The following is a 71,521-nucleotide window of genomic DNA, read 5'->3' on the forward strand; positions in this document are numbered from 1 at the left end:
AAATTGCCCAATATAGGACTAAAGCCCCTGGTATTGACTATACCTTTCATTATTTTTCTCTCCCAGGAAAAAAGATTAAAATACGAAATGAGTTAAGAACTCCTATATTCAACAATAAAAAAAAAAAAGGCCCAATTTGAAAATGGGCAAAAGACTTGAACTAACATTTTTCCAAAGAAGATATACAAAATGTCGATAAGCATATGGAAAGATGCTCAACATCAATAATCAGAAGGGAAATGCAAATCAAAACCACAATGAGGGGAGCCTGGCTGGCTGAGTCAGCAGAACATGTGGCTCTTGGTCTCAGGGTAGTGAGTTCAAGCCCCATGTTGAATGTAGAGATTACTTAAAAATAAAAATCTTAAAAAAAAAAAAATGAAATATCACTTCACACCCATTAGAACACACACATACACAAACATATGTATATATGTATTTACCTACACATATATATATGTGTGTATATATATGTATATATATACATACACACACACATATATATGTATATATACTTTTTTAAGTAAGCTCCATACTCAGCATGGGGCTTGAACTCATGACCCTGAGATTAGGAGTCACATGCTCTACTAACTAAGCCAGCCAGGCACCCCTAGAATGACTATTATATTTAAATAAAACAAAACCAGAATAAACAAGTGTTTACAAGGACGTGGAGAAATTGAAATGCTTGTGCACTGTTGGTAGGAATGTTGAATGGTGCAGCCACTGTGGAAAATGGTACGGCAGTTCCTCAAAAAAATGAAACATTGACTATGATCCAGCAATTACACTTCTAGGTATATGACCCAAACAACTAAAAGGAGGAACTCAAACAGATATTTTTACACCAATGTTCATAGCATCATTATTCACAATAGCCAAAAGGTGGAAACAACTCAAATGCTCAGCTTTAAAAAAGGATGAAATTCTAATACGTGCTACAACATGGATGAATCTTGAAGACATTATGCTCAATGGAATAAGCCAGACACAAATGGCAAATACTGTACGATTCCACTTATATGAAGTACCTGGAATAGGGGGAAAACACACAGAGACGAGAGATAGAACAGTGGTGACCAGGAACTGGGGGGTTGGGAAATGGGGAGTTACTCTCCAGTGGCTTTCTATTTAGCATGATGAAAACATTCTGGAAATGGATGGTGGTGATGGTACCCCAAGTATGTGAATGTTCTTAATACCACTGAAGTGTATACTTAAAACTGGTCAAAATGGTAACTTTTATGTTATGCATATTTTACCACAACAGAAGCAGTTTTGAAAAGGGATGACTGTTAATTGCTGTTCATAAGTAAGATATATGTGCAACTTTTTCAAAAAATTAAATTTTGCATTGTTGCAAATATGTAAACCTTGCAAATTTCTTGAGGGGAATTATGCCAATTTACTTTTAATGTTGCATATGAAGCCACCTCAAATGAAATAATAAAATTATAGATAATTGTCATTATTACCAATTATATTTGCCCCAGGCAAGGTTATAAAAAGGGTCCAAAGAGTTCACCCCTTTGAAGCAGATTCTGAGTGAGGGAAAAATCTGTTAATAGATGCCCACTCTATGAAAACAAAAACGAATAGGGTGCATCCAGATCTCCCTGGACATTTGGGAAAAAATAGAAGAATAAGAAATGTCAACACACCGCAACAGAGGTTATGTGATATTATATTGGTTGTAGAATATAAGGAGAGCAAAATGACCCTTTGAATGAGCCCTCAATAAGATGATAGATACATACAGACGTACAAGCATACATACATACTTATGTACATACTTATGTACATACGTACATACATAGATATTTTAAAAAACATGAGATTTACTGTCTTAACATATCTTTAAGAGTGCAGTTAGTATTGTTAGCTTGTACATACATTATATAGCAGATGTCTAGAACTTTTTCATCGTGCATGACTGCAACTCTACACCTGTTGAATAGCAACTCATTTCCCCCGCTCCTCCAGCCACTGGCAACCACTGTTCTACCTTCTGTCTCCATGAGTGTGTCTACTTTAGATACCTCGTGTAAGTGGAATCATGCAGTATTTGTCCTTCTGTGACTGGCTGATAAGCTGCACATTGCTTAGTGACAACCAGCATTCATATCCGATAAGGATCAAGTATCCAAAATATTTAAATAACTCTTAACAACTCAACAGCAGAAAGCCCCAAATAACCCAGTTTAGAAATGGGCAGAGCAGGGCACCTGGGTGGCTCAATCAGTTAAAGGTCTGATTCTTGATTTCTGCTCAAGTCATAATCTCAGGGCTTGTAGGACTGAGCCCCATGTCCAGCTCTGGGCTGTCAGCGCAGAGCCTGCTTGGGATTCTCTCTCCCTCTCCCTCTCTGCACCTGCCTGACTGTCTCTCTCTCTCTCTCAAAATAAATAAATAAACATTAAAAAAAAAATTTTAATAAAAATGGGCAAAGCATCGAAATAGACATTTATCCAAAAAAAAAAAAAAGAGAGAGATACAAATCCTAATAATTACATGAAAAAGTACTCAACATTATTAGTCATTTAGGGAAATGCAAATCAAAACCACAGTGAGACACTACTTCATATCCACTACAATGACTAGAATGAAAAAGACATCTATAACAAGTGTTTACGAGGATATGGAAAAATTGTGAGCAGGGATGTAAAATGGTACAGCTGATGTGGAAAAGAGTTTGGCAGTTCCTCAAAAAGCTAAACATAGTTACCATATGACCCAGAAATTCCACTCATATGTATATACATAAGACCATTAAAAACATATGTACACAGGGGCGCCTGGGTGGCTCAGTCGGTTGAGCGGCCAACTTCGTCTCAGGTCATGATCTCGCAGTCCGTGAGCTCGAGCCCCACATTGGGCTCTGTGCTGACAGCTCAGAGCCTGGAGCCTGTTTCAGATTCTGTGTCTCCCTCTCTCTGACCCTCCCCTGTTCATGCTCTGTCTCTCCCTGTCTCAAAAATAAATAAAATGTTAAGAAAATAAAAAATTAAAAAAAACATATGTACACAAAAATTTGAACACAAATGTTCATAATAGCATTATTCATGATAGCCAAAGAGTGAAGTATCTGGGTTTTTTGTGAAGTGTCTGTTCAACATTTTTGCACATTTTTATTGTTTTGGAAATAGGTGCCATTGACAAAGTTCACATAAAATATAACCACTAACCCTTTACTTCTTAGTGCTGAACCCCACCAAGTTTCTGCTATGTTAAAACGTGTAGAAAAGAATCTGTTGGAAGTGATTTGAATCTACAGTCTAATAGTTGGCATTTTAATCAGGGTTGTTACTAATGATTGCTATTTATTCTTTGATAGCAATTGAGCATTGCAATGTTCATAATCTAGTGGTCCCTATAGTGCTTATAGGAATACATTGGTCCAATCTGTTCTTTCACACCTACTGAACCTGATTCACCATCAATCTGTGCCTCATTGTTTGATCCTTTCGCCTTCACCCAGGCTCGGCAGGCTGGCTGCCAGAGCCTCTCAAGCGACCTGAGAGAGAGTTCATTGCCTGTAAGAGATCAGTCACGTGGGCAGAGTAGCATCCTTTGGGCAGAGATAAAATTTGGCTTTCTTAGTACTTTCTGGATTGAAATACCTACTAATGCTTGCCAGGACAAACTCCTCAAAACTCTCCACCTGGGCCTCCTTTTCCATGTTCTCATGAAATTGATGAATCAAGGGTTGATGAATTAACTGTGTGTCAGTGATGTCTCCCTATGGTTTGCTTTATAAAACTACATGGATAGAAAAAAAATCAAGATTGGATTGTGTCCTTCAGAGAAGTTTAACAATTGAGATGGATCACTAAACCTGAGTTACCCATTTAGAGCCACTGGCTGCCTGTTTGTCACGGCAGCTGCCAACAGATGAAGAAAGAGGCCAGCGTGGGTGAGTGGCTACATGTGCATCAGGGGGACAAGGCTGTGAGCCTACCTTACCTAAAATTGAAAGGTGAATTGAAGTTCTCATGGAACATCTCCCGGGCAATGCCATCTCAACAGACAACTAATGGTCCCTATAGCTCCTTGGTCCTCTTAGGAAGGCAAATTTTGCAGTTTTTTGTTAAATATTTTCTAATTAAGCTTTGCTAGTATTCTGAGCTTTTCAGTTATCATGGCTTATCCCATTGTTATTTATTTTATTTTATTTTATTTATTTATTTTTAATTTACATCTAAGTTAGCATGTAGTGCAATAATGATTTCAGGAATAGAATCCAGTGATTCATCCCCTACACATAACACCCAATGCTGATTCCAACAGGTGTCTTCCTTAACTCCCCTTGCCCATTTAGCCCATCCCGCACCCAACCCCCCTCCAGCAACCCTCAGGTCTCTGTATTTAATAGTCTTTTATGTTTTGTCCCCCCCATTTTTATATTTTTGTTTCCCTTCCCTTATGTTCATCTGTTCTGTATCTTAATTCCACATATAAATGAAGTCATATGATATTTGTCTTACTCTGACTGACTCATTTCACTTAGCATAATACCCTCTAGTTCCATCCACGTTTTTCCAAATGGCAAGACCTCATTCTTTTTGATTGCCAAGTAATACTCCATTGTATATGTATACCACATCTTCTTTATCCATTCATCTATCAATGGACATTTGGACTCTTTCCATACTTTGGCTTTTGTCAATAGTGCTGCTATAAACATTGGGGTGCATGTGCCCCTTCAAAACAGCACACTTGTAGCCCGTGGATAAATGCCTAGTGGTGCAATTGCTAGGTCATAGGGTAGTTCTATTTTTAGTTTTTTGAGGAACCTCCATACTGTTTCCCAGAGTGGCTGCACCAGTTTGCATCCTCACCGACAGTGCAAAACGGCTCCCCTTTCTCTGCATCCTCACCAACATCTGTTGTTGGCTGTGTTGTTAATTTTAGCCATTCTAACAGGCGTGAGGTGGTATCTCATTGTGGTTTTGTTTCGTATGTCCCTGATGATGAGTGATGCTGAGCATTTTTTTTTCATGTGTCTGTTAATGGCTTATCCCATTTTTAGAAATTTCTTAATCAACAGAATCTCATACAATGATATTTTTCAAAATTTGGATGAGGTCCCATGGGGGGATCTGTGAAGCCTCCTACCAAACTCTTTAGAATAAGTTGGCTGATAAAAGGTAGGATGCCAGAAGCCAGGGGGTTCAGCCCCATTGGGGGGCTGTTTCTATGGGTTACTTAGCTCTAGTACTTGGCCCCGAGAATCTAATTCACTTGTCCAGGGTACCACCTACAGGACAGCAGCTGCTGGCCCTTTCCTTGCATTTATAGAGGATAAACATAATTTATCAAAATACTATTCTGGTTGGGCCTATAAGTAGGACAGAATAAGACAGAAATCAGGGGTGGCCTGAAGGCCACTTTCTAGATCAAACAAAAGAAGAAAAATGTCATATCCAGTTCCGAAAGCAAGGTCAGAGCCATGAGATTAATAATGACAGAGATGAAAAAGCAGGTGCTATCGGTGATATGTCAAAGGGAATTTGGGAGGCAATAGGCGGGGTCTTGGGAGTGATAATCAGTAACTGAAGGAAAGGGAAACTAAAGTTGCCAAATGCTGAGGGAGCAGCTGAAGCAGGAGTCAGGAACTCAAAAATTAAGTCCTAACAAAGGAAATGAAGATTGGAAGAAGATACATTCTCTGCTCTCTGCTCTTGGATCCCGGAATCTCCTCTGTGCAGACAGATGGCTTCTGGATCTACATGTCTGGCTCAGACTTTTTTCCTTAGATTAAGTCCTTCAAATCACATTGTTCTTTATACTGTCCAATATAAATGAAGCATTTCTATAGGATGCAAATAGAAAGCGAAGGAAGTAGATGTCCTGGTTTTAACCAATCGGAGGAGCAGAAATTACCCCTGGCCATCAATAGAGAGAGAGATTTGGAGACCAAATTGCCCTTTAAAAAACTTTATTAACCAACTACTTTTTATCAACGTTTATTTATTTTTGGGACAGAGAGAGACAGAGCATGAACGGGGGAGGGGCAGAGAGAGAGGGAGACACAGAATCGGAAACAGGCTCCAGGCTCTGAGCCATCAGCCCAGAGCCTGACGCGGGGCTCGAACTCCCGGACCGCGAGATCGTGACCTGGCTGAAGTCGGACGCTTTAACCGACTGCGCCACCCAGGCGCCCCAACCAACTACTTTTTAAAATTGAGTAATCTATCGTAAGCATTTTCCTAATCATTAAAGGCATTCATGTAAAAAATTTATTCAAGTGTAATGTACATACATAAACTTGCACGTATCTTAAGTGTACAATTTGAAGGGTTTTCATAAACTGAACACATACATCCATGTAGCTAGCTCCTCAGACGTGCCTGTATACAAGCATTCATTTTTTTAATGGTTTTATTATTTTTTAAATTTATTTTTTGAGAGAGAGAGAGAGTGCAAGTGTGAGCGGGGGAGGGGCAGAGAGAGAGGAAGACAGAGGATCCAAAGCAGGCTCCCAGCTGACAGCAGAGAGCCCCACGTGGGGCTCAAACTCACAAACCTTGAGATAATGACCTGAGCCGAAGTCGGACGCTCAACCTACTGAGCCACCCAGGCGCCCTCAACCATTCATTTTTAATAGCTCTACCATAGCCCATCGTAATTGCTTAACCATTCTCCTAATGCTGACTTTTTTTTTTTTTAATGATAAATAATGCTGCAATGGTTATTTATCTTTCTTCCCAACCTATAACACCACCACTACCATCCCACTTGCCCGTCTGGGTCGGATTCTAGGGATGTCCTTCCAGCAACGTGCTTGTAATGGTCTTAGAGTACTTTAACATCCCCTTGGCAACCTACTGCTTCCCCTTGACTATCCCCAACCTTGGAAAATCCTGTTTGTCCACATTGTCTCCTCTGGGCTGTTGAGTGCAATGCCGGAGGGTTAAGGCCACTACAAATTCCTGCCATCTGTTCAGGGCCCTCACTGCTTGTTGTGCTATATTCTGTGTCTGAAGATCGGGCTGTTTGTTTGCTGTTAGTGAGTGATATTGACACAGCTTTTTTTTTTTTAAGTTTATTTATTTATATTGAGAGAGAGAGAGCTTGAGTGGGGTGGGAGCAGAGAGAGAGGGAGAGAGAATTTCAAGCAGGCTCCGTGCTGACACAGCACAGAGCCTGACGTGGGGCTTGAACTCACAAACTGTGAGATCATGACCTGAGCCGAAATCAAGAGTCAGATGCTTCACCAGCTGAGCCACCCAGGAGCCCCGACACAACTTTCTAAATGATCTATAACTTCTGACTGTCTTCGTCAGGTTTTAAAAATTAGAAGCTCACTTGCAAGTTTAAATTTTGTAAAGAATGAAAATGGTTGGTTTGGGAAGATTAGATGCTGTGCAGTGCTTCCCATGGTGCAATAAACGGAGTCAGCAGATGATTTTAAGTGGGACACAAACGATTTGTATGCATTCCTTTTAGTGAATATGAGAATAAAATATAATTAATGCACTAAACTCGATTTTCACCAATGCCATTGCTTAGAAAGAGGGTAAGTTTTTAAAGTAAGCTGAGCTAAAATTGATTTGAAGAGAAATTGTAATTCTGTAACATGCCAGGTGGCCCACAGATGTGAAAACGATCGTTATGTGACTGTGGCTTCACTACCACTGGAGGTCTTGACAGCTTTCTCTTGGGGTATTTTAAGTCCTAACAGAGGAAGAAACGGAGACAATTATTTAGGATGTCCCAAGAAAAGGGAACTGGACCCTCAACATTGTACTAAAATAGGATTTACTTCTTGTTCTTGGTCTCTTTGTGTGACATATTTCATGGGTCAGTTTTGTACTTAACAATTATGTAAGTGCTTATCAAGCCTCAGCCAGATTTTCAATTTATTAACATATTCTGAGATAATATCAGCCTTTCCATTCTGAGACCAAATTTTTCAAATTACTTACGGATCAGCATGAGTCTCTAGTTCATGTAACAAACCCACACAATTATATGATTTAGAGGGTTTTTGTTGTTGTTGTTTTTAAAGTAATCTCTACACCCAACACGGGACTAGAACTCATGACCTCGAGATCAAGAGTCACATGCTCTAGTGACTGAGCCAACCAGGCGCCCCTGACTTAGGTTTTTGTTTTTGTTGTTTTTGTCTTGCTGAACTCACGGTCCAGGATCAAGTGGACCAATTGGACACTCAATGTTTAGGTGTCCATGTATATACTGTTTGTCATTTGGTTCACAGTACCTAATGTTTTTATCTATCCCCTTACCTAAATGTTGTTTCCACACCTACACTGTAAGCCCCAAGGGAAGAAACCATGTCTTTGTCTCTTTTTTGGGAGGGGGGGGGGGGCGGGACTTTGGTACCAGTATAATAGCTTGTTAAAGTAGATGCCCAAATTTCTATGGCAAGACATGAGGTATACACATCCAATACTTGAAAAAAAAAAAAAAAAACCCTTCTAGTATGGAAAAGTTCAAGCATATGCATCATCAACACACCATCTGGCACTTTTTAAACTCTATTTCATGGATGTATAAGATGAAGGCTGGGGAAAGACATCAGGTCAATTTATGCTTTCTCTTCGCTAATAGAAAAAGCAAAACACAATACACCATGGGAAAGACACTGTTGTAAGAATTACACAACAGCCAGAGAGAGGAGAGGCTCCTGACCTCCACCGCCAGCATTATATAGGCAATGATGAGCTGGGTGTGGGCCCAGGTGACAGTTCTATAGAGCAGCTGCATCGTCCAGGATCTGATAGACAAGTTGGCAAAGGTGTGGATTAGGTAATCAGCTTCCACCATCAGAGCCCAACAGAGGAAACCAAACACCTGTCCTGGATGGAGCCCGTGCCACCAGGCAGAGAAGGCAAATGTCTGCAGCAACGGCCAGGCCCTGCCGTGCTGGAATATGAGGCGTCTGAGCCACCCAGCTGTGCTTTGGTTCCACTTTCTCGTGAACAGGGATATCCTGTGGGTTGTTTCCAGTGTCCAAATGTCCGCATCAGGGACATATCCCTCCCCAGCAGGGCTCTGACCAAATTCAGGTCCAAAGCCTGCTGCATGGAGGAGCGCATCATCCAGGATCCAGCAGGAATAGTAGGTGAGTTTGAAGAGCTCGGCTGTGGACCACATGACACGGATGCACTGGAGTTGCCGGCAGTCAGTCAGACCTGCTCCTGCACCCACCACCTTCCTCAGGACCACCTTTAGGCACTCGAGGCCCAGAATCTGCAGACCCATCCGGGTCAGAGCCCAGACAGAGCACCTGGGACCCAAACTGCTGGACCCTTGAACACGAGCCTGAAATCTCTGGAAGGAACACAGGGAGCCTCCTAGGAGAGCAGGGAAAAAGAGCAAGTAGCTGAAATAGGGCAATGTCTTCCACAGATGTTCAAGAACAGAGTTTCTGCCCCTGATGCCTCTTGCTTCTGCCTTCACTTTTCCCTCACAAAGGTCCAGAGAGAGGGATGTGACCCTCTGGGTCAAGAGCATGAGGGAGGAAAGAGTGATGCAGAACCTGAAAGAGATTTATTTAAATGTGAAAACGCTCCCCATATTTATTTCATCCCAGTCCAGTCCCTCACACATGACCCCACAGCAGATAATAGCTCTGAATGATCAAGACCGATGTCCTGGCCTACAGTGCCCCCACAAAGACTCTTAGATTAGTTCAGACCACAAGCTACTCTGGGCAGGATCAAGAGGTAAATGGGGAAATCGGGGCACCTGGGTGGCTCAATCGGTTAAGTGTCTGACTTCAGCTCTGGTCATGATCTCATTGTTCAGGAGTTCAAGCCCCGTGTTGGGCTCCATGCTAACAGCTCAGAGCCTGGAGCCTGCCTTGGATTCTGTGTCTCCCTCGCTCTCTGCCCCTCCCCCACTTGCACTCTCTCTCTCCCTCAAAAATAAACATTAAAAAAAATTTTTTTTTAAGGTAATGGGGAAATTAATCATGAATCTGAGAGGCAACTAAAAGACTGACAAGGAATATCGTGGGGAAATATTGATTATAATATTTCTAAGAATGGCCTATACAGATTAGGATCAGGGACCTGGAAGAAATTTGCCATGGAAGAAACAAAAATTTAGTACTGAAGAGACTATAGTAAAGCAGAGGTTTTGAATATGAACCGGTCCCTGATAGTAAGATTTTGCAGGCTGTGGTTTCTGTGCTGAGGAATGTGAGTCAAGCTAGGGGTTCAGGGTGTGCACTGAGTCATTAGCAATTTGAGGGGTGTTCTTAACCAATCACCTGAACTGCTCTGGCTTCAGTGTCACAAGGTAGAGAAGATACTACTGGCAAAGTTATTGTGGAGAAAATTAAGGAAAATTATATGGTGCACTCTACAATCAGGGTTGCTGTCCTGTGGAGAGAAAATGGCACTGTTTCCCAAATGCTGCTGTTTCATTCTGTGAGTCTGAGGATTTTTTTTTTAATTTTTTTTTTCAACGTTTTTTAATTTATTTTTGGGACAGAGAGAGACAGAGCATGAACGGGGGAGGGGCAGAGAGAGAGGGAGACACAGAATCGGAAACAAGCTCCAGGCTCTGAGCCATCAGCCCAGAGCCCGACGCGGGGCTCGAACTCACGGACCGCGAGATCGTGACCTGGCTGAAGTCGGACGCTTAACTGACTGCGCCACCCAGGCGCCCCAGAGTCTGAGGATTTAAGGACAACTGACCTCATCTGACTTATCCAAACAGTAAGTAAAATTGCTTCCAAATGCCACCAACCCCTGTTCACACTCCTTCTGTTGGGGTGGAATGTGTTCCCCGTAAATTCGTATTTTGAAGCCCTATCTCCCAGTCCCTCAGAATGTGACTGTATTTGGAGACGAGTTGATTAAGTTAAAATGAGGTCATCAGGGGCGCCTGGGTGGCTCAGTTGGTTAAGTGTCTGACTTTAGCTCAGGTCATGATCTTGTGGTTCATGGGTCCGAGCCCCGCATCACGCTCTGGGCTGACAGCTCAAAGCCTGGAGCCTGCTTCCGATTCTGTGTCTCCTTCTCTCTCTGCTCACACTCTGTCTCTCTCTCTCTCTCTCTCTCTCTCTCTCTCTCTCTCAAAAATAAATAAACATTAAAGAAAAAATTTTTTAATGAGGTCATTGGGGTAAACCCTAAACGAATATGACTGGTGTCCTTATGAGAAGAGGATATTAGGGCACAGACACACACAGAGGAAAGACCAGATGAGGACACAGGGGGAAAGAGCCATCTACAAGCCAAGGAGGGAGGCCTCAGAAGAAGCTGAACCTGCCAACACCTTGATCTTGAACTTCCAGCCTCCAGAGGAAGTAAGTTTCTGTTGTGTGAGCCACCCAGTCTTCATTACTTTGTTATGACAATCAGAGCAAATCAGCACATCTTCCCATTTCAGCTCTGGCTCAGCCTTCCTTCCGTCAACCAGATCCCGTTTAACTTGCTCCTCCAGCCCCTATCAGGTCCTGGCTTCCCACTGAAATGCTAATTAACCACACCCTAGTCAGTACTCCCCATTCCCTACCGGCTGCCATCTTGCCTCTTCTTCTGAGAAGCAAACCCTAAAGCCTTTGGTGAAGACAGTGAGGATAAAGAAAAGGATTCTGGGTGTGGCAGGGATGGCAAAATGAGTGAAGCAATGGCAAGCTAGAATCAGACCGGTGACCCACCTCAACAGGTCACAGCCCCTGTTCTGTGAGTGACCATGGACCCACGCCAATTGTGATAACAGAGGGAGCCAGGGACCACAGGCCTCAAGAATACAGACATACCTGTATTAGATACCTCTAATCTTGGTGATCTCAGGGACTCATGAAAACATTTCTTTAGACTGATTCTTTTTCCTACACTGGGTGACCACCCTTCTGGGACGATGGAATAGCTGAGTCTCAATGAAAGCAAAACTCTTGGGGCACCTGTGAGTCTCAGTCAGTTAAGCATCCAACTCCTTTTTTTTTGTTTTGTTTTTTTAATCACTATTTATTTTTGAGAGAGAGAGAGAGAGACAGAGTGCAAGCAGGGGAGGAAGAGAGAGAGAGGGAGACACAGAATCTGAAGCAGGCTCCAGGCTCCAAGCTGTCGGCACAGAGCCTGACACGAGGCTTGAACTCATGAACCGTGAGTTCATGACCTGAGCTGAAGTTGGACGCTTAACCAACTGAGCCACTCAGGCACCCCAGCATCTGACTCTTAATTTCAGCTCAGGTCATGATGTCACAGTTTGTGAGTTCGAGCCCTGCGTTGAGCTCTGCACTGACTGTGTGGGGCCTACTTGGGATTTTCTCTCTCCTTCTCTTTGCCCCTCCCTTGCTCCTGCTCGCTCGCTCTCTCTCTCTCTCAAAATAATTAAATAAACATTAAAAAAAAAAGAAGAAGCAGCAGCAAAACTCTTGCACAGCAGCTTCCATGGGAAGGTAGCAAAGGTTTACAGTGGATTGATACCTTCCTGGTCCTATTAAAGGGGAGGAGAGGCCGCTGGCCATGTGTCTAAACCACCAACTCTGAGTTCAGCAAATAGTGCTTAGTCACTTCAAGACAGGCCTCATCCAGGGGCCCTGGGACCCCTGGTTCAACGCCCTTTCAGGCACAATGTTAAGTACAGCTAAGTGCCAGATACTGTGCTACACAGGCAACACATGGTAGTTATTTATAGTCACATCATTACATTTATATACATTATCTCTAACATCAAAGATTTGCATTCAGAGACATAAACACACATATACACATACACACACACTTTTTTTTTTTTTAGGAAAAGAAATGGAGGCTGAGAGGTTAAATGACTTGCTTAAGGTCACACTGCTCAGATGTGCAAGAACTGAGATTCAAACTCCACACTCAGGGTCTCTCCATGTCCCCCAGGCACAAGCAAAGCCTTGGCTGGTTTAATACAGCCAAGGGAACAGGCCGCTTTACCTCATGGAAGGACGTTCTTGCAGGTAATATTCAGTATAGTGCAGACCCAGGTGACACAGCGTCTGCCAGCTCATCTGAAAGAAGAAAGCCCACCTGTGGACATCCCGGGGGCCGAGAGAGGAAATCAGAACCCCGGCGCACAGAGCAGGGATGAGGACAAGCACGGCGAAGGAACCCATAGCAGCCCAGGCCAGGGCCCCGCCTCCAGCCAGGAGAAAGAGGTACCTGGAAGAAAAAGGACAAGTGTGAGACTGACTTGGAACAGTGTGACAGATGAGTCACTTCAGATGTCATTCTGGAGAATCCCGTGTAACACCTAAGGGAGCCATACTGTTATCACTCCAAAGTCTTCTTTTTGTTTTTCTGAGGGAAAGAACCCTGGGAGAAAAGCCAGAGTCCATTTGAAAACACCTACCTCAGGAAACAAATTTTGATACCCACCATTCAACAACACCCTCCCCTGACAATCCTGTGGGTGACAGCTCTGGAAGTTTCCCTGGTGGGGACATCTTAAAAAAATCTAGTGGTTTGCTGGGGCACCTGGGTGGCTCGGTAGGATGAGCATCTAACTTTGGCTCAGGTCATGATCTTGCAGTCTGTGAGTTCAAGCCCTGCATCAGGCTCTGTACTGACAGCTCAGAGCACGGACCCTGCTTTGGATTCTGTGTCTCCCTCTCTCTCTCTCTCTGCCCTTCCCCACTTATACTCTGTCTCTGTCTCTCTGTTTCTAAAAAATAAACATTAAGAAAAAATTTTTTTTTAATCTAGTGGTTTGCTGCCTGACTGAAAAGTGATGGGAAGCTAGTGTCGAGGATCTAGGACAGCTCTCTGGACATCGTCTCATTGAGATGAGCCTCTTTCCTTTTCGCTGGGTTGCACTGCCCTGAACCATTCCAGAGAGAGTGGGAAAGGGGACTCCATGCCTCTCTCCACTGTTTGAAAACTCAATTAGAAAAAAACCAAAACAAACAAAAAAAAATCAATTAGAAAATCTTTATAGGTGCTCTTAATCTTCCCTATTGCACTTTAAAGATCTTAGGAGTTGATGGTTTTTCTTAATGTTGTTAAAGACCCACGTCAGTGAAGTGGTTTATGCAAACTGCCTCCCTCAGAAGCTGATAGATGCCCTGAGGATGTGCAGAGACCTGGGAAATTTCACATTATGAGGACTCAGTTCTTCTTTCCACAGTGTATAGAGGTTAGTTTGTTTACTTTTTAAAGTTTTTTTTTTTTTAAATTAATCTCTACACCCATTGTGGGGCTTGGACTCATGACCCCGAGGTCAAGAGTCACATGCTCTCCCAATTGAGCCAGCCAGGTGCCCCTGTTTGTTTGTTTTAATTGGTGCCAAATTAATAAATCTGAATGAAGAGGTGTGAAAATAGGTCCTGACTGGTCAGGGATAGGAAAATTGAGTCAAAGAGGCGTATGCTTTTGGGGCACCTGGGTGGCTCAGCCAGTTAAGCATCCAACTCTTGATTTCAGTTCAAGTCATGGTCTCATGGTTCGTGAGTTCGAGCCCCACATCTGGCTCGGCGCTGACAGCACAGACCCTGCTTGGGATTCTCTCTCCCTCCCTCTTTGCCCCTCCCTCCCTTCAACCTAAATAAACATTAAAACAAACAAACAAAAAGATTAAAAAGAGGCCTACATTTTCTTGACCACTGCAGGGTATGTATCATGGCTCAGCGACACACACACATTAGTAAGAATGTCTTTCTTGTGGGGGGACTGATAGGTGGTCCCCATGTAAGTTGCTCTATCACACAGGGCCTGGGCCATTCCCGTGCTTCCCTGCCGTGGAAAAATAAGGGGAACATGTATTCCTTACACAGCAGAAGTAGAAGACTGAAGTGGCAACTGCCCTCAGGCTTTGTAAACATTAAAATGTCTACACATGTTCACTGTAGGCTACATGATGTATTGAGTACTTATTTTATTATAGGCATTGTGCTAATAATCTCTTTGTAAGAAATAGCTTTACTTAATCCTTAAAATAACTCCATGAGATAGGCATTATTATTTCCATTTCACAGATCAACTTGAGAATTTATTCACATACACAGGACACTCAGGAAGGGAAAGACCCAGGATCCGCCAGGCTGACTCCAAAGCCAGCCATCTCTCTCTCTCTTTTTTAAGTTTATTTATTTTTGAGATATTCCCTCTCTCTGCAAGAGAGAGGCAGCGCACATGCACGCATATGTGCACACAAGCAGGGGAGGGGCAGAAAGAGAGAATCCCAAGCAAGCTCCATGCTGTCAGCACAGAGTCCAGAGCCCCACGTGGGCTCAAAGTCACAAACCAAACCATGAGATCATGCATGACCTGAGCTGAAATCAACAGTTGGACGCTTAACCTACTAAGCTACCCAGGCGCCCCCCAAAGCCGGCAATCTTAACCCTATGGGAATTAACCCTTGTTTTTGCACTTGCTTTGCTTTATTATTTGTGATTCTTTCTCAATAGGAAAATTTTTACAATTGCTCCCCTCCGAAGTGAGGGTAAGGGCCGTCAACCAGTTGTGAACATGTAATATACCACAGATTCGTCAAACTCAGTAGTTCTTTTCTTTTTTTTTTAATTTTTTTTTCAACGTTTATTTATTTTTGGGACAGAGAGAGACACAGCATGAACGGGGGAGGGGCAGAGAGAGAGAGGGAGACACAGAATCGGAAACAGGCTCCAGGCTCTGAGCCATCAGCCCAGAGCCTGACGCGGGGCTCGAACTCACGGACCACGAGATCGTGACCTGGCTGAAGTCGGACGCTTAACCGACTGCGCCACCCAGGCACCCCAAACTCAGTAGTTCTTTTTATTAGATACAACTAGATCTTACTTAAAAATCCCCAGTGTATAAAAATCTTAATTTCCAAAATAAGTGAATCATTAGGAGGTAGCCCTCGGGCAATGGATTTTCATGTGACACAAGGATATTCCACAAACTTCTTTAAAAACACGGGCTGCCTTTAATGTATATAATGTATTAACTATACAGGGGCGCCTGGGTGGCTCAGTTGGTTGAGAGTCTGACTCTTCGTTTTGGCTCAGGTCATGATCCCAGGGTTGTGGGATGGAGCCCCATATCAGCCTTTGCACTGAGCATGGATCCTGCTTGAGATTCTCTCTCTCTCTCCCCCCTCCCCTGCTTGTGCTCTCTCTCAAATAAAAAATAATAATAACTTACTAACTACACAAAAATCATTTCAATCAAGTTATCAAGTCTCTAATGATAATAATTTTTGGACCCCAGATTGAGATCCAGCCAATCTAACATAATTTATTTAGACTTATTCCATTTCTCTGAGAAATCATACAAAGGCATTTTAAAAATCAGTTATATATTTAATAAAATTTAATTTTATTGAAAATGATAAAATTCCATGAAATTAGGACTGGTCAAGAGTACAGGACATATGGTGGGGGTATAGACATATCTGTTTGGGGAACTCCTGTACTAACTCAACATCCATCTCTCCCCAGAGTTTATTTTCCCCGTTTTCCCCTTTAATGTAAACCTGTCAAACTTTGAGTCAATGCAGACATGATGTCAATTTCCACTACCATTTCACTCTAATAGAGATATCAATGATTGAGCAATCAATAATCAGTGGTAGTGATAATTACTTAAAAACAACTGTATAATTAATTATTCATTTTTTTAAAAATTTTTAACATTTATTCATTTTTTGAGAGACAGAGCATGAGCTGGGGAGGGGCAGAGAGAGAGGGAGACACAGAATCCATAACAGGCTCCAGGCTCTGAGCTGTCAGCACAGAGCCTGATGCGGGACTGGAACCCGTGAACTGTGAGATCATGACCCAAGCTGAAGTCAGTCACTTAACCGACTGAGCTACCCAGGCGCCCCCATATAATTAATTATTTAATCTTCATGTCTTCAGGCCAATCCGTGCTTTTTGACCTACTATGGTATTCATAGATGTAAGAGCAAAATTAGCCTTTAAACCTACCTGGCAGGGGTGGAAAATGAATCCATAGTGCAGAGATAATTAAACAGAAGTGCAAAAGGAAAAGCGGCCCCTTGATAAAGTGATACAGGATGGAGGAAGAACAGCTGAAGCCAATCCATTGTGAACTGGGACAAAGATGCTGTCCTTTCCAGAGTCCTTAACAGGTGCCTTCCTTCAGGAAGAGAAATCTCAACCAGGTTCTCTTTGATCTGCTTATATGGCTCAGGAAGGCGTGGGTGAGTAAAGAGCAAACAAAAGCACTGGCGAGAAGCGGCATAAAAGTTGGCTTTCTGATAAAGGGAACTGCACTATAGAAACCAAAATGCGTTTTGGTGTTATATTAAGAACGTACAAAAAACATTGCTTTCACAATTCTCGTTTAGTTTACATACTGTGTTATTTGCCTTTCCAGTCATCTGTCTGTCATATTTTCTTCACTAAGTTAAAGAAAAATGTCATTTTCCAGTTGTGGACAGACAACTGGCTGGCTGGGAAGGAGAAGCAAGGATGTGAGCGAGGAAAGGAGCCACCATAATCACGTGAGCCAATTCCTAAAATAAATGCATGTGCGTGTGTGTGTCTGTGTGTGTATAATCTCCCGTGGTTTTGTTTCTCTGGAGAACTGTGATTAATACATACACCATGGAAGTCTTTCAAATTAATTTAGACAGACATTGTTTGAAAACAGGTGCTTATATGCTTGGGGACAATAGAATGTTTTAAATTCATCCATATATTTATTCAATTTTCTTTTTTTAGTATCTATTATGTGTCAGGTACTGTGGTCAGTGCTGGGTAAATGGGGACAAATTCGTGTGGCTACTTTCAAGGAACTAAGTCTTTGGGGGAAATAATAAGATAAACAATTACAGCTGCCGATAGGTCCTTTTTTTGCGTTGTTTTTTTTTTAACTCTACCCCCAAGATGGGGTTCAAACTTACAACCCCAAGATCAAGAGTCCCATGTAGTACCAACTGAGCCAGCCAGGCACCTGGATGATGGGTCCTCTTCTTATTCCATGGAGAAAACCAGCAGTAGAACAAGAATGACCTATTTCTGATTGGGTGGCCAGAGAGGGTGTCTCTGAGTGTGATGGTTAGTGTTTTGTATCAGTTTAGCTAGACTAGGCTACAGTTCCCAGCTATTCAATCAAACACCAAGCTAGGTGATGTTGTGAAGGTGTTTTGTAGATGTGATTGAAGTCCATAACCAGTTGACTTTAAAGAAGGGAGAGTATCCCAGATTATCTGGGTGGAGCCAATCCAATCAGTTAAAAGGCTTTAAGAGCGGGCCTGGAGCTTCTCTGCAGATACTCCACCTACAGACAGCAGCTACACCACATGCCTGAGAGTTCCAGCCTGCCCCACAGACTTCTGACTTGCCTAGCCAGCCCCCACAATTGTATAAGCCAATTCCTTGCAATAAACCTCTTAATTTATAACTCCTAGCAGTTCTGTTTCTCTGGTTGAACCCTGACCAATACACAGAGTATGTGACATCTGAGACTTAAACCATCATAGGAAGGCAGGGTGGAGAGCAGGGTCAGGTGCAAGCGGTCTGGGGCAGTCAGCTTGGCTTCATAGAGAATGAACGCGTGATTAGAGAAAGAGGAAGAGAAACTGAACGTGAAGAAGTAGTCAAAAGAACTGAACAAGAGAAGTAGTCAGGGGCTGGATCTAGTCCAGAGGTAGGTTACAGAAAGGAGTTAGGAAGAAAAATGAAAAGAATGGAAAGTACAATAATTGGATTAGTTTTTAAAGGATGATTTTGTTGGAGGCTCAGTCGCTTAAGCGTATGACTTCGACTCAGGTTATGATCTCTGGTTGGTGAATTCAAGCCCTGCGTTGGGCTCTGAGCTGTCAGCACTCTGAGGAGTCTGCTTTGGATTCTGTGTCTTCCTCTCTCTGCCCCTACTCTGCTTACACTCTGTCTCTCTCAAAAATAAAAACATTGAAAAAAATTAAAAATAAGATAAAGGATGATTCTGGCGACAGGAGAATGGCTTCAATGAGGGAGGTGGGAAGGCGGTGGGAAGGGGATGGGGGACACCCCGGGAGAGATGGCGGCTGAGATTGCATTAGGGAGGTGGAAGTCTTGCCGGTGAATTATATACGAATTATATACGGGGAGGTGAGGAAAGTCTAAGATGCTTATTGAGTTTCTAGCTTGAGCAATTTTAAGTGAATGGTGGATCTCTTTACTGAGGTGGAGAGCAAAGCATCAACTAAGGGGTATAAATCAAAAGCTCTGCCCCGGACGTTTTAGGTTTGATACGACTTTGAGGCATCCAAGTGGAGGATGCAATGAAATAACCATGTATGAAGCTCGGTAAAGAGGACAGAACTAGAGATATTAACCCGAGAAAGTCAGCAGGTAGGAGGGTACTTATGGGAATGTTGAGCTCACCCAGCAAGAGCTGAGCTCACACTGAACGAAAAGGGCCCAGGCCCTGGCAGGAATTTAACAGGCAAAGACCGAAAAGCAGGGCCCAGGCAGAGACCGACAAGCAGACTGAAAAAGAATGATGGAGTACAATGAGGCCATCATGATGTGCGCTGGATTAGACTAAACGGCTGCTTTAAATCCGAGTCTATCCATCTCTGGACTGCGCTAAAAATAAGCCAGCGGCCACGCGAGGTCCGCTCGCACAAACCTCCTCAAGCAGGGAGTGGCGCAACCACTAGCCCCGGCAGGCCCCGCCCCCAGGCAGGCCCGCCCCTGCCCTATCCCGATCCTGCCAGGCGCTCCAATCGCTTGTAGAGACCATCGCTGGACCCAGGCGGCTGTGTCGATCTCCGCTCCAACTGGAGACAGGGTCCAAACCATGGCGGAGAAGGCTCAAAAGAGGTGAGTCGGTTGTTTGAGAAAAGTCTATTTCTAGACTCCACATGAGTGGAATCTGCTCCTGGTCGCCAATGGTAGGGACTAAGATGATGTCTTATCCCGGGCGCTCGGCCTGGGTGGCTCTTAAAGCCCAGCCTTGGCGGCCGCTGAGGGAGAAAACGACGAAGCGGGCGTAAGGGAGGATTGGGAAGGGATGGGGAATCGGTGCCTGGAAGGTTTTTGTTCTTCGATCCCACCGCCACCGCGCCGCCCTCCTCCAGAACGCGCCTGCGCGGAAAGGGTCTCCGAGAGGCGTTGCGCGGCGAGAATGGCGTCGCCCGCTCCTTCGGGACCCGGAGGGACCCTCCCCCCCACTCCGACCCTCACCCCCTGTCCCCCAATTCGGTGCTGTTTGATGCAGCTGTTCACGGAGGGCGGCTTGTAGCAGTATTCTCTGCTGTGCGTTCCGAGACACCCACGGTAGTGCTGGCCGCACCCCAGAACCCTCTTGCCCATTGTGGGTGCAGTGTGTGTAAACCCATCGCTGTCGCTCGTCACAAGGGGGACTGCGCCTGGGCTAGAACAGTGTGAGACATTCTGCTCGGCGTGGCTAAGCTACTTTGTAAATGTGTGAGGACAGCAGTGGGGGCTCCTCCCAACAGCCTTCACTGCTGCGAACAGCTTGGGTGGGAGAATTGCTTAAGTTAACGATTTCGGAAAGCAGCGGCGTTGAGCACCTTCTGCTGCCTCTCCTTGAACGGGAAACCGACACACCTTGTTTCTGTTGCAGTAAATTAAAATTTAGGGTTTTTTTCTATGGAGGCAGGTAACTATAATCTTTTTTCATAAGCTAAAGAGAACCAGGTATACTCTGAAAATTGTGTGCAGTATATAGCCATGTACAGTGGAGTGTTTTGGGGGTTTTTTTTAGTGTATTTATTTATTTATTTATTTATTTATTTATTTAGAGAGAGAGAGAGAGAGAGAGAGAGAGAGAGAGCTGGGGAAGGGCAGAGAGTGGGAGAGAGAGAATCCCAAGCAGGCTTCGAGTTGCTAGCACAGCCTATGTGGGACTTGAAGTCACAAACTGTGAGATCCTGACCTGAGCAGAAATCAAGAGCTACCCGGGCTCCCCAGATGGCTTGTTATGTAAATAGGTGCTCAGCTAAGCCTTTCATCTCAGCTGCCTGAGCCCCCTCAGCCCCATCACTCGGAGGTGCAGTGGAGTCTACACAGAGATGATTGGACCACGTTTTAGTTGGTCTAGTGATTAATTTAATTGTTTTCTGCCTCATGGAGAAGTATGCTGATGGGACCACAAACTCCGCCTGGGTCCTCTCCCTTAGACATAAAACTGGACAGAGGGACACTTGGGAATCGTTCCTGTCCTCACTTGTCTAGGACAAGTTATGTGTTAGATAGTGCTGTTTTCATAAAAAAAAATCATAGAGGGAGGCTGAGGGAATGGAAACTTGAAGTGGGAAATAAGGTCTAAAACGAGGCATTTTAATAAGATTGCATTATTTTAACACACAAACCCACTCTAAATGAAAAACATCAGAGGAATTGCATTTTCAAATGGTGATCCATTCAAGGACAGCATCATTCAGCTTTCACAGGAAAAATACCCAACATGTCAGGAAGTTTCCAAGAAACTTTCAGCTAACAGAAAAGAAATGATTGGTGTTAGGATAATGATGCTTCAGGGACAAACTGCTTCAGGAAATTTCTAGTCTCTGGGCTTCAGTTTCCTCATCTATAAGATGAGAAGGTCAGGCCATTTTCTGCTTTCTGTTCCATGTTACTGAAGTTTTTCTTGTACTTGGTAGAAAGATTGTATTTTTTGCTGTGACTTCAGCAGAGTCAGACACGTAACCCCGATGCATCGTTTTTAGAATTTCATTAACTTGTGCCTTGTAGAAAGTCAGTGTATGTCAAAATGATGCAAACAGATATAGCTGTGTCTGATCTCACAAGTATTTCTTAGATAGACTCAGTAGTTACTAGTTTTGTTTGATATATATTCTTTTTACTTAGAGCTTTAAAAAATGCTTTGTGGTAGGAAGGTTTGCTGAAATTTGTTGAAGAAAAAAATGTGTCTCCTTTTTTTTAGTTTTCCCTATCAGTAAGGAAGTGGGTGTGATTTAAGAAATATATTTTTGCTGTCACTTTGCACTTGTATCAGGGAATATTTAGGGGGGTTCTAGAATGTAAATGATGGAGAGACATGTTAAAGAGTTTGTACTCTGCTGACTTTCAGAGCTATATTTCTCTCTCTTTTTAATTATTTCAGGAGAATTTAGTGATTCATCACTTAACATATTACACCCAGTGCTCATCCCAACAAGAGCTCTCCTTAATGCCCATCACCCGTTTAGCCCACCCCCCCACCCCTCTCGCAACCCTCAGTTTGTTCTCTATATTTAAGAGTCTCTTATGGTTTGCCTCCCTATTTTTACTTCCTTTCCGCTATGTTCATCTGTTTTGTTTCTTAAGTTCCACATGAGTGAAATCATATATTTATCTTTCTCTGACTGACTTATTTTGTTTAGCATAATACACTCTAGTTCTATCCACATTGTTGCAGATAGCAAGATTTCATTCTTTTTGATTGCTGAGTAATAGCCCATTGTGTGTGTGTGTGTGTGTGTGTGTGTGTGTGTGTGTGTATACACCACATCTTTATCCATTCTCCAGTTGATGGATGTTGGTATCTTTCCATAATTTGGCTATTGTTGATAGTGCTGCTATAAACATTGGGGTACATGTGCCCCTTCAAATCAGTATTTTTGTATCCTTTGGATAAATACCTAGGAGTGCAACTGCTGGGTCATGGGGTAGTTCTATTTTTAATTTTTTGAGGAACTTCCATGTTGTTTTCCAGAGTGGTTGCACCAGTTTGCCTTCCCACCAGCAGTGCGAAAGAGTTCCTCTTTGTCCGTATCCTCACCAACATGTGTTGTTGCCTGAGCTGTTGGTTTTAGTCATTCTGACAGGTGTGAGGTGCAGGTGTAAGGTGGTATCTCGCTGTGGTTTTGATTTGTATTTCCCTGATGAGTGATGTTGAGCATCTGTTAGCCATCTGGATGTCTTACTTGGAAAAGTGTCTGTTCATGTCTTTTGCCCATTTCTTCACTGGATTATTTGTTTTTTGGGTTTTGAGTTTGGTAAGTTCTTTATAGATTTTGGATACTAACTCTTTATCTGATATGTCATTTGCATATATCTTCACCGGTTCCTGCCAGTTGCCTTTTAGTTTTGTTGATTTATTTCCTTTGCTGTGCAGAAGCTTTTTATCTTGATGAAGTCCTAATCATTTTTGTCAGAGCTATCTTTCTGATCTAGAACTCTCATGAGCTCTGTGTTTTTACTTTCTTACTGAGTCTTTCTCCTGAATTTTCTGTGGACCCTCAACCTGAATTAATATAAAATTTACCAAAATGACTTCACTTTTTTCATTGCCTTACTTTTCTATGTACTGATGATTTTCAAATCTTCTAACAGATATAGCAGATATATCAAATATCTAGTAATTATCACATAATCTGTCTTTTTTTTTTTTTTTTTTTCCCCTTTGGAGATCTTCCCATGAAACCCTCTATCATCTTTGCTCTCTGAGGCTGATGCATGGCTGTTGTCCTGATATTTCCCTTTGTACTAACACACTGGAGCCTCTGTTTCTAGACTCTATCTTATCTATTGGCTTACTTTTATTTAGCTTAGTACATCCTTCGGCAACTTCCCAATAAAGAGTACTTTTTTAAAGTTTTTGCAAGTCTGAAGATGTCTTTATTCTCTGTCCAAACTTGATTGCTAGTTTGGGTGGGTGGATAGCTCTGGTTTGAACATAGTTTTCACTTAGAATTCTGTAGGGATTGTCTGTGGTCTTCTAAATTCTAGTATTGCTACTGAGGACTCTGATGCCATTCTGATTATTTTAACCTCTCTTGGTGTTTTGGGTTTTTGTTCTGAAAACTTTAAGGATCTTTTCCATAGCATTCAGAAATTTTAAGATGATATTACTTGGCATGGGCCTTTTGCATTCACATCCTTTTAGGGTTGAGATTAATATTCTTTAGTCTGTGGGAAATTTTCTTGTATTATTCTTTAATAGTTTTTTTTTTCCATAAATTATTTTCTCCTTTTTATTTGGATTCTTTTTTTTGTTGTTTGTTTTTGTTTTTGTTTTTGAAAAAGAGAGAGTGCAAGCAGGGGAGGGACAGAGAGAGAGGGAGACACAGAATCGGAAGCAGGCTCCAGGCTCTGAACTGTCAGCACAGAGCCCACCGTGGCGCTTGAACCCATGGACTGTGAGATCATGACCTAAGCCAAAGTTGGATGCTTAACCAACTGAGCCACTCAGGTGCCCTGAGATTTATTTGGATTCTATACCTCATATGTTGGTACTCTAATTTTCTCACTTTTTCTGTCCTGTTATCAATTTTATTTTATTTATTTTATTTTATTTTGCATTTTGTTCTACTTTCTGGAAGAGCTCTTTTTTTAACATTCCTAGTGATTTCACATTTTGGTTATGTTTTTAATTTTTAGGAACTCTTTCTTAGACTGTTCATTTTTCATAGACTTCTGCCTTGTTTAATGCAGTAGTCCTTTATTTCTCATGAATTATATGTTTGGTTTTTTTTTTAAGTTTACTTTTACTACCTGAATTGTCTGTGTTTATTCAGACTATTTTTTTCCTTTGTTTTGCTTTTTTTCCTTTTTAGTTGGAGGCTTTCCTGATTTATCTAATCATCTCTGGCTCTCTGTCCATTATTAAGGATGAGAACTTAAACAACTGGAAGCTCCAGGTATACGCATTAGGCTTACCTTCTGATGTGCTTCAGGGTGGAGCAAATCAGGCAGGAAGCTGAACTTCTCATTGAAGAACTCATGTTGTCTGGTAGTTTCTTTGGAAAAGAATCCTGTTCTATTCCCTTGTTGCCTAAAATTCTGTATGAGGATAGGGAGGCACACAGGGGAAGGGGAGATGGTGGGCTCACTGTTGCTCAGCCAGTCCTCATCACCTACGTCTGGGCCTGATTTCTTGGGTGCAGTACCGCAGGGAGGGGCAAACTTTTTCTATAAAAAGGTAGTTTTACCTTGTTTTTATTGTTAGGATTATATAGTATTCCAGTAAGTTGATTACATTTTATTTCATTACTTCTCTCCTTTTATGGTTTCATTATTCTAAATAACATTGCCAATTTGTGCATATATTTTCCTCCTGTTGAATTCTTGATGGTAGAACTCCAGAAATAGATTTCCTAGGTCAAACATTGTGACTACGTTGATTCCTGATGCATATTGGTACAGTATTTTCTAAGAAGTATCCTGATAATTATCATCAAAAGTGTCCAAATGTCTCAGTTAAATTACATCATCTGATAGCCAAAATAAATGAAAAAGCAAAAACATCTCATTATCCTGAACAAACTAATACAGGAAATGGACTGGAGTGTGATTATACTGAATATTCCAACAATTTGCATTTATTTCATAACATAGCCTTTTATTTCTTACTTACATTGACTTGTGTCATGTTTCTACTAATACAGTATCAACCATCCTTCATGTAATATGACACAGAACAGTGACAGACAGTGGCCTAGAAATACTATAACCAATGCCATTGTGAATCGGCATGATAGGGTTATATTTATGATAGCTGATTGTTTATTTGAAGATTGAAAGTAATGAGAGTGTTACTAATGAATAATAATTTTATCCTGGGTTAAGAAAGATTGTTGCTGAATCAGTGAGAACCGTGATTTAAAGAACAACAACAAAAAAACTGGTCTTAAACAGGGAAACTAGGAGTCTAAAATTCATTAAATGATACGAATTACAAGAAAGTATTTATAGGTAGGGGAGGGCATATAAGGATCATGATTTGAGGGAGACTTTTTTTAAGGAAATAAGGATACATTTTCAGGCTAGTTATAGAAATGAATCCAGGATCCCCTTAGCACCTGCTGTTAAGAAAATTTTATCAATCTCTTTTCTGTCTTGTTTTATTTAGTTATATATTGAATAGGTAATCATTTGTGGGCTTCAAAATGCAAACAGTTAAAAAATGGGGATGTAAAGAAAAACATTTTCCATCTACCATTGTGTCCTTGCTATCCAGCTCCTCTCTCAGAAGGTAGTGAATATTATTAGTATCTTCTGTGTCCCTCCAGAGATAGTTTGGAAATATTGAAGCAAATACAAATATTCAGCAGTTACACACTAGAACAGCTATATTGGTTACATCAGTTGTAAATGATGCTCAAAAGTTATATCAAAGAAACTGTGCTAAACACAAGTATTTTATTAGAATGGCAAGCATGTCCTATTTAAGTTCATGTTACATGTAATGAAGATTTGCATTCATCAAAGAGGACAGACTTAAAAAGTGAATGAACCCATCTCACAGTAAAACATTTGGAAAAATAAAACCTGGCAGTAACAATTTTTTTTTTTATCAAAGCAATGTCAAAAAAAGGCATGAAAAACAAATAGAAAGTATCATTGACATTTTTATACTATCTACTATCAGTTAAAAATCAGTATTTTCATACATGAATATTTATAGAACTTAATACGAGTGATTACTGCACTCTACATTTCTGGTTCTTACTGGTTGAAAAACATTTGCTAAAGTTTCTGAAAACAAGTTTTTAGAAAACTTAACAAATCAGTCAAGATATTAACATTTTGGTCAAGAAAGTTTCAGCTGTTTTATATATCAAGTTTTAATAGTTTATTTAAAATGCATAATTGGGCCACCTGGTTGGCTCAGTCAGTTAAACGTCCAACTTCAGCTTGGGTCATGATCTCACCATTGGTGGGTTCGAGCCCTGCATGGGCTCTGTGCTGACAGCTCAGAGCCTGGAGCCTGCATCAGATTCTGTGTCTCCCTCTCTCTCTGCCCCTCCCCTGCTCTCTCTCAAAAATAAACATTAAAATGCAAAATTCATGGCTTAGAAAAGTAGTTTGATAGGTTTTGTTGATCTCATAGAACTAGAACAGGTTAAGGATATTAAACATTATACTAGAAATCTTAGGACAATAAGGCAAGAAAAATAAATAATTGGAAAAGAAGAAAAACTGTGTATTCACAGACAGCAAAATTATTTATGTGAGAAATCCCAGAGAATCTACTTGAACTCAGTGGGTTTAGCAAAGTTTCAGGATACAAAGTCAATATACAAAATTATATTGTATTTCTGTGTACTTGCAGTGAACGACTGGAAATCAAAATTTTTGAAAAACCAAATAGAATTATGAAGTCAAAATATCTAAAATGGTATTGTTGTTTTATAGAAGCGAGTGCACATTTAACCATGAATAATATCATTCCTACTAAGAAAAATACTTAGAACAAGTTACCAAATGATTGTCAATTTAATGGGGAAGTCGTTTGGTACAGTTCTTCACATCAGCTCATGGCTCAGCTACAGCTGCATTCAGCTAGATTCAGCTGTGTCAAACAGGACATCACAGAATATCAAAAAGCATCAATAAATTATTTGGAATTTAGTAATTTTGAACAGCTTGCACTCCGGTTTATATCACTTGATAAGCTGATTTATAATATAAATAGAGAATATTTGTAAATTTTTATTCTCTACGTTGATTTCTATATTAATATTACATTGCCAGTTGTTATATATTGTGAATATTCATTCTTTTTACAAAAATAGTGGTGTATTGTATACTGTCCATTTTCTGGGTTTTACTTTTTTTTTTTTTTACTTTTTTTTTTTCAATGTTTATTTATTTTTGGGACAGAGAGAGACAGAGCATGAACGGGGGAGGGGCAGAGAGAGAGGGAGACACAGAATCGGAAACAGGCTCCAGGCTCGGAGCCATCAGCCCAGAGCCCGGCGCGGGGCTCGAACTCACGAACCGTGAGATGGTGACCTGGCTGAAGTCGGACGCTTAACCGCCTACGCCACCCAGGCGCCCCTGGCTTTTATTTTTTTTGACTTAAGATAGGTTGGATTACAGAGAGGGAGGGAGGCAAACCATAAGAGACCCTTAAATACTGAGAACAAATTGAGGGTTGATGGGGGTGGGGGAGACGGGAAAGTGGATGATGGGCATTTAGGAGAGCACCAGTTGGGATGAGCACTGGGTGTTGCATGGAAACCAATTTGACAATAAATTACATTTAATATAAAAATATATATAGCTTGGAAATCATCCCAAATCTTTACATAAAGGATTATTCATTCTTTTTAATGATTGTGTATTAGATTGTGGTGTACCATACTTTACTAACCTGTCCCTTTCTAATGGATATCTAGGTTGTATTCAGCCTTTTGCTGTTTGGAAACAATGCTGGTGTTAGAAGAATCCAAAATCTCTTTTCTCAAGCATTTTAATAGGGCATCATATATGATTTTAGCCTGATGGATAGTATGCCCCCTCAGAAACTTATAGTATATTAAATACCTTACCTTTTATCATTTCTTTTTTTTAATCAGACTTTTTTTAACTTTTTTTTCACTGAAGTGTCTAGATAGCTTCTATAGCAGTATTTTTTTTTAATTTAAAAAAAAATTTTTTTTAACGTTTATTTATTTTGAGACAGAGAGAGACAGAGCATGAACGGGGGAGGGTCAGAGAGAGGGAGACACAGAATCCGAAACACAGCACAGAGCCCGACGCGGGGCTCGAACTCACAGACCGCGAGATCATGACCTGAGCCGAAGTCGGCCGCTTAACCGACTGAGCCACCCAGGCGCCCCTATAGCAATATTTTTTAAACTTACCCACGGTGAATGTTACCTTTTTCTTCCTACAGTGTGAAGATTGCTCCTGGAGCAGTTGTATGTGTAGAAAGTGAAATCCGGGGTGATGTAACCATAGGTAAGGAAATTGTTTATTAGTGGTTTTTTCCTCAAAAATTGATGTAATTTAATTTATTTCAATGCTTTACAATTAATTAGGTGTTATATATTTGTCTGTTTCATTGACGTCCTAATTTTATTGAGAAAATGATGTATTTCTCCCATGTTTAGTATTTCTAAAAGAAGTAAGTGTGGCGTACTTGTTAAATATTTTATTTTAGTTTATTTTTAATTAAAAATTTATTTATTTTAACTAATCTCTACACCCAACATGGGGCTTAAACCCACGACCCAAAGATCGAGTCACATCTCCTGACTGAGCCATCCAGGCACCCCAAGATTTTATTTTTAAGTAATCTCTACACCCAATGTAGGGCTCAAACTCAAAGCCCCAAACTCAAGAGTCACATGCTCCACTGACTGAGCCAGCCAGGCACCTGGATGGACTCTCTATTTTGAAAACTCCTCTCTGATAAAGGAATGAGGCGATGTAATAGAGTCATTAATTTATCTGAGAAACATCTATTATGTACTACAGTGTGCGCTGTGCTAGCACTAGAGACACAGCGATGAACACAGCAGACAAAGGTGTTGCCTTCATGGAGCTTATACACTACTAGGTAGTTAGTAAGAGGTGGACCATGGAGTCGGACAGACCTGGGTTAGCATCCTTGCTCTTTACCTGCTGGTTTACCTTGCACATATTATTATACATAACCTCACCAGCCTTCATTTTCCCCATCTGTGTAAGTGTGTGTATTAGAATTAGGTTCAGCTGCATATAGTGGTGGCTTAAACACACAAAAGTTTATTCTCTTATATAAATAAGTCTAGAGGTAGGCAATTCAGGGCTGGTCAGTTGATTGTCCAGGAGCTCCAGCCTTGTAGGCCCGAATGTGATAGCTAAAGCACCAAGAGTGATCTTTGATAAGAAAGGGGAGGATTTGGGGCACCTGGGTAGCTCAGTCCATTAAGCATCCGACTTAGGCTTAGGTCATGATATCGCAGTTCATGAGTTTGAGCCCCAAGTCAGGCTCTGTGTTAACAGCTCAGAGCTTGGAGCCTGCTTTGGATTCTGTGTCTCCCTCTCCTCTCTGATCCTCCCCAGCTCATGCGCTCTCTCTCTCTCTCTCTCTCACAAGTAAATACTAAAAAAAAAAGAAGAAAGGGGAGGAGTGGAAACAAAAGGGTGTACCTCCAAGTTGGATCAGCTTCCTTTACATAGTCTTCCTGAAAGTTTCACACATTCTCTCTTTGTATGTCTGATGCCTTGGACTTAGTCTCAGCCTTGGAAAGCTGGGAGATACAGTCTGAACTGGGTGCATTGCTGCCCCCAATCCAGTGGGATTCAGCTACCAGGGAAAGGGAAGAACGGATATCTAGTGGCAAGTAGCAGGTTTTTCGACATGCAAAATAGGAGTGCCCACCTTTACAGGCACTTTTTAAATTTTTTTTTTTTTCAACGTTTATTTATTTTTGGGACAGAGAGAGACAGAGCATGAACGGGCGAGGGGCAGAGAGGGAGACACAGAATCGGAAACAGGCTCCAGGCTCTGAGCCATCAGCCCAGAGCCCGACGCGGGGCTCGAACTCACGGACCGCGAGATCGTGACCTGGCTGAAGTCGGACGCCCAACCGACTGCGCCACCCAGGCGCCCCTACAGGCACTTTTTGAAGGATTAAGTAAGAGAATATTTGTGAAAGTCATTGCCTAAAACCTAACACTAGCTGACCACACTGTTAAATCTTAGCAGTATGTAGCCTTGCTGGAGGTGAGGTCCAGCACTGAAATCAAATTAACAGTTTAACATGTGGTAACTTGCTTATATGGACATGATTAAGTTCCCCTGAACTTACATTTTAGCCATTAGTTCTTTTTTTTTTTTTTTTAACGTTTTATTTATTTTTGAGACAGAGAGAGACAGAGCATGAACGGGGGAGGGGCAGAGAGAGAGGGAGACACAGAATCGGAAGCAGGCTCCAGGCTCTGAGCCATCAGCCCAGAGCCCGACGCGGGGCTCAAACTCGCGGACCGCGAGATCGTGACCTGAGCTGAAGTCGGCCGCTTAACCGACTGAGCCACCCAGACGCCCCGAGCCACTAGTTCTTTTACGTACGTTTTCACTGCATTTTGTGCCTTTGTAGCTTTACGAACTAACATGAGTCCATCCTTCCTAGCAGCTGCATGTTACCAGAGTAGAGCTTTCAATGAGTTAAGTACAATTTCAGAGAGAAAATACGCCCTGGTCCCTTATGCTAACAGTATCTTTCGTTGTTGTTGTATTATTTATTTATTTGGAGAGAGAGGTGAGAGAGAATCCCAAGCAGGCTCCATACTGTCAGTGCAGAGCCTGATGCAGGGCTCCATCTCATGAACTGTGAGATCATGACCTGAGCTGAGATCAAGAGTCAGACGCTTAACTGCCTGAGCCACCCGGGCGCTGCTAACACTATCTTTAATAGGAAAAAAAAATTGTGAATTTTAGTAAGTCTAAGCCTCCAACCAATTTAGATATCATGTCTTATAAAACAAGTAAAGATTGTACCAGTATTATGGAATATCATTAGGAATTTTCTAGGTTGGATTTTATTTTAGATTGACAGTATTTCAGAGTTTAGAAGGTGACACAGTTTCTTTTCAGTGCTATGTTAACTTTTTGTTAATTCTTAAAACCATTTGCAAACTTTTTATGAGGAGAAATCATGATGGCCACATGTTTATCAAAGATGTTGTTCTGCATTATTTTTAATCTGGTATTTAAAAAAATTTTTTTTAATGTTTATTTATTTTTGAGAGAGAGAGACAGAGAGACACAGAATCTGAAGCAGGCTCTAGGCTCTGATCTGTCAGCACAGAGCCGTCATGGCTTGAACTCCTGAATGGTGAAATCATGACCTGAGCTGAAGTCAGATGCTTAATCAACTAAGCCGCCCAGAAGTCCCTTTAATCTGGTATTTTTATGGTTTTCATCATGATTCGAGGAATAACCCTCTCATTAGCTCACAAGGTATTTGTTTTTTCTTTTTTCTTGTTTTTAAAGTTTAATGATTTATTTTGAGAGAGAAAGAGAGACAGGCAAAGGGAGGGAGAGAGAAAGGAAAAGAATCCCAAGCAGTCAGTGCAGAGCCTGATGCAGGGCTCAAACTCATGAACTGTGAGATCATGACCTCATCTGAAATCCAGAGTCAGGTGCTTAACCAACTGAGCCACCTAGGCACCCCACTCACAAGGTATTCTTTTTTTTTTTTTTTAATGTTTATTTATTCTTGAGAGAGAGAGACAGAGTGTGAGCAGGGGAAGGGCAGAGAGAGAGGAAGACACAGAATCCGAAGCAAGCTCCAGGCTCTGAGCTGTCAGCACAGAGCCTGACATGGGGCTTGAACTCTGGAACTGCAAGATCCTGACCTGAGCCAAAGTCAGAAGTTTAACCAACTGAACCACCCCCAAGTATTTTTAATTAGAAGGAAAGTAAGGCTAAAATAATGTAGCTAATTACACAAACTTGCCCTTTCATTTCTACTTCTTCCTCATTTTTAACGAAGATAATAGATCTTCTTTTAAATCTACTTTTTTTCCAGTAGCTGATAGTACAGAGATGGCTAAAATGTAAATGACAGTTCAACACAGATGTTTTAGCATAAGAAGTAGTCGTAATTTTTAACTAGTGATTTGAGGTTTATCATAGAATGGATATAAATTAATGTTTTTATGCTTATTTTTGACCCAGTGTTTTAAAACAGGAGGGGCGCCTGGGTGGCGCAGTCGGTTAAGCGTCCGACTTCAGCCAGGTCACGATCTCGCGGTCCGTGAGTTCAAGCCCCGCGTCGGGCTCTGGGCTGATGGCTCAGAGCCTGGAGCCTGTTTCCGATTCTGTGTCTCCCTCTCTCTCTGCCCCTCCCCCGTTCATGCTCTGTCTCTCTCTGTCCCAAAAAATAAATAAAAACGTTGAAAAAAAAAAATTAAAAAAAAAATTTAAAACAGGAAAATTTGCTCTCTTTATAGAAACATCTCAATTTTTAAAACTAAGGAAAAGATTCAGAAGTGATATAGTTATCCAGTGCTCAGTCTTTTATAATTCTTCTCTCATTTTCATTATGTATGTTTCTTATCATTTTGTTTTATTTGTTTGTGTTTATCTTTAACTGTATATATAAGAATGGAAAATTTTCAGAATCAGTATTTAGATAGCCATTTCTATCATTGTTATATTTGGAATAAGATATCCCTAATCTTCTGACTGCTATTAATTCATTTTTCTGATGTAATACATGAGATTAAAAAGCACCAGGGAGATCTGAAGTTAAATCAAATGAGAGAGTAGAGATAAGTTATGTGATTAAAACTTACTCTCCCGGGCACCTGGATGGCTCAGTCGGTTAAGTGTTGGACTTCGTCTCAGGTCATGATCTCACAGTTCATGGGTTCTAGCCCCGCATTCGGCTCTGTGCTGGACACTTGCTCAGAGCCTGGAGCCTGCTTCAGATTGTGTCTCCTTCTCTCTCTGCCCTCCTCCACTTGTGCTCTGTCTCACTCTTTCAAAAATAAATGTAAAAAATTAAAAAAAAACCCTCACTCTCCCCACCATGTTTTTTTCTTTTTTCCCAATTTATGGCTTTTATTGTTTTTGTTTTTGCTTAATTTACCAGACCAAAGTCTTTTTCTGTTATATTAGGGATATAGAGATTTGAACACCTAATACGCTTTGTTTTCTCAGTCAAGTAGCAATAAACTTAAGTGTAGTTGAGTTTAATAGATTTTTCAGAATGTTATGCAGAACTTTACATCCCCCAGTTGGTTATACTTTTACCAAATTATTCTATTCTGAAATATTTCAGAAAGAAAGTAATTTTTCCTTCTCTTTGTTTCAGTAGTGTAATAGAACTTTAAACCTGATCTGTTCTCTTAGAAAATCAGGTATTTGGTTTATCAAAGAAACTAGTCTGAAGCTTTGAAGCATTGTCCTTAAGCAGAAACCCTAGGACTTGAGGCACTGCTGGAGCCTGACCCCTTTCCTTAGAGGCTGCCAGGAAACAGACCTTGGGAAAAATAACAGCTCTCTTGTTAATTACAATGTGGGTAAACAAGGTTTCCTAGCGTCCAGCCTGTTTTTAATTAGGCTGCCTTGATTTTTGGACCACGCATTATTTCCTTAAATTTTGTTTTGAAAGCTGAAAAGCATTTCAGAAAGTTACTTCTAAGCCCCTTTTCTGTAGTCCCATTATAGGGTGAAAGTCAGTCTCCTGGTCTCAGGACAGGGCTCAGTTGGGACAAGGTACTAGGTAGGAAGGCAGACCTCCACATAGTGGGAAAACGGAGATGGAACCCCTTTGTCCCTTTTATTCTTTCTCTCCATTCAAGTTTTTAATACAGATCAAAAGCTTCCCTTTACTGTGGAAGTCTTTTTTAATAAGGCAGAACAGTGACCTTGACTTGAAATTCATCAAATATAAAGCAGTTCTTACAGGTACTTAAGCTTACAGCTCAAAGGAATTGTTTTAACTTCTAAAGAGAGCTTGTGGCTTTTTGAACTATTTATTGACATATGTAAATGTACACAAAGATAGCTTCCTGTGGCAAAGGTAGGAAAAACGTCCTTTACCAAATGAGGGGAATGGAAGTTTGATGCAAGGAATGCCTTTCTGGCTGTGTTGCATCAAGCCCAGCCAACCATTTAGAAAAATAATTCATCAGCCAGTAAGGCAACATCAGCTCTAGACACATTTATCCAAACAGGGAGATAAGCCAAATAGGATTTCAGCACATTTGGTAAGCAAATATACAAACTACCCTGCCAGTTAAGAGCTCCAAAAAAGTTCCCAACAGCCTTTTAAAAAAAAAAAAAAAAAAAAAAAAAAGCAACTTTCTATAGTGACACATTTTTATTTTTAAAGCATTTTAACCTCAAGACCCTTAAACTTGGTTTGAAATCAGACTCGTTCTAGGTAAAAGTGCTTCTTACATATGGAAGAGTGTGGAGCAGTCTGTGCCCAGACTTCAGTGTGCTGTGCCGTGGCTGCCCGGGTCTTGGAATACCACTCGGATTCCTGGGCCCTCTGGTGCCAATGTCCAGCACAAAACTGTGCAGAGACAAAGCCCACACTGCAGGTTACACACCTGAGTCAGAATGTCCCTTTAGCAAGTTCTAGAAACCAAAATTTTAGCAGTCACATATACTGAAGTACATGAATACTAACCCCTCTACTCTCTGCCCCAAAAGACCTACAGGAGGTTTAGGGGAACTGTTCAGTTTATTATCAGCCATGACTTCTGTTGCACCACAATTCAGAGTTGATACTTGAACTTTCTAAGTTATTTCAGTCCTGAAACACAAGGACTTGTAGTTTGGCAGTGCTGCCACCAGGTGGAGGCGGTGTCTCATGTAAGCTGGTGATCCTGCATTATATCCCAGGGCCCTCAGATTTATAAACAGATATCCAGTTATCTTCTTGCTAACTTATTATGATAAAAATGAAAACAACAATAATAAAAAACCTGCTTAAAATAGCTCAGGCATTAGGGGCACCTGGGTGGCTCAGTCGGTTAAGCGTCTGACTTCAGTTCAGGTCATAATCTTGGGGTTGGGAGGTTAAAGCCCTGCATTAGGCTCTGTGCTGATAGCTCAGAGCCTGGACCTGCTTTGGATTCTGTGTCTCCCTCTCTCTGCTCCTCCCCTGCTCGTGCTCTGTCTCTCCCTTTCAAAAATAGATAAACATTGAAAAAAAAAATAGCTCAGGCATTATATTTAAAACTTCTATAAGACATGGGACTTGGGTTTAGTTTCATTTTTAAAATTTGTGTTTGTATAGTTAACATATATTAGATCATTTTTGAAAGGGAAAAATGAAAATATTAATTATTTTCAAAGCTATTTCAGAGGAATTTTTAAAGAAAGACAGGTTTCAGTGACAACCTTATACTAGTTCATTCTCCAGTAACTTCTTACACGTCTGCTTGTCATCAAAGCTGCAGCTTAGGGGCCAGCAGAATACCTAGTGCCTCTGGCTTATCTAGCCACGGCAGACGATCTGCTTTCTATCACAGCATGGTGATCTCTTCCCCGTCTAAGATTTTAATGCCAGGACAGAAAATACATTTATTCTTTTCTTTTACTATCTTACAGTAATATGTGAATTTTCCCCCACTTTTAAAAGGAGTTACCACCCTAATAACCTGAGTGGAGGAGAGGAGTTTTTCTGTTTCTCAGACCAGAAGGAGTTGTTTTGCTTATTGATAGTTATTTGTTAGCTTTTAGTGTCAGATAGTGATAAACTTCCCATTTTTAACACCTATGGGCCAGACCCTGTGATCTCCCTTTCAGACATTATTTCGTATAATCCACACTTCAACACAATGAAGTAGGTTATTCTGGATCTCATCTTTTTATAGATGAGAGAACAGGCATTTGAGAGATTAAGCATATAGCCTTTAAGTGGTAGAGACCAGAGTCTAGACTTTCTAGACAAGGAGTGGGGTGCTGGTAGGGGCTTTAATTACAAAGAATCTAAAATAGAATGATTGATTTGTCCCTTTTATCACAGAACATTTTTTTTTAATTTTTTTTTTCAACGTTTATTTATTTTTGGGACAGAGAGAGACAGAGCACGAATGGGGGAGGGTCAGAGAGAGGGAGACACAGAATCGGAAGCAGGCTCCAGGCTCTGAGCCATCAGCCCAGAGCCTGACGCGGGGCTTGAACTCACAGACCGCGAGATCATGACCTGGCTGAAGTTGGACGCTTAACCGACTGTGCCACCCAGGCGCCCCTATCACAGAACATTTTTAAGTAAAGTGTGAATCTGGTATTGTGCAAACTACAGATGTAAATTGGTTCACACAGCTGGAAGACCTGTAAGAAATTTCTCATTTTGGAGGAATCCAGTGTTTGTTTCAGTATTATTTAGCACCTGTCCCTCAAAAGTGGTAACATCTAAATGCCCGTCAGTAAGGGCTTGGTTAAATAAATTATGATGTGTTAATATGATATGAAGTACTATTCAGCCATTAAAAAGAAGAGCTAGCTAAATGTACTTTTATGGAAAAATCACCATGATTTTTTAGGTGAATTAAGAAAATTGCACAATAATAAGTACCATTCCTTGATTAAAAAAAAAATCAACTATGTGCTTATAATCCATATTTTTCCACCTTCAAATTATATTCTATTTATTTTTTAACTTCATGGTAAAAGATATTTATATACAATGATATTTACGGGTCTTAAGGGTATAGTGGAACTTAAGTCTGGAATAATATACCCCAAACTTTTAAGAATAGTTACCTCTAGGGAACAGGATTAGCGCAAAGAGAGGATCTTTCACTTTTGCTTTGTTTGAATTTTTATAATGAGTATGTATTACCTTTGTAAATATGTGTATTTCTTAACAGAAAAAAAGGCACATGTGTTCACAATCATGGTCAACTTGAGAATCTTCCCAGGGACCCAAGAGATCCCATCTTTTATCCTGAATAGGAGAATTTGCCAAAGCAATTTTACTTGGGCAGCTCAGGATTTGGGGAGCCAGGGGTGACAGAAATAACAAAGCCACTCTCATGTTATTTCTTATCAGACTGTGCGTCTTTTGACTGTGCATCCTGTCTTGGACCCCACCCTCCTTATCAATCCCCAGCTCTTCATTGTTAGGGGGAAAAATAAAGTTGCACTGAGGTTCCTTCCAGTTCTCTGGGCACCAGGAACACCTTCTTATTTAATACATTCGTGTGTGAGTATGTTAAGTAGTTCCAGTTTTCAAGATAACAAAACAAAATAAAGAAGAAATGCAAGCTCAAAAGGGCAAAAGTAGCTTATATTTCTTTTTATTTCCCTCTAACATATAGCACTGGATCTTGCCTGTCACACGCAGCTAATGATTATTGAATAAATTAACTTACATAGTTGAGTACTGAATTACAGGGACAGTGCATCTTCCTGACTACCTTCCCACCTCCTGTCAACACTTCTACCCACGCTGTCTTACTTTCAGAGTTGGTTACTTTATGTCCACTTATTTACCAATAAAAATAGCCATGGCATTGGGGGTGGGTGGGACTAGTGTTGCAGGGAGTGGCAGTAATGAGGTTATATTTTCTCAGGAGTGATTTCATTATCACCAAAATGCTAGGCCTTTGGGAAATTAAGAACCCGGGGAGGGAATGTGTTAGCTGTCCAGAATCGTGTCCCTGTTTAAGCAATGCCGGCCACCTCCACCCTGGTGGTGAAATGGTTGTGGTAAGACCCCTTCCCGCTCCTTTCAATTTGAGGTAGGAGGCGTCCCCTCAGTCTGCCTATTTAAGAGCCTTAGGATTACAGTAATTATATTGGCTCCTTCCACTGCCTCCCTGTAACCTTTTCAACCTTTAACTGGTTAAAATCATGTCCTAGACCAGACACAACAGTATCTCTGCCTCCTTCCAGTGGTTAGGCTTGTTATTGGGATGGTGACAAAGTAACAAAGATAAGGTTTCCATGTTTCCCTTCTCCCATTCCACCCATGTTTCCTCTTAGCCACTTAATAGGAAGACTAACTCTATATAGTACACAAGCATGAGAAAGTGTTAATGTGGTTCACTAGCATGAGAAAGCCCAACATTATAAGCAAAGGGAGCCTTACTTTTATGAGAGAAAGCAGGGAAGGGAATTGATATTATTGCCAACAATGTGCCAGAATATTGTGTCTACAAACATGATCTCATCTAATCCTTACAGTGCCTCTGTAAGATGGTATTCTCCCCACCCCCATTTCACTGCTGAGATAACAGAGGCTTCCAAACAGCTGGTTAGCCAGGGCTGTCTGGCTCCAAAGCCTGTGCTGTCTCCACTCACCTTGCCTTGAGATTTGGCACTAACTACTATTGATAACAGCTGAGGAGATAACATTTGTAAAGTGCACCTAGTGTGGTGCCTGGCACATACTTTAGAAAATGTTCCTCCCAATAGCCTCGGCCCCCTCTTGGTCACCTTCTCCCCTCCTCTTGGAAGCGTAGCCTCCACCAATAATTTCTTTTCACCGTATTTTTAACAGGACCTAGGACAGTGATCCATCCTAAAGCACGGATTATTGCGGAAGCCGGTCCAATAGTGATTGGGGAAGGTAACCTAATAGAAGAACAGGCGCTTATCATAAATGCGTGAGTAAGACACTTTCAGATACCCTGAACTAAGTACCTCGGGTTGTGTTTTTATTAATTCAGCTATCTATAGGAACCTTTTACGGTAGACATCTGGAAAGCCTACTATTTTAGAACTAGAGAAACATTAAGGATCTTTTCAACACAAGTGGTTAGTAAATAAGGAAACCAGAGACCAGATGGGTGAAGAGACTCATCCAAGGTGAGATAACTTGTTGGTGACTGACTACAATCTCCTCCTCTCAGTCTGATAATCTTCCCCTTACATATCACTACCTCCTCTGTGCGCTAAGCAAACATTTCCTGACTCCAGCGACCAAGTGCTGTGCTGACCACCCTTGAAGAGAGTCTTTTGGTTAGATTTCTCACTTCTGGCTGAATTGTTATTACTCCTGCCCAGACACATGAGCTTTACTCTGATATATATTTTCATATGCTTTGTGGGGGTAGCACCCAGAATTATATTTGAAAATTTGGGGGCCTTAGAGGCAATTTTTAAAAAAAAATTTTTTAATGTTTATTTTTATTGTTGAGACAGAGACAGAGCATGGGGGGGGGGGGCAGAGAAAGAGGGAGACACAGAATCTGAAGCAGGCTCCAGGCTCCGAGCTGTCAGCACAGAGCCCGACGCCAGGCTCGAACCCACAGACCGTGAAATCATGACCTGAGCCGAAGCCGGATGCCCAACTGACTGAGCCACCCAGGCGCCCTGGCAATTTTTAACTTTCAAGAATAAAAAGTAATAAAATATTCAAACATGTACATGATCTTAGTGAGCTAGACTATAATACCTATGAAATTTTCATAAGCATTTAATAAAGCTTTCTAGATAAAATTTTGGCAGGAAATTCAAGCTTATACCTAATTTATAGCAACAGTGTATGGAATTTGTAAGAAAGACCTTGGGAAAATATTTGACTGTGATAAAGAGATTGATTTGTCAAAACACTTACTTAGGATTTGGGAGTTTCTTACTATATTAAGCAGTTTCTTTTTAAAATCTTATTTTGGCACCTTTATTGTAAGTAAGTTAGTAATAGCTATATTCTGCAGTAACTCAGCTGTCAGAGATAAAGCACCATTTAAAAAATGGCTTCCTCTTAGACCACAAACATTTTATGTTCCAAATATTTCAAACTACCTAAGAGCATATAAAATAATTACGTGAATTTCTGTTTATATTTCACAATCTCGAATGATTATTGAGAATGGAAATTTTTCGAGCCAGGCATGATTTTGATTCCAGTTTAATAAGCTAAAAATTATAGCCAGCATCATTTTTACCTTGTCCTGGAAAAGGCCCTCTGGGCTATGGGCTTTAAAAATAAGCAAAGGAAAAATTAAAAATAAAAAAAATAAATAAAAATCAGCAAAGGAAGGCTGGCCTTCTAAACTTACCTGTGACTTCTTTACCTTTTAGTAGTTCTTTTTCAACTCAGAATCAAGTCTTCAGCATAGATGATAAATAATTCACTTGGAATAAGAAATTACTTATATAGTTACATATTTTAAGCTTGATGGAGATCAAATTGACAGAATGAACCCAAATTCTAAAACAAGAGAATTGCTTATTGCATTATTGACTTTGATGACTTGTCTCTTCTTTTTATAGTCACCCTGATAATATCACCCCTGATGCTGAAGATCCAGAACCAAAACCTATGATCATTGGCACCAATAATGTGTTTGAAGTTGGCTGTTGTATCCTTTACAATAATTTAAAGTAAAACATTCTTCCCAGCTGTTTTTAATATCCAAAATCTATTCCATAGAAATCATCATATTTTACCTGTCAAATATATCAAGTATGTTATAAGTATGCATTCACACACACACACACACACACACACACACACACACACTGCTCCTAGTGTTACAGCTTGTTCACAGGTAACAATAGGTAACAATGACTGAGTGGCAGTAGACATAGAAACAGAAGAATCCTGGCTTCTGTCCTGCTTTAAGAACCACAGCTCTGTCCATTCAATTCCTATATAGTTCAGGTTAAAAGTATGTTGTCTACTGCAAAGAAATGGTAGAAAGGGATGGAAATATTTCTTTTTTTTTTTTAAGTTTATTTTATTTATTTATTTTAAGGGGGGGAGGGGCAACGAGAGAGATGGGGAGAGAGAGGGAGGGAGAGAGAGAGAGTGAGAGAAAGAATCCCAAGCTAACAGCGGATCCTGATGTCAGGGCTTGAGCTCACAAACCATGAGATCATGACCTGAGCTGAAATCAAGAGTCGGACACTTAACCAGCTGAGCCACCCAGGCACCCCTGGAAATATTTCATTCTTTGTTTTTTTTTCCCCAGAGTGCTACTAGTTCTTTCCTTGATTTTTGTACTCTAAAAAGCTAGTAAACTCTTTTCATGTTGTCAGCAAGATATAATTTTATGACAGAAAAACTTGGAGGAAAATAAAATCTATTTAGTGATAGCAAAATATGTAAATAAATTAAGCTACAGGCACAAAATGGACTATTCGGATCATTAAGCAGTCATCTTAAATTACGGTTTTAAAGACTTTAATCGTATGGAATAATGCCTGCAAATTTAATTGAACCAAATAAAGTGAGCTGTAAAAGTTTATACAGTTTGATTCCCAGTTATGTTAAGGGAATTGTATGTATTTACATAAAGATATATCAAACTGTTAGCAGTGTTATCTTTAAGTGATTGGGTGATAAATTTAATTTTCTTAAAACAGTCGTGAAAATATGTTACTTATAGAATGGGGGTAAAAGATGCTCATTTCCTTAAAAAACATAGAAGGTATTTATATCTACTTAGAGATGCTTACATTTAAAGATTAAACCTTTACTTTCAGGCTGCCCTGAGCAAAGGAGCTCTCACCAGGCTGAGCCTGTGTGGCCCTGCCCATGTTCCTACCCTCTGTCCCAGGGCAGGATAAGGATATAGTGAATTGGTAGGGGGAAAAGATGCACATGTTTACAATGTTTACTTAACTCTGGCTTACAGATTCCCAAGCCATGAAAATGGGAGATAATAATGTTATTGAATCAAAAGGTAAGCTGTATTCAGAATTTTATTGTGAAAATGATTACCTCCTTTTTCTTTGTGGTGTCCTAGAAAACAACCCAAGTATAACCTCTGGCAAAGTGGAAGGAAGGCATGGTTGGAAGTGGACTAAAATAGGAGACTAAATCTTTGCCTTTAAGGAACCTAATAATGTGTTTAATACATTGAACTAGAAATTCAGCTGTGTACGTAAGTTGGGATTGGATTAAACCATAACGTTCAGATGAAAGATTTGAAAAGATTTCTGCTAAATACTAGTGTCAGTGATAATTTAGTTGATTAATATAATTGCAGAATTAAAGAAAAAAATCATTTTCTGTATCAGTTTGCTTTCTTTAATTTCAGGACTACTTTAGCCAGTCAGGAACAAATATAAGCAACTTATCATAAGTGGAGCTGGGCAGGAGGTCATGTAAAGTCACCACTACGGGAAAGCAGCTCCCAAGAGCGTGCCCCACTAAAGTCCAGAAAGAACCTGAACAATAAGATGTCTTTAGAATAATAATTTATCTTTGGTGGTCCTAACTGACATGAAAGAATAATGCTTCTTTTTTTAAATACTAAAGTTAGACTTGTTGTTAATCTACTTAATGGTTTTTGTTTTAATTTGATTACCAATTATTATCGTTGTTATTTTCTGCTTATTATATACTTACTATGTGTCAAACCTGGGCTCGGCACTTCCCATTTAATATCTCACTTATTCCTTACAACAAACTGTAAGTAGGTTGATCTTTCATTTCATAGATAAGCTTCTCAGAATTTATAGTGACTTGTCCAAGGTCACACAACTAGTCAGCAGCAGAGCTCTGTGTTTAATCCATCTAATACTAGTCTGGTGCCTGCCTCTATGCTTTACCAACTCTGAATTGAAGTATTTTCTTTAATTTTTTTCTTAAAGCTGGTTTACTTTTTCATACTTAAGACATTTTGGAAAAATGTAACATTCTAATCATTTGTCTTAAATTACAGTTCTTTCTATGTTTTTATTGCAGCATATGTGGGCAGAAACGTAATCCTGACAAGTGGTTGCATCATTGGGGCTTGCTGTAACCTGAATACATTTGAGGTCATCCCTGAGAATACAGTGATCTATGGTGCAGACTGCCTTCGTAGGGTGCAGACTGAGCGACCACAGGTACTGGAACCTGTCTTTAAAAGGAGTTCTTTTTTTTTTTTTTTTTAATGTTTGACAGAGACATAGCATGAGTAGGGGTGGGGCAGAGAGAGAGAGAGAGACACAGAATCAGAAGCAGGCTCCAGGCTCTGAGCTGTCAGCACAGAACCTGATGTAGGGCTCGAACCCATGAACTGCAAGAACATGACCTGAGCCAAAGTCGGGTGCTTAACTGACTGAGCCACCCTGGCGCCCCAAAAAGGAGTTCTTTCTGAAAGAAACAAAGAAAAACTTAAATACAGAGAACAAACTGGTGGTTGCCACAGGGGAGGTGGAGTGGGGGGGAGAGAGATGGGTGAAACAGATAAAGAGGATTAAGAGGTACATACCTCCAGTTTAAAATAAGTAAGTCACAGAGATGAAACGTACAGCACAGGCAATATAGTCAGTAAATTGTAATAATGTATGGTTGTCATGGTGACTACATTTATCATAATGAGCACCAAGTGATGTATAGAATCATTGAATTGATAAGTTGTACACTCGAAACTAATATAACACTTGAATAATGTTAAATATACTTCAATTAGAAAAAAATTTCTGGCGCTACTAATTTTCAAAAAACTACCACATAATTGTTTTAATGGGACAGCAAGTTTGCCATTTAAAGAGCAGATGAGAGGGACGCCTGGGTGGCTCAGCCAGTTAAGTGTCTGACTCAGGTCATGATCTATGGTTGTGGGGTCGTAGGTCACAAGATCTGCACTGAGCGTGGAGCCTGCTTGGGATTCTCTCTCTCCTACTCTCTTTCCCCCTCCCTCTCTCTGTCTCAAAATAAATAAATAAACTTAAAAAAAATAAAATAAAAAGCAAATGATTAAAATCAGAGATTTTAAATTCCTAAAACTAGAATTTATTTGCATTGAAATTATTCAGTCTTTAAGTTATTATCAAAAATATGTACAAAGATGACAATGACAAATTGATAATGAGCAAAGAAAATCCAGAGATGTTGCTCCTGATCTTAATGTATTTTCACTGAAAATGTATCACCAAACTTTATAAACTGTTGATTCACTCTGAAAATACCAATCCTCAAGGGTAAGGAATGATCCTACCAAATTTATACTGGCCAACCAACTTTGGTCCGTCTGTTAGTTTACCAACATAGCTGACTTGAAAATAAACACAGTTTGTGAATATGCAAGTGTGTTTTGATATTTTCCTGGCTTACGAGAAATTATCTCTTCCTACTAAGAACCAAGAATAATTAAGAATATGTATTTAGAGTTTCATACAGGAGATAAAATAGGGCATTTGGGGCTTCCTTTGGACAGAAGACATTCTGATTGAAGTTTTGAACTTCATTGTTTGGCACACAATATATTTCTTTAGTTACCCAGCCTCTTTCCCCTCCTCCAAAAGAAAATATTTTTCAAGACATCTATCATTTTGCATCTGATTCTTAGCCGTATTTTATCAGATGTTAAAACTCCAGCTGTCTTTGGGTTATTCTGTTTCTGTAATGTTTGGATTTTATTATTATTATAAGCAAGTATTACCTCTATAGACCAAAAAGGCAGTAAAACAAACCAGGGTTGTTTTCACTATCTTTCTGCATAACAGCAAAAATGATTGAAGAAGGAGAAAAGAAACTGGAGTTGGGTTAAAAGAGATTAGAATTCAGTGAGTAAGAATATCTGAAGTTGAATACAGTTTTCCACATCTCATCACAGGTCCTTATTAAAGAACTTACTGAATCAAAATGTCTCGGGCAAGGACCTAATAATCATCCCTATTTGTCACAAGTACCCCTAGTGAGTTTTGCAACGAGGGAAGTTTGGGCGGCACTGGTGAGTGAAGAGCAGAGAGTACAGCTGTGTACTTGTAGGGCCTGTGGAAAACTGCATTCCAAGAATTCTACTTAGGTTGTTGTCTATGATTAGAACTTTTTAACTTTTTCAAGGGCAGCGTAAAGCCTGTAACAGCAGGGTTGAAAATTGAGTCATGTATATTTTTAATTTTTTTTTTAAAGTTTATTTATTTAGAGAGAGAGTGTGCGAGAGAGTGAGTTGGAGCAGGGGAGGAGCAGAGAGAAAGGGGGAGAAAGAAACCCAAGCAGGCTCCTTGTCGTTAGCACAGAGCCCGATGCGGGGCAGATCGTGACCTGAGCTGAAATCAAGAGTCAGATACTTAGTCACCCAGGTGCCCCTCATGTATATTTTTATATGTAAAATCTTTTGGCTTTTTCGTATTTCCAAACTTAATGTATATTCATTGTAAATTAACAAAAATAAATAAATAAGTAACCAAAAAACCCCACAAAAAACAGGTAAGCAAAAATCAGCCAGTGGAAATCACCTATACTTCCCTGACCCTGAGCTGCCTGGTACTCTTGCTTTCTGCTTGTCAGTTCTTAATTCTCTTATCTTTTTAGCCCCAGACACTACAGCTGGATTTCCTGATGAAAATCTTGCCAAACTACCACCACCTAAAGAAGACTATGAAAGGAAGCTCAACTCCAGTTAAGAACTAAGAACAATATACAACATCAAGATAACAGTTTGTCTTTGACCACTGTCTTTTGAGAGGGCCACAGTGTTTATGCACTCTTAGCAATTCACAGATTAATACATGTTGACTTTATTTTATAAAATTGAGTCAGAGAGGAAAGTAATGGATTTTCATTATAACTGTCCCTGTAATTACATAAAATGCATTATTTTCCTATATCCTTACTCCTTTTCTGAGAATTTGCAGGTTTGGTTTATTTTTCTTTTGTCATATGTTGGCCATGATTTTAGTTGTGTAAAAGATTCCCTGTGATAAGAAAGGGTATATTACTATGTATTTATATTCTAGCATATGTTGTATTCAATAAAAATGCTAGTGACGGGACTTTCAGTGAACATACTTTGATCAAGTTTTCTACTTGTGTTAACTTCGCTAAAATAGCTCTTTTAATTTTTACTGTGTACTAGCCATATTAAAGCTAATGTGTTTATCTTTTCCTTTTGTTACTTTGGAGCGGTTTGATATTTCAGGTGAAATTTCAGCAGCTGTTGAACTAATTTGACTTCATCTTATTTCCAAGAAAAAAAATCTATTTTCATTTTAGTAAAACAGGTATTAGAAAAAGATGTATTCTGTAGCATACAAACAAAATCAGTAAGAATGATCTCTGATGGAAATGACAAGTAAATGGCCCTTGAGTAGTCCTGAGTTTCTGAGGATAATAAAACTAAAAGAGATTTTGATATATTTATAAATTTATGAAATTACTTTGGCACATTACCAATGACTGTTGATCTTATTATTATTTATCTTAATTACATATTATTTATCTTAGTTACTTAATGGCAACATATTGAGGATTTTGTAATCCTAAGTTTTTTTTTTAATAATTCAAATGTGTACATTTGATGGAACATACTTTTTTCTGAGTCAGTAGCTGTTGGTTAATATTAAGACATTAAATACCAAAATATTTCCTATTGAAATTAAATAATTGTATACTAAAAACTATTTTTGAAGTTCTGAAATGGAACAGGTGCAAATTAGCCTTTGTTCCAAATTCAAATGGTTAAATTTTGGTAAGAATACTCATGACTCAAGTTAGAAAACTATACTACCGCATATGGTGGATTGAAAAAAGGAAAATAACATCACATAAATGCCCTATTTTTGATAACCGATTTATTCATTTTTCCACCCCTGGTGGTCTCAACTTAGGATTTTGTTGATCATGGAAAATTTTTCTAGATGAAAGATAAAAAATTACAAAACTGCTTTCATGTAGGCTATGCCAGTTTTAAAATATTATCTCTGGACAAGCTCTGACATGCTAATAAATGTCCTCTGTTCCTAACTGTACAGGTAATATGTGAAAGCAACAGTGAGACATTTCCCAAGGACTCGGTAATAAGATACCCCCAGAGAGTTAAACTAATTAAGTCATTTTGTGGGAAGGTAAGCCTCTGTTTCCTAGGTACTCTGTGGTTTTTAAGTGATATTATCTCATTTGAGGAAAGAAAATATGATCAGAAATGGTCAATTTGTCAAGAGTTTGGAGAAGCAAAATATGACTGTGTACATACAGTGTTCTCCCTGGAAGGGAGGTACTGAACCCAAGACATGTGAGCAGTTTAGTGACCGGAAGTGTTCTCTTGTTCAGCTAGTATCAGTTTATCAAGACTTGCCATGGCTTGAGAAGAACATGCCTGAGACTCACAGCTTTGGGCTCTAATTACAAGCTTAACTGAACCATCTTCCGATTTGCTAATATGACCTCCAAGCTATCATTCAAGAAAGGGAAGAACTCTGGCTCAGAGCACCAGAATTCCATTCAACACATAGCAAAATTTTTTTTTTTTTAAGTTTATTTATTTTGAGAGAGAGAGTGCACACACAAATGGAGGAGGAGTAGAGAGAGAGGAAAAGAGAGAATCCCAAGCAGGGTCCGCACTGTCAGCAAAGAGCCTGAATTGGAGGTGGGGCTCCAATTCACGAACTATGAGATTATGACCTGAGCTGAAATCGCATCGGATGCTTAACTGAGCCATCCAGGCACCCCTACACGTGGCAAATTGAGAGAAGCTTTCTGAGTTATACATTAGTCTCATGTGAATTTAATTTGTATAGTTCGGGCCCCAAGTCTGTCCATTTAGTCTATGAATTCTGAATATTCTGATAAAACACAGTTTCTGATCCTTTAGGACAAAGAACCAAAGCCTGGACAATGTATTATGAAACTTCGCTCTTTGGGGCTTCTCCATAGCCAGGTTGCCACTTTCTCTAATAGTCTCTCTCACTGAGACTGCACTCCAGCTTCATCACAGACATTCTAGGCAATTATGCTAATGGTAGGACAAACCCTGACAAGCTTGTGACAAAAATGGTAGCAGTTGGGCAGAGAGAAGAAAGAAACCATCTTATCACAGCATCTTACTGCAATGTGGTGATAGCTGTTGGGTCAGGATGATAGATTTTCACCAGTTGGACAGTATCAGGTCCAGAAAGGGTACTCTACACTGCTGTCTTACTCATCCATGAATACACACTATAATACTTACTTATGCTATGTAGAAAGTTACCTTGAGATGTAGCAACGAGATCCAGTGAACATATCTTACATGCTTTCTGCAGGTCAAATCTAGGAGTACTTTAACTGGTGCTTCTGGCTCAGTGTGCCTCATGATGTTTCTCAGCCAGTCAGTCAGACCTGCAGTCATCTGAAGACTTGACTGGGGCTGGATGGTCCACTTACAAGATGGAGCACGTGAGCCTTGCCATAGGGCTGGTGGGTATCCATGAAATGGCAGCCAGTTTCCCTCAGCTTCCTTCAGATCCAGGTGAGGAAGGACCTTGTCTCTAGAGTTGCATACCATCACTTCTACTTAGAAGCAAGTCATTAAGTCCGTCTCTCACTCAATGGAGAGAGGATTAAAATCCAGCTTTTCAGGGGCGCCTGGGTGGCGCAGTCGGTTAAGCGTCCGACTTCAGCCAGGTCACGATCTCGCGGTCCGTGAGTTCGAGCCCTGCGTTGGGCTCTGGGCTGATGGCTCCGAGCCTGGAGCCTGTTTCCGATTCTGTGTCTCCCTCTCTCTCTGCCCCTCCCCCGTTCATGCTCTGTCTCTCTCTGTCCCAAAAATAAATAAACGTTGGAAAAAAAAAAAAAATTAAAAAAAAAAAAAAAAGATCCAGCTTTTCAAGGGAGGAACATCCAAGAATTCACGTTCATATTCTAAAACCATACACACATCCCTTTATACCTGGGTTCCTTACTAGTGCGCAGTCAGCATCTCAAGGCTCTCCACGTCAGGGAAGATGGGTTCAGGAAGAACTCTTTCTTAATGGGCATGCCACATGACCTCATCAGAGGTCTTCAGCTTATAAACTTCTCTAAACATCATCTTCTTAGAAATTTAGATTACTCATCCCTAAATATATATTTCATTAACCATAAGTTTAACTTCTCTAGGCTTAGTAGAAATTATTAATAAAAATCCTGAAGGGTAAGACTGTTGAGTAAGAGAATGAAAACAATACAAAAACTCTTCTTCTTCTTCTTCTTCCTCCTCCCTCTCATCTCCCTCCTCCTCTTCTTCTTTTAAATTTTTTAAGTAACCTCTCCACCCAATGTGGGGCTCAAACTCATGTCCCCATGATCAAGAGTCACATGTTACACACACGCTCTACCAACTAAGCCAGCCAGGCATCCTTACAAAAACTATTCTTTTTTTTTTTTTAATTTTTTTTTCAACGTTTTTTTATTTATTTTTGGGACAGAGAGAGACAGAGCATGAATGGGGGAGGGGCAGAGAGAGAGGGAGACACAGAATCGGAAACAGGCTCCAGGCTCGGAGCCATCAGCCCAGAGCCCGACGCGGGGCTTGAACTCACAGACAGTGAGATCGTGACCTGGCTGAAGTCGGACGCTCAACCGACTGTGCCACCCAGGCGCCCCCTTACAAAAACTATTCTTAACATATACTTAGGCATTAACTTATTAAATGTGTATACAACCGACTACGTGACAGGCACTGTTAAAAGCAGTTGACACTTAACTGGTTAGTTATACACTAAGTCATTTAATTCTCTTGACAATCAGGTGATATTATCACTGTTTTACAGATGTGGAAGTTGAAGCACAGACAGGCTAAGTAACTGTCCAAGGTCACTGAGTAAATGGCATTTGGCTCCAGAGTTCATGATCTTTTTTTTTTAATTTATTTTTTTAACGTTTATTTATTTTTGAGACAGAGAGAGAGCATGAATGGGGGAGAGGCAGAGAGAGAGGGAGACGCAGAATCGGAAGCAGGCTCCAGGTTCTAAGCTGTCAGCCCAGAGTCCGATGCAAGGCTCGAACTCACGGACCGCGAGATCGTGACCTGAGCTGAAGTCGGACGCTTAACCGACTGAGCCACCCAGTTACCCCAGAGTTCATGATCTTAACCCCATTCAATACTGCCTTTTAGAGGACCTGTTAAACCTTTTTAGAGATTCCATAATTCAGCGGGCTTCCTAAATGCTAGTTAGAAAAACAGTTGTAGACTTGCCTTGCTTATTAATCTTTTTTTTTTTTTTAAGTTCTTCAATAGCGTGAGATAAAACAATAGGAAAACTTAAAAAGAATTATTTGGTCTTCCCCCTGAATTCAGTAAAAATTACTAGAAAGGGGGATGCCTGCCTGGTTCAGTCAGTAGAGCATGCAACTCTTGATCTCTGGGTTGTGAGTTCAAGCCCCACATTGGGTGTAAAGATCACTTAAAAATAAAATCTTGGAAAAAAAAAAAAAAAAGAATTACTAAAAGAGGGGTCATCATGTTGAGGCTATAGGACATTCTATCCAAAAACTTTAAATTGGTTCTGCTGATTATTAATTAACCGTGGTAGTAAATCATGGTGGTGTTTTTGTTGTTTTTACTAATAAACGTAATATAATTTCATTTAGATGATTTAGGGGGTGGGAAGGAAATACTTATAATTCTATGGCCCACCCTTAAACATCACTGCTTGAACTCCTTATATCATTTTGGTAGCTAGTTCTCAGTATACAGTCCAACCGTTAATGAAGGTAAATGAAGATCTCTTTCAGATACTTGAATCTTAAAGCTTCATAATCCGCCCTGTAGACCTGCTGTTTTATCACAAGAGGGCACCAGGAAACAGGATAGTTTTGCCCCTAGTGATTAGCAAATAGGTTCCCTTGAAGAATTTTGTTTTTTAATGTTTATTTAGTTTTGAGAGAGGCAGATCAAGCAGGGGAGGGACAGAGAATGGGGGAGGCGGGGCGGCGCAGAGGATCCAAAGCAGGCTCCAAGCCGAAAGCAGAGGAGAGGGCCTGATGCAGGGCTCTCGAACTCATGAACCGCAAGATGACCCAAGCTGAAGTCTGACACTTAACTGACTCAACCACCCACACGCCCTGAGAATTTTATTATCCTTAGTAATCTGACCCATATTTTTTTTATTTAAAAAATTTTTTTACATTTATTTTTGAGAGAGACAGAGCACAAGCAGGGTAGGGGCAGAGAGAGAGGGAGACACAGAATCGGAAGCAGGCTCCGGGCTCTGAGCTGTTCTGAGCTGTCAGCACAGAGCCTAACACAGGACTCGAACCCCCAAACCATGAGATTATGACCTGAGCTGAAGTTGGACACTCAACCGACTGAGCCACCCAGGCGCCCCATAATCTGACCCACTATTAAAGCTACCAATATTTTCTTCCTTTTTCCTTCCTGCCTTCCTGCCTTCCTTCCTTCCTTCCTCTTCTTTCTTTCTTTCCTTCTTTCTTCCCTACCTCCTTTCTTTTTCTTTTATTTTCGTTGTCAAATGATCCTTTATTGAAATATTTTCCTTATTAGTAGTTCTTAACTAGCTGGGCATTCCATTGTACCACTATTGATGTCATCTGTGATGTCATGAGGGTGGTGGCCATCAACATTGCATCCCACAGACTGGGAAGTCTCCAGGATCTCTTTAATGGTTCCAGAGAATTCTCAGGCTAAAGATCCGTGCCACATTTATCAGGCAATATTGACAATCTCATCAAAAGTGAGATTTCTGGGGTGCCGAATGGCTCAGGTGGTTGAGCCTCTGACTCGTGATTTTGGGTGAGGTCACAATCCCAGGGTCATGGGATTGAGCCCCGAGTCAGGCTCTGTGCTGAGCGTGGAGCCTGTTGATGATTTTTTCTCTTTCTCCCTCTCCCTCTGCCTCTGCCTCTGCCTGTGCCTGTGTGTGTGCACACACTGTCTCTCAAAATAAAACAAAATTAAAAAAAATTTTAAAGTGATATTTCTACTGTGCTTACTGTTCTTGTGCTTCTTTCTGTCTGTTGGTGGTTCCTTGAGGACTCTGGTAATCCGGGTGGAGGCAGAAGGTACCACTTCAATCTGGGCCTGTCTGTTCTGAATGGTCCGCTTCGCTGTAATCCTCAGACTCTTCCAATCACCAGTTGCCTTGGTGATGTTATCACCAACTTTTTTTGTAGACAAACGCAGGGGGCCAATCTTCGGGGCCAGGACAGATGTGGTGCCAACCTCCTCACCAGTGCACCTCAGGTGTGCGACTTTGATCTCGCCGGGGTCAAATTTAGGCGCCATGTTGGAGGCGGCTGGTGTCAGGTGAACCTGGATTTGGGACGACCGAAGACAGTCGCACCTTGGCCTCTTCTGAGCCGAAAGCCGAAAGCTTGACTTCCATATTTTCTTTTTTTTTTTTTTTTTAATTTTTGTCTTTTTTTAATGTTTTATTTATTTTTGAGACAGAGAAAGACAGAGCATGAATGGGGGAGGGGCAGAGAGAGAGATGGAGAGACCCAGAATCTGAAGCAGGCTCCAGGCTCTAGGCTGTCAGCACAGAGCCCGACGTGGGGCTTGAACTCACAGACCGCGAGATCATGACCTGAGCCGAAGTCGGCCGCTTAACCGACTGAGCCACCCAGGCGCCCCTTCAATATTTTCTTAAACATAAACTAGGAACAGTTCCTTTCCTGCCTTCTTCAAAGAGATGTATTTTAATATTTCTGAGCATTCACCATGTTGGACCCGGTGACACCAAACACATCCAATGGGAGACCCCGGCATTATGCCCTGCTGCAGAGAAGCATTACTGGCCCTCCTGGCGGCTTAGCAAAGAAGGGTTTGGTCAAATCGTATTCGTTAGCATTCCCCTCAGAAGAGTTTCACAGCTTCATATAAATTTGAATGCTAAGTTTCTGAATTGAGATTTTCTGTCTCTAAAACCAGCTCAGCTTTCCTGTGGTTCATACCTTTGAACCAGTCCCTGTTCTGTGTGAAAAATATTCCTGATGCTGAAGACCCACACAATTTTTACAACTAGTAAGTAGGCTAGTCTCTGACGGGCTAGTCACTTCTTCCTGACATGTATGCTCTCCAAAAGTCAGTCATTTGTTCCCAAACTTGTTTATGCAAGTTGTACTTGGTAATCATATAATTTAATTTAATATTACCCAAATGAAACAAATAGGAGCATGAAGAGAGTTGTGATGTCCATGAAAATAAGTTGAATACTTAGAAAGTCCTGGTAAAGACCTACCGGATACCCAGAAGTAGCTCTAAAGGATTGTCTGTCTCAAGAAAAAATGCTGTGGGATTAGGTATGGGCAAACAAATGTGTAAGTTCGGGTGGAGGAAAGGTCAAAATCCAGCAGAATTCTGCCCTCAGTTTTCTCTACAAGTGTCTTGAGTCCTCAGTCCAATGAAACTAAAATTGATAGTGCTGCTTGCTCACATTAATGTATGTCTTTTGTACAGCCCTGGTCCATAGACTCCAATCAGAAAAGGCCTTTTAGCCCGATATCAGAGGAATGGTGGATGAATGGAATTGTATGTTTTTAATTAAAAATAACATTTTAAGGGGCGCCTGGGTGGCTCAGTCGGTTGAGCGTCCGACTTCGGCTCAGGTCATGATCTCGCGGTCCGTGAGTTCGAGCCCCGCGTCGGGCTCTGGGCTGACGGCTCAGAGCCTGGAGCCTGCTTCAGATTCTGTGTCTCCCTCTCTCTGACCCTTCCCCATTCGTGCTCTCTCTGTCTCAAAAATAAATAAACGTTAAAATAAATAACATTTTTATGTTTATTATAATTTTGTGATTCTCCACTCGGATCAGCAGATCCTGACGACCTAGGGAAGAGAGCTTCTTCCGTAGACTTGTAGGAGCTGGCCAACCACACGTAGGTTGCGGAACGATTGACCTCAATGCGTGTTAGTGACTTACGTATACTGTTGAATGAATAACCTCTTTTTTTTTTTAATGTTTATTTATTTTTGAGAGAGCATGAGTCGGGGAGGGGCAGGAGTGCAAGGGGACAGAGGATCCAAAGTGGGCTCTGCACTGACAGTAGAGAGCCTGATTCTCACGAACCGTGAGATCAAGACTTGAGCCTAAGTTGGGCATATAACCCACTGAGTCACCCAGGCACCCCATGAATAACCTAACACACAGAACCCTTTATCTCTGGGTTAAGTGCACTTGATTTTTAATACAGCAGATTTTTAGAACTTAATTACCTATAATATATCTAGACCTATTAGCTGAAAGAATGGTTTCAGGTCCTTCAACTTATCCTGTAACTGCCTAAAATACATTTTTTTTTTTTACTTAAGGCTCGCTGGCACAATTGTAGATGTGTCATATATATTGCTTAAATGCGTAGAGCCTCCAAAAGAGAAGTCTTTGACTTTGTGTTTACCCCTGTAGTTAGTGAACTTCTGCCATTGTGCTCAGTATATTTTATAATTAGAAAAAGAATGACCCACACTTGGTCCCGTATGATAATCTTTACATTTGAACTTTATTATAATGCAGTAAAAAAAATTGGAAAGCTTTTTACCGGTTGCAGATAAATTGTTAAATTTGTGCCAGATGACAGAAAATCAAATGCATTTGAGTTTTTATTTTAAAAAAAAAAATTTTTTTTTTCAACGTTTATTTTATTTTTGGGACAGAGAGAGAGGATGAATGGGGGAGGGGCAGAGAGAGAGGGAGACACAGAATCGGAAACAGGCTCCAGGCTCTGAGCCATCAGCCCAGAGCCTGACGTGGGGCTCGAACTCACGGACTGCGAGATCGTGACCTGGCTGAAGTCGGACGCTTAACTGACTGCGCCACCCAGGCGCCCCTGAGTTTTGAATACTGAAATATGAAAGGGGAAAACTTGTACTGTAAATGGTACTCTGCTAAAGTTGACTTCCTCTTTCTACAATGTGTTAGGGCCCCTCCCTATATTTCAACCCTTGCCCAAAAGAAAAGCCATGTTATTAGATCAAGGGCAAGCATCCATCCCCCTCTTCTTCCTCCTCAGCAGAGCCTCAAATTTTACTCAGCTGTCCATCCAGTCCACAGGTGAACCTTAATCAGTCCATGCCAATGAGTGTTGGGCCTTTCCCTGGTCCACAATGTGCCTGTAACTTAAATTTGCCTAATACAAGCTGAAGGACGAACTAACTTGTCATTGAGGGAGGTTTTCCTTCTACCACTGAATGTGAATAAGGGGACATACTGCCTATTTGCTGCTGGCAGCCACCTTACCACCACGAGGAGAGGTAGCAGAATGACAATATAGAAAAAATGGAGGTGCTTTAAGATGTGGCTGAGCTTAATCTTAGAGCCTGCTTCACTCTGGACTTGTTAGGTGAGATAATACATTTTCCCATTATCTCAGCAAGTGTGAGCTGGGTTTTCTGTTACAGAAATTTTATATCCTAATACAAAATACCAAATATTTTCAAGAAATTTTGCCCCAATTTTTTTTAAGTTTATTTATTGATTTTTGAGAGAGGGGGTGGGGGTGTTCTAGTGGGATAAGGACAGAGAGGAGGGGAGAGCCTCAAGCAGGCTTGGCATTGTCAGCTCAGAACCCGACTCGGGCCTCAAACTCACGAATTGTGAGATTGTGACCTGAGCCGAAGCCAAGAGTCAGATGCTTAACTGACTGATGGACCCATGCACCCCTACCTCAATTTTTTTTTTAATGTTTACTTATTTTTGAGGGACAGAGACAGAGCATGAGCGGGGGAGGGGCAGAGAGAGAGGGAGACACAGAATTCGAAGCAGGCTCCAGGCTCCGAGCTGTCAGCACAGAGCCCGATGAGGGGCTCAAACTCCCAGACTGTGAGATCATGACTTGAGCTGAAGTCGGTCACTCAACCGACTGAGCCACCCAGGCGCCCCACCCCTGCCTCAATTTTTAAGTGGCCTGCTTTGCTGATGTAGTCAGTATGTGCCTGGTCTAACTATTGTGCAGTCCAGCACTGCCAGGTGCTACAGGGATGGCAAATTGAAGAGGGGCAAGTGTGCATATGCAAGGAGACCAGATAAGAAGTTTTGTGGTGGCTTTGGGATGGACTGTTAAAGATAGGGACAAGTGGAACACTTAGACATTTAGGAGGTAAAATTGATAAGATTTCAGCGATTGACTAAATATTGGGGGAAGGGAGAGACAAGGTGGCAAGCATGACCTAGGGTTTCTATTTTGTGTAAGTAGATAGGTGGTGGTCTACTCACTGAGCTCGAGAGAGCACAGGAAGAAGACAGGTTGATATTAACAAGAATTTGATGTTGGAAACATTGATTTTGAGATGCCTTTGAGATATCCAATGTAGATTTTTCTATAGCAGCTCGAGACATAATTTATCCTTTTAAAATCTACAGTTTTGAGGATTTTAATACATTCATAGAGCTATACAATCATCATTACTAATTTCTTTTTTTAACATTTTCACTCCAAAACCCCATACCCATGAGCAGTTTTCTCATTCCTTCTTCCTCCAAACCCTGGCAACCGCTGATCTACTTTCAGTGTCTGGATTTGCCTGTTCTGGATAAGCAACTCATCACATAAAATGTGATGATAAAGTTAATGGCTGGGTTTCTCATCAGAAATCATGGAGGCTAGCTTTTTCTTCTCGGGATGGCGTCCATAGGCACTCAGAATGGCCTAGTGTTTGACATACCATCGTTGGCTGTCCTACGATACAGCCTCTAACAAAACCAGGCTGTCCTGAACCCCTAGTAATAGAATCGTTTACCTTTATACCAAGAAGATTGGGAAAGCATCCAATTCCGCTTGTGGGGTGTGCCCAGGCCGACTTTGAGGAATTCATGCTATGAGACCTAGAGGAGTTCTGAGGTTGTCTAAAACGAAAAAACATATCATCAGGGCCTATGGTGGTTCTGTGTGAGCTAAGTGTGTTTGTGATAGGACCAATTGTGCTTTCCTTGTTGATGAGCAGAAAATTGTTTTGAAAGTGTTGAAGGCACAAGCACAGCGTCAGAAAGCTAACTAAAAAAGTGAAGTTTTTTTGAGTAATAAAAAATTTTTTTAAATCACAGAGGCTAGAAGGCAGTAGGTGACGTATGTATGTATGTATGTATGTATTTTTTGATTTTTTGATTTTATGATTTTATCTTAATCTCCACACCCAGTGTGGGGCTTGAACTCACAACCCCGAGATCAAGAGTTGCACGCTTCTCCAACTGGGCCAGCCAGGTGCCCTTAGGGTGATATACTTAAAGTCCTGAAAAAAAAATTGTCAACCAATTGAAAAGAGGTACTTACAAACAGGTATTTGCACACCAACAATGTTCACCAACGTTCATAGCATTATTCACCAAAGGTAGAAACAACCCAAGTATTCATTTATAGAAGAATGGATAAAAAATGTGTAGTGTGTCCATACAGTGGAATATTATTTGGTCATAAAAAAGGAATGAAGTATGGATCCATCCTACAACATGGATGAACCTTGAAACATGCTGAGTAAAAGAAGCCAGACCCAAAAGGCCACACACACAGTGTGATTCCATTCATATGATCTGTCAAGAATAGGCAAACCTACAGAAACAAAAAGTAGAGTGGTAGTTGATGGGTGATGAAGAGAAGGGCAATTGGGGACTACAGGTTTCCTTTTAGGTTAAAGTAGAAATATTCTAGAATTAAACAGGGATGGTGGATGCATAGCATTGCGAATATACTAAAAATCACTGAATTGTATACTCTCAAATGTTTAAGGTGGTGAATTATGTTACATGAAATTTACCTAAATAGAAGAATTTTCTGTTTCAGAAATGGGAAAGGATGATGAGACTATTTCCCCATATCTGATATTAAAGGACAAAACTGGATTTATGGCAGTCTCTAGTAAGGGAGAACTGCTTGTCAGGCATGGTCTCCAAGAGCAGAACAGACTGCTGATCTCCTGTAGGGTGTTTGAGAAGTGTGGAATTCATGGATTGATGGCCTTTCAGAAGTGTGAATGGGTTGACATCATCTGTGGGAGTGTGGTTGCTCAGGTGAGACATACTGATTTGCAGGTGCTCAGGTGCACTTTTACCACAGCGGGTCCATTCTTATTTATTGACTGATTTTCAAAAGCAAGAGTGAACACTGGTTGGTTTGCAAAAGTATGTTCAGTTCAGCTAATTGTCACAGATAGATTGAAGAGACTTAACAACCAGTTATGGTGGCTTCTTGTTACCATGGCTACAGAACAATCCATCTTTCCCTAACTTGGTAGGAGCCTTCTTTTTCTCATACCAACCTCTTCCATGTCTGTAACCTCTTCCATTCTCTCCCTCAGGGTCTGATCAATGAGAGGGAAAGGGCAGGAATCTCCTTCAATACAGGCTCTGTGCTTCTTTACTCATATATCTATTCAACAAATTGTGTCATGGCATACAGAGGAGGAGAATAATACAATCCCTGTCCCAGAGTCTGGGGGTGGAACTCAGCTACACTCGTTCTGTCTAGAAGAGGGAGGGAGGTTCCCAGAGGAGAAAAGCCTTGAACAGACCTGACCCTGACTCAATCCTGGCACTTACTCTATCCGTGTAAGTATGCAGGACAAATCAGGAGAAAAGGCTTTCAAGAGAAGCAAGTTAACAGTATATCATGATTAAGTTTTTATGTCAATTCATCTAGATAAGAAATTAATATTTATTAGTTACTTGCCTTGTGTTAGGCTTTGCTAAGTGCTTTAAATGGGTTTTACTAAAACCTCACAAAAACCTTATGATTAGGTACCACTCTTGACATCATTTGCCAATGAGGAAATTTACTCTCAAAGGTCTAAATAATTTGCCCAAGGTTATGTGGTAAGCAGCAGAGGCTGGATTCAAATACAGACCATCTGACTTAATAGCTACTTGGAACCTTTGATAAATTACAAGTTTAACATAGGGAAGAAAAGCGTAGCCTACAGAAGAGGGCATTCAATTTCAATGTGAAGTATATCTAATCCACCTTAATAAGACAATTTATGTTTCAGGCATCGATCAGGATTTGCATTCAAAAGTATTTTAAATATTATCAAAAAGTATTTTGATAGGGTGGCTTAGTCAGCTGAGTGTCTGACTTTTGATTTCGGCTCAGGTCATGATCTCATGGTTTGTGAGATTGAGCCCTGTATCAGGCTCTGCGCTGACAGCATGGAGCCTGCTTGGGATTCTCTCTCTCTCTCTCTCTCTCTCTCTCTCTCCCCCCACCCCCCCGACCCCCTCAAAAATAAATAAACTTTTTAAAAAAAAGGTTTTTGGTACAATATATATCCCATAATTTAACAGATAATAACTGTTGAATTCAACAGTTATTCAACAGAATTGAATAATTCTGATTGAGCCATCAAGTTAAAGGAACTGAAGGAAATTTACAGAGAAAACTGGTTTTATCCTTCAGAAAGAAGCTTATAAGGGTGACACAATGAGGATGATAGGTGTATACGTACATTTATTAAGGGTCAAATCAGAACACTAATCAGGGAGCCTGGGTGACTCAGTTGGTTAAGTGTACGACTTCAGCTCGGGTCGTGATCTTGCTGTTTATGAGTTCGAGCCCCATGTCTGGCTCCGTGCTGACAGCTCAGAGCCTGGAGCCTGCTTCAGATTCTGTTTCTCCCTCTTTCTCTTCTCCTCCCCTGCTTGCACTCTGTCTATCTCTCAAAAATAAAGATTAAAAAAAATTTTTTTTAATAAAAACACAAATTACCTAAGTACTTACCCTGTGGTACATGGCTTATATGCAAAAAGTGGGTTTTTTTCCCTAAAAAAAGTGTCTGTAACTTCCATCAACTTCTTAAAGAATTCTGTTACCACCCCCCACAAAAAGCTAAGAATGACTGCTCTGAAATTTTCAGCAGGGGAAAATGACTAATACATCCCTAATTTTGCTTCCATTGACATTTCTTTCTCAATGTTAATTACTGGTTACATTACACAGTTTGCTTTGGTTACCATATTTTCTAGTCAGGGCTTTTTGGGTCACAAGGTAAAGACATTACTTAAAACTAATTTAAGCAAAAAGGCCTTCATGGAAGGTTCTCGATAGTTAATGGAATCCAAGGGCATCAAGCAGAACTGGGACCCACAGAGGACTGGACCAGGAAGCTGGCAGTCAGCTTAGCTTCCCTTACTCAAGTTCTCTCTCACATTGTCCCCTCTGTTGGCTTCTCAGCAGACCAGCGATCACTGCTTATACGTGCATGTGACCCGCCACAGTTGCCCTCACTCCCTGGTTTGCTCGTGCTCTGTTCACTGGCCTGCGGAAATAACGACACAGCATCTCACAGTGCCCCGTTCAGAACTCTCAGGACGGAGTCTCTGCTGGACCCACTGCTGGTCTCGTCAGCCACAGGCAGGAAGGCAAGTGTGAGTGCGGCTGCTGGGTGTGACCATGGGCAACTCCCAGAAAGGGGAGCAGAGGCTGAGAGGCACCCCATCTGTGTCTCCTAGTCCACTCCATTGAAAGTGAATTTGCTTGTCTGTATGCCTGAATTTCAGGAAGTTTTCATTTGTAATAGTCTCTATAATCTTAAAATATTCTCTTTTCCTATGGAGAGCATTAAGAGAGAAGACTTTACATAAAACCATGATCTTACTTTTAGATTGAACTCTCCATCATGTTGATTTAGGTCTTTTATCTGTATTGCAAACTTGTGGAATTTGTGTCACTTTCTCATGTTACAGTTTCAGATCCTGGTCCCGATCATCATCCACCCACCCATACACACATTAGCTGAAAAGATAGATGCCTTCCTCAATATTTAGCTTAAAAGTCGTCATGGTTGGTATATTGGTTAATATCAGTCATCTGAAGAGGTGAATCCCAACCTGTAGTGTCCCATATGTATTTTATTTCACAAACCCTCTCCCTTCTCCAGGAGTGCTATGAGATCTGCCATTTTTTGAAAAATGAATTTAGGGGTGCCTGAGTGGTTCAGTCAGTTAAGCATGGGACTCCAGCTCAGGTCATAATCCCACGGTTCGTGAGTTTAAGCCCCACGTCAGCCTCTGCGTTGACAGCTTGGAGCCAGGAGCCTGCTTTGGATTCTGTCTCCCTCTCTCTCTACCCCTCCTCCCCCTCAAAAATAAATACACATTAGAAAAAGAAAAATGGGGCTGCCTGAGTGGCTTGGTCAGTTAAGCATCCAACTTTGGCTCAGCTCATGATCTCATGGTTCGTGAGTTTGCTCCCCACACCGGGCTCTGCTCTGACTGCGCAGAGACTGCTTGGGATGCTGCCTCCCTCTCTCTCTGCCCCGCCCCTGCCCACGCTCTGTTGCCCTCTCTCTCAAGAATGCATAAACATTGAAAAAGAATTTTTTTTTAATAATGGGACCCCAGCCCCAGAGGAGGCTGCCACCTGATTTAACACCACCAACTGATAGCAGTGAGCTGCCACCTGGAGGTGACTTATGCTGCCCTTGAGTTCATTCTCCCTCTCAGGTTTCTGACAGCTCCCTCGGAGTCAGCTTGCCAAGGGTCGGAGTCCTTGTCAATGAGCAACTGTCCTCTCTGGAAATCTAAATTCTTTTTGAACAGTTTACATTTCATTCGGGTCACTGTGCAAAAGTATATTGGATTAATTATGGAGGGCCACTCAGGTAGAAATGAAACAGCTTAGAGAAATGATCACATATGTACTGTACTATATATACAGGCATATAAACTGTTCCTAAAGTACAAGTGTAAAAATTATGCATCTATGAATACAAATTATCTATACTGAAAAGGAGAGTAAGTCAGACTTCATTCTAGAAGACAGCCCAGCCCCACATGTCCTTTCCGATCCACCTTCCAGGGAGGTGTGGAAATGACAAAGCCTCCCTCAGGAAGGCCTACCAGACAATACTTAGTAATAGAAGAAAGGCCTTTGCCCCTACAGGGCCCAAAGCAAGGCTTTCCAATTTTGTTTGCATAAAATACCACTGCTTACAAAGTAAACATTAGCAGAATAATTTAACAAGAATGGCTGTTGTCTTCCTGCCAGGTAATCCATTGATTATTTAGGATTTAAGACAAACTAAAGCCTTCGCAATTAATTACTCTTTAGAAACTAATTCCAAAACTGTATGCAGAATGCTGCCTCTTTCCAAAAGAAACTTGAAGATAAAGAATGTGTATGTATACAGGTTAACAAAATAGAAATGAACATAGCAAGCCGGGACATGAGGAGAAGCAGATGTGCTGACCCTGAGGAACCACTGACTACCGTGATTGATCATTGGATTTGACTTTGAGAGCAGGTATACAAATCAGAAAATGGAAAACCTGAAAGCAATGGAAGGGCTAATGAATGGTGGTTAATGTTATAATTCATAGTTTCACATTTCTCAAATACCCATGTTTTTCACCACCTGAATTTGCAGCTGCATCGATATTTAAGGCTTTCATATTGTAACAAGACGCCACTGGATCAGAATCTTCTAGTACATTCCAGCACGAGCTCTACTGGACTGTGTGTCAGCTTGCTCTTCCAACTCAGAATCATTTGAGTCTTGTGTTTTAGGAAATAGAAAAGGAGGATTAAACTAGCGATGAGCTTTTGCCATATGTTTAGCTCCTTCATCTCTGACTAGAAAATTTGAGGTAATAAGGTCCCCAACATTTTGGCCTGAAAAACATCTCTATTATTCTTGGGAGTCATGACAAATAAAAAAAAGAATAAGTTACATTGTTCTCATTACATAGAATAGACACTTTCAACTGGAAGATTCTCAAGATGTACTTCTGGCGCAGGTCAGAGAGACTGGAGAATCTAACCAGACAGGATTCTCCTCTTACCCTTTTCTGGATCTGAGATCCCTGCCCTGTAGAGCCCAACGCCCAGTACAGTCCCCAAGAGCCTCCCAGAAATGGCGCCTGCGCGGAGGGCTGGGTGAGAGTCCCGCGTATACAGCAGTGGTAGGCACCAGAGGACAGCTGCAGACCTTAGGTGCTAGTAAATAAATAGATGAGAACAAAAAACATCCAGAACAGTAATGACCCTAATGGTTCAAGTTCAGGCCAGAAAAAAAAAATTTTTTTTTTTTTAATTTTTTTTTTTCAACGTTTATTTATTTTTTGGGACAGAGAGAAACAGAGCATGAACGGGTAGGGGCAGAGAGAGAGGGAGACACAGAATCAGAAACAGGCTCCAGGCTCTGAGCCATCAGCCCAGAGCCTGACGCGGGGCTCGAACTCACGGACCGCGAGATCGTGACCTGGCTGAAGTTGGACGCTTAACCGACTGCGCCACCCAGGCGCCCCCAAAAATTTTTTTTAAGGCGAATAACTTGTCAAAATAAAATTGTCAAAATGAGACTTCACAGATTTCACCTATACACAGTCTCCTCCTTTGATCACGCGTGTGGCATGTTCCTCAATCTCTATGATCATCCAATTCTCATCAGAAACTATATCAACTATTTAGCAACTCTGCCTTAATGAGAATGAGAAGATGTGGGGTGAGGAGAGTGACAGCAGACAGAATACATTCTATTTTCTGAATTAAGACGAGAGGCAAGGAAGAAATGTGGACATGATCAATTTCTATCAGTAATCAAGTAAAAAACACGAAATTTCAGAAAAGAGAAATTATAGGTTAAATGCCACTTTACTTTTCCTTGAAAAATCTGCATTTGGTCCCAATCCACCAAAACGAATGTAATCTTGGATTTATCTCCGGCCAGGTACTACCCTATCTTGCTTCGTTCATGGTTAAAACCTTCTAAAATCTACCTCCTGTCCGTTGGAATTTTTATTTAACCAAAGAAATCAGCATAATAACATATGTATATATTAATACTAATGTATGTATTGTTGCAGTGTGATTATGAGAACGGTTTGACTTGTAGAACATTTACATCATCATTATGTTCTTCAACTCTGTTCCATCACATTCCTCTTCAGAGGTGGGGCACCTGGGTGGCTCAGTCAGTTAAGCATCTGACTCTTGATTTTGGCTTAGGTCATGACCTCAGAGTTCATGAGTTCACGTCCCACTTTGGGCTCTGCACTGACAGTGTGGAGCCTGCTTGGGATTCTCTCTTTCCCTCCCCTGCTCATGTTCTCTGTTTTTCTCTCTCTCTCTCTCTCTCTCTCTCTCTCTCTCTCTGTCTCTCTCTCTCAAGTAAATAAATAAACTTTAAAAAATTATTTAAAAAATCTGTTTGCACATAGAATTCTAACAGATGTGATTCGCTCATGATGGCACACAAGTGCAGAAAACCCTTCGTGACGCTGTGACATATTGTTGATTAATTCCTTTAGTTAAGGAAAATTTCCAGCTGACACATGGTAGCCATTGGAAGTGCTTAACCACGAAGATAGGGGCTGTCCCTCCAGGACGAGAGCACGCGTGCAGTTCTTCCAATAGCGAAGGCCTGCTTTCTCCCCTGAACTGCTGAGCGTTGGGACCTTCATCAATCAGCACAACACCCAATCTCTCAGCCAACAAGCAGCAGATTCTTAAGAAGCTTTTTTCTTATTTTTCTCCTGGAATGCTGCTACCGCGAGATCAAAGCCACACTCAGAAATATCTTTGCATAGTATCTACACTGATTGTTTTTCTCGGTGCAAAACGAGAGAGTGCGTTGGCCCAGTGGTTCAAAAGCTCTTATCACAGAGATGAGTGAAGGGAAGTTATAAGCCCCTTCTTTCTTGACCTATGATCCCAGGGGCCTGAGCTCTAAAAGGTCAAGGTGGCAGCCTCCCTGAGAGCCATAAGCTATGGGCCAAGAGCAAACTTAGCTGGGTCTGGACTGAGAGAAGTTAGTACACAGAGGCACAACGGTCCAGATGTAAGCGCCTGACTTGCAATAGAGGCCCACACACTATTTTTGCCGATTCCCCTTGTTCCCACTGTGCCTGCTTCCCCCCCTCACACGTTCCACTTGCCCTTAGCCAGCCTGGTCCATCACATGGCAGATTCCCAGCCTCTGCCCTCTCCTTGTTCTCTTCATGCCTCAGTTTCCACTGCCACCGACCTCAGCTGCCCCCTGAATGCCAGTGCTCCTTGAGTGTCTGTCCTGGGCCCTCCTTGGGTGATTTCACCTGCTCCCCCAGCTTCAACTGCCTCCGGTATGCTAATTCCGTGCAGCCTGGATTCCCAGCGCATCTAGCTCCCCCTATCCAGGCCCCAGATGCTTTCTAGAGAGCCCCCCTTCCATGCCCTTCTAGCATTGCATTTGTCATGTGCTTTCATCTGATGGGGTCTCCCAGAAATGTTTCACGTGGGAGTCCGGAGTGAGTCCCACTTTACACAGCAGATAGTGGTTGGCACCAATGGCACAATTGCAGACCTTACACAAACTGGCAGATTCTATCTGGGCACAAAGAACAAACCTCTGTTCGTACGTCCTCCCTCAGCTCTTCATTTTGCCTTCTGCCGCGTCGTTAGGCGATTCCATTCTTAGATTCGCATGAGATGATACCAGAAGGCAGTTTATATAAAAACGTTAGCTCTCCTCATGTATCCTAGCATAGTGCGTGGTAAGCACCTATTTTCCCAAACCAGCAAGCCTTCTATCAGACCTGACTCCTTCCTGTACCATCAGCTCTACCTCGGAAAGCTCAGCTCAGCTCGGCTCTACCTCTGAAATCTCTCTTGACATCTCCCTCTCTCTCTATTCCTCTGCCTAAAGCGGCCTTCATCATCTTTATCTTCTAACCATCTCCAGATTGATTGTCACCGTTTCCTCTCTCGTTCATTGAGTTGACTTCCTAAGACATGAACGGCATCAGGCCTGCGCACATTTGGTGGCTTCTGGGTGCTTGTAAGCACAGCTCAGTTCTGGTGCCTGGTGCCCTCAGGCCACCTTATCAGCTGCCTCTCCTGATCGTTCCCCAAGGACCCCGTCCTTGAGACACCCCTAACTTCTGGTCCCAGAGCCACCTCCTCCCGTGCCCCATGCCACTACTGGCCACACTGTCTCCTTAGCTGTCTCTTCAGCTCTGAGTGTCCTTGCGTTTGCCAGTCAAACATCCACTTAATCAAAAACCCAGCTGGGAGCACTTGGGTGTCTCGGTTAAGCATCCAACTTCGGTTCAGGTCATGATTGCAAGGTTCGTGGGTTCGAGTCCTGTGTCAGGTTCTGTGCTGACAGCTCAGAGCCTGGAGCCTGCTTCAGATTCTTTGTCTCCCTCTGCCCGGCCTGCCCCTGCTCACACTCAGTCTCTCTGTCTCTCTAAACATCAACAACAACAACAACAACAACAACAAAACCCAGTTCAGACATAAGCACCCCCGACTCCCTTGGACACACTCAGCCGTTCTCCCCTGTGCTCCCCTGGGCCTGTGGACCACCCCCAGGAGGACAGGCCTGGGCTGTTATCTTACACATCCACATACAGGCCCCACTTCCTCGTGTGATGCATTGGGAGGTCAGGTGCTCAAAACTGCCTGTTGGTTTTGATTTCACCAGAATAAGAAAGCTGAAAAGTCCCAGATCCACTTCCTAACAGCCTCATTACATTTTAATTGCTCCTCTCCCCACCACAGATTATGTTTAAATGAGAGTCTACTCTGACATATTTATTGAAATGACTTCTAGAAGCAAAGAATAAGCCCTTATAAGGAAACTCTTCCAGTGGAAGCCTGTTCCTGAGGTAACAGGAATCCCCCATCGAGTGGGCACACTGTCTTCACCTGGACAACCTGGAGTCCAGCAGGAGAAGGGTGGGTGGGAGAGAGGGGAGGAAAATGTGTTTCCATTAAAAGGAAAAAGAAGTGGTGTTGTGGGGCACCTGGCTGGCTTAGTCAGTGGAGCGTGTGACTCTTGATCTTGGGGATGTGAGTTCGAGCCCCACATTGGGTGTAGAGATTACTTAAAAATAAAATCTTAAAAAAATTTTTTTAACGTTTATTTTTGAGAGAGAGAGAGTGAGTGGAGGAGGGGCAGAGAGAAGGAGACCCAGAATCCAAAGCAGGCTCCAGGCTCCAAAGTGTCAGCACAGAGCCCGACAAGCGGCTTGAATTCACAAACTGCAAGATCATGACCTGAGCTGAAGTTGAACGCTTAACCGATTGAGCCCCCAGGCACCCCAAAATAAAATCTTTAAAAAAAATAAATGGTGTTGTAAAACCTCCCAGAGTTAGGACCCTCACCGCCTAACAGCATAGCCTAACCCCTCATACGTGTCTAAGCATGTAGGTCAGTCAAACTACAGCGGTAACTGGGCTGAGAGAACTGCAAAGAGTGAGTGAACCTGCGTGGTGTTCAGACAAAGACACTTGACCAGCTTTTACTGACAAATCCGTCCTCCAATCTCAGTGACAAATCCTTCAAGGTCAGAGGCCATGCCCTTTGCAACTTTAACCCCACACCCACGCCCCCCCTTTCCTCACATCCTACCTAGTCCCTGGTGGGCCAAAAATAAAGGTTTGCCAAAGTGAACCTAACAATAGCAGGTGAACCTAACAATAGCAGGCCAGAAGGACTAGAAAGTAGAATGGCTTCTACAGTGACCAAATCTAAAATTTATTCTCCCCTAAATCCCTGGGCAGGGATGAGATTGCAATATTTCATGGCAAGTGATAGTAACAGCATCACCCATCCTCCAAGTCTTATCCTCTTAAAACACACAAAAAATCGTGTATTCCTGGGGCGCCTGGGTGGCTCAGTCACTTAAGCATGCAACTTTGGCTGTCCATCCTGGGTTAACCTTTTGAGTCTCTGTGTCCTCACCTGTCAAGAGGAATACAGCAGGGGCCTCACAGGAAGGGTGTCAAACACTTGGCTCAGTGCTGGGCACATGGGATGTAGTCTATATTAAAAAAAAAAAAAATTAATGTTTATTTATTCTTGAGAGAGACTGAGTGCAAGTGGGGGAGGGGCAGAGTAAGAGGGAGACACAGAATCCGAAGCAGGCTTCAGGCTCTGAGCTGTCAGCACAGAGCCCGATGCAAGGTTCAAACTTGTGAACCATGAGATTATGACCTGAGCCGAAGTCGGATGCTCAACCAACTGAGCCACTCAGGCGCCCCTATTGTTTTTTAAGATTTTATTTTTAAGTAATCACTACACCCAACGTGGGGTTTGAACTTACAACCCTGAAATCAAGAGTTGTATACTCCACCAACTGAGCCCGCCAGGCGCCCCACGGATGTGGTCTATTTTATTGTTTTTATCGTTATGTGAGTCTTCAGTAAATTTGAGATGAGAGCAGAGATTCTACATTAGGGCAGAATACTATTGAAATATTAATGGATCTGGCAGTTTGGCAAGGTACAATGGAGAAATAGGTACCGACAAAAACAAATTAGTAAAGCAGCATGTTAAAACCTAAGACTGACAACACCTAGGCAGGACTTTTTTTTTTTTGGAAAACTGGCAGGTGGGGAGGAGAGGGTCTAGGCTCAGCCCACCATGTGTAACAGGAGAGGGAAACGAACAGGGGGTCAGCTCTCAACCATCATTTAGGTTCTAGGTGGCAGCAGGTTCCCACCTGGAGAGGAGGAAGCAGCCCAGAAATCTAGGCATCCAGTGATCCAGAGTCTGGATGTTAGATGCCCTGTCTAGAATTCTGGCTCCTGAGAAGAGAGATCGAGAACCATTCAGAAGCCTTGTTCTGAGGTGATGGAGCTCTGGGCTTCTGAGGCTCTTCCCCACCCCACCCCATAGGCTACCAAGCACAGCTTCCCACAGGAAGCGGGGGGACTGCTAATTTTTTTTTTTCCATGAGGCTTGATCCTACAACCTTGGGATCATGACCTGAGCTGAGATCAAGAATCAGTCAACAGACTGAACCACCCAGGCACCCGTAAAGCTCTTTTTTTCTTAAGTTTATTTATTTATTTTCAGAGAGAGAGAGAGAAAGCACAAGTAGGGGAGGGGCAGAGAGAGAGAATCCCAAGCTGACTCCACACTGGCATCATGGAGGCTGATACGGGGCTGAAACTCACAAACTGTGAGATCATGACCTGAGCTGAAGTCAGATACTTAACCGACTGAGCCACCCAGGTGACCACCCCTAAACTCTTTAATTACCTATTGCTTGAGCCCTGCTCAGGAACCTGCATTGAGGGATAGAGGTCAGTGAAGTCAGTGGTCCCAGCTATGAGCAGTTGGTGGAGAAAGTCAAGAACACGGGATGGAAACCACACATCCTGAATTCAGTAGGTTGAATTATCAATTGTCGGTGTTGGTCAATGTTTTTCTTCCCATGCGAGTCTTTGTGCAGAGGTACTTAGCATGCAGATAGGCACATACTGTTAACGTGCAGATATTTTATAATAATATCATCTGGCATTTATATGGTAAAAAGGGAGGTGATTGTTATGCCCATTTTCCAGATGAAGCCCTAGCAAGATTATAAATGCTAGCAGGCAGTTAATAAGTGGCATATCTGGGAGTTGAAAAAGGAATCCTCTTCAAAGGATAAGTGTATAAAGAATGTGGCATATATGCAATGGAATATTATTCAGCCGTAAAAAGAAGGAAATCCTGTCATTGGCAACAGCAGGATTGAACCGGGAGGATGTTAGGCTAAGTGAGATAAGCCAGACACAGAAGGATGAATATGTATGCTCTCACTTATATCTGAAATCTGGAAAAGTCAAACTCCTAGAATAGAGGAACAGAATGGTGCTGCCAGTGGCTGGGGGTGGGAAAATAGGGAGATGATGGTCCGGTTTATGAACTTTCAGTTATAAGATGGGAATCTACTGGACAGCACAGTGATAATAGTTAATAATACTGTACCATATGCTTGAAATTTGCTAAGGAAGTAAATCTTCAGTGTTCTCACCCCCCACACACAAAAGGTAACTATGGGAGTGATGGATGTGTTCATTAACTTGATTGTGGTAATCATCTCATAATGCATTCATACAGTATATTAAATCATCATGTTATACTCCTTTAAAAAATCACATTGTACAACCTAAATATATACAATTTGTATTTGTCAATCATACCTCAATGAAACTGGAAAAGAAAAGAGACATAAAAAAAAAAAAAGAAAGAAAAAAGGAATCCTGGGTACCTGGGTGGCTCAGTCGGTTAAGTGTCTGACTCTTGGTTTCGGCTCAGGTCATGATCTCATGGTTTGCGAGTCAGAGCCCCGTGTCGGGCTCCATGCTGACAGCGCAGAGCCTAGTTGGGGTTCTCTCTCTCCCTCTCTCTCTGACCATCACCTCCCCTGCTCGCCCACACACTCTCTCTCTCTCATGTTTAATGAACTGAGCCACCCAGGCACCCCTGCAGCTCTTTTTAAGTCCCAGCCTTCTCTCTGGTGAACTCGATCAGTTAACCCTGAGGCCAGCTCCTTCTCCCCCTACTTCTCCTTCCCCTCTCCTCCCCTCCCTTCCCTGCCTTTCTGTGGTTTGTGTAAACTGTGAGCCACTAAAGGCTCCCTTTCTTTCAGCTACTTTGAGTTGGGTTTCGGTCACTTACACATAAAGAATACTGACTAATGTGTAAATATCTCCATTCAGGGGCAGAAACCAAAAGACACACAGAGACAGAGCCAAGCGATGTGTGGGAAGGCTGCCTCCCCAGCACCCACACTGGCACACAGTCGGTGTTCAAGAGGGACTGAGCGAATAAAATGGCAGAGAGGCAAGCACTGAACCTCTCTTGAGTGGGCAGAGAGGTGCCCCTGCCTGCAGGGCTGCTGTTGGTCCCAGGCTCACTTCTGGGTTCTCTGAGTGAGTCCTAGCCGTGTCTGCCCTTGGGTTGCCATGAGGCCGGGAAGGGCCACCCTAAGATCCCATCTGCCTGTTGCCACACAAATGTTTACAATAAACTTGGCCACCACCCTCCACATCCTTGAGGTGAATCCCAGGCTCTGGATTTCTTGCAGCCCAAAGTGCCTCATGTGCTGTATGTCCTAATGACAGTTGCAAGATACAGATGGTCATCGAGTCTTACAAATGAGATTAGGGCTCAGGGACATCAGGCAACTTGCCTAAGGGCACAGCTAGCAGGTAGCAACATCGTAGCTTTCGTCCAAGTCTTCTCCAAGTGCACGTTGCTGCCTTAATCCCCTCCAGAAATATTTCTCCTTTCCTCTCCTACTGCCCCCTTCTCATCAGGAATAGCCATGGGGCCTTTAAGCATTTTGGGGAGAACTCTTTCTCTGAGAAGGGAGCAGGAATAAAGGCCAGTGAGGCAGGGACACATCAATCTATAACATTCCATGGCTCTCAGGGGATCTGGTACCTGTGCTGTCAGATCCCCTGAGGCACATGGCCCTGGGCCCATGCCCTTTGTTTATCCAGATCCTGCTTCTGAGGCCACCCCCAGCCTGCCCACTGAGGCTCCATTCTTCACCCCAGTTTGACTTGGTTCGTGCCCAGCTTCTGGTTTCAGCACTTGGCTTCTTGGTGGGTCAGGAGTGCACTCACCCCAAAGGCTCCAAAATCGAATGGGAAGTTCCAGGCTGGTCTTCTTACTGTCTGCTCTCCTTGGAGTTCCACCCCACCCAGGCAGCTGTGTTGTAAGTCTGAAGCATGCACCCTCATTTCTTCCATCTTCCTTTTCTTCCTCACCCCCATACCAGGAGCTACCTTGAGGCCGTGCGCATTAGGCCACTTAGGATTACTTTTCCATAATTACATATCCTCCTGGTGTTCTCTGATTGTGCAATGTTTTTGTCTATTGGATCTCTTTAAAGAGTAAGGGCTACACAGCAGCAAGAGTACATCATATAGTTCTTTTATAACCTTGTATATCCTGGGACAGAAGTTAAGCCCACAGGAAGTGCTCAACAAACAAGCACTGCAGATTTAGTAACTCAAGAATCAGTTACATATGAAGGTGGATCGAGACAAACCAGACCTAGAGAGAGATAGAGCCAGTCTGTTACTCAGGAAAAAAAAAAAAAAGAAAAATGGATTTGAGTGCCTGCTATACTCTAGTAAGTGAATTACTTTGAAAGAGAAAAGAATAGAAAATGAGAATACGTCACGTCTCTGCTCTCTGTGCAGCACCGTCTA

At 41.6% G+C, this 71,521-nt stretch overlaps 3 protein-coding genes and 1 pseudogene across 6 annotated transcripts; 2 read left to right on the forward strand and 2 right to left on the reverse strand.

Moving 5' to 3' along the window:
- Positions 1-7,155: 7,155 nt before the first annotated feature.
- On the reverse strand, positions 7,156-18,716 carry MBOAT4 (membrane bound O-acyltransferase domain containing 4). The gene is made up of 3 exons (XM_043560743.1): positions 16,859-18,716; positions 12,888-13,112; positions 7,156-9,505 (listed from the first exon to the last, which is right to left on the reverse strand). The coding sequence occupies exons 1-3, from the start codon at positions 16,975-16,977 to the stop codon at positions 8,542-8,544; spliced, it is 1,308 nt and encodes a 435-aa protein (XP_043416678.1). The 5' UTR covers positions 16,978-18,716; the 3' UTR covers positions 7,156-8,541.
- Positions 18,717-19,443: 727 nt separating this feature from the next.
- DCTN6 (dynactin subunit 6) lies at positions 19,444-45,701 on the forward strand. 4 transcript variants are annotated; one of them, XM_043560721.1, is made up of 7 exons: positions 19,444-19,705; positions 28,476-28,540; positions 38,542-38,647; positions 40,260-40,348; positions 41,627-41,674; positions 42,682-42,824; positions 45,241-45,701. In XM_043560721.1, the coding sequence occupies exons 1-7, from the start codon at positions 19,683-19,685 to the stop codon at positions 45,337-45,339; spliced, it is 573 nt and encodes a 190-aa protein (XP_043416656.1). In that variant the 5' UTR covers positions 19,444-19,682; the 3' UTR covers positions 45,340-45,701. The 4 variants fall into 4 exon arrangements, with proteins under 4 accessions (XP_043416656.1, XP_043416641.1, XP_043416665.1 ...); XM_043560706.1 differs by lacking the exon at positions 19,444-19,705 and adding an exon at positions 20,293-20,507; XM_043560713.1 differs by lacking the exons at positions 19,444-19,705; positions 28,476-28,540 and adding an exon at positions 31,415-31,529.
- Positions 45,702-51,129: 5,428 nt separating this feature from the next.
- On the reverse strand, positions 51,130-52,092 carry LOC122467614 (60S ribosomal protein L12-like). The gene is given in 2 exon segments (XM_043554057.1): positions 51,130-51,384; positions 51,619-52,092. Coding segments are annotated over 2 exon segments (501 nt in total). The 5' UTR covers positions 51,911-52,092; the 3' UTR covers positions 51,130-51,175.
- A 4,169-nt stretch (positions 52,093-56,261) lies between these two features.
- LOC122467620 lies at positions 56,262-56,639 on the forward strand (annotated as a pseudogene).
- The last annotated feature ends 14,882 nt before the right edge of the window (positions 56,640-71,521 follow it).

This window comes from Prionailurus bengalensis, chromosome B1 (genome assembly GCF_016509475.1).
Source record: "Prionailurus bengalensis isolate Pbe53 chromosome B1, Fcat_Pben_1.1_paternal_pri, whole genome shotgun sequence".
In the NCBI taxonomy this organism is placed as follows: domain Eukaryota; kingdom Metazoa; phylum Chordata; class Mammalia; order Carnivora; family Felidae; genus Prionailurus; species Prionailurus bengalensis.

Excerpts from the sequence above, each read along its gene's own strand:
- MBOAT4 (XM_043560743.1), bottom strand. The coding sequence starts at position 16,977 with ATGGATTGGCTTCAGCTGTTCTTCCTCCATCCTGTATCACTTTATCAA. Across the intron at positions 13,113-16,858 it reads TCATTTTCCACCCCTGCCAG|GTACCTCTTTCTCCTGGCTG; the intron begins GTAGGTTTAAAG and ends TTTTTCTTCCAG. Across the intron at positions 9,506-12,887 it reads CAAGAACGTCCTTCCATGAG|GTTCTGCATCACTCTTTCCT; the intron begins GTAAAGCGGCCT and ends AATCTCTTTCAG.
- DCTN6 (XM_043560706.1), top strand. The coding sequence starts at position 20,308 with ATGTGTGAGGACAGCAGTGGGGGCTCCTCCCAACAGCCTTCACTGCTG. Across the intron at positions 28,541-38,541 it reads CCGGGGTGATGTAACCATAG|GACCTAGGACAGTGATCCAT; the intron begins GTAAGGAAATTG and ends TATTTTTAACAG. Across the intron at positions 41,675-42,681 it reads TAATGTTATTGAATCAAAAG|CATATGTGGGCAGAAACGTA; the intron begins GTAAGCTGTATT and ends TTTTTATTGCAG.